The sequence below is a fragment of the Schistocerca cancellata genome, chromosome 3 (genome assembly GCF_023864275.1).
Source record: "Schistocerca cancellata isolate TAMUIC-IGC-003103 chromosome 3, iqSchCanc2.1, whole genome shotgun sequence".
NCBI lineage: Eukaryota > Metazoa > Arthropoda > Insecta > Orthoptera > Acrididae > Schistocerca > Schistocerca cancellata.
In genome coordinates this window covers 179,458,594-179,530,682 of record NC_064628.1, presented here as the reverse complement: position 1 = coordinate 179,530,682, position 72,089 = coordinate 179,458,594, and the positions used below count along the sequence as shown (strand labels likewise).

Genomic DNA, 72,089 nt, shown 5'->3' with positions numbered 1-72,089 from the left:
TCTGGTCAGACAAATATAAGATAATGTCAACAAAGTAGAAAATGATATAACTGGAAAGGGTTTTGTTAAGAGTAGGAAATTAGATCAGAGAATGAGCTACTGTGAACAGTTCAGTAATAAGGTTGTTCTCATGGGATTTGGCAGTGAATCAACATTGGGAATGATAATTCAGGTATACAAGCCAACAACGCATGTAGAAACATATTGAGACTCTTACAAAATACATATGTGACAGTTTTGGACACTGTAGCTCTTTGAAATGTATTCAAAATACTCAAGAAAATATGTATTTAAATCACATCGCTAAGAGAGTTAGTGTGTTTAGCTACTTGTGATAAGTGCCAGCATGTAAAAGTGTGCAGTCAAATATGAAACTGAGTGTTACTCTACAAAGACTGAGGGATCTAGTAAGAACTGACTTCTTTGGACAACTACCCAAAGCAAAACTAGGGTACAGCTATATTTGACATGGTGGATTTATTTTCTTATTTTGTAAAATTGTACCTCTTCAAGGAAGCAATCCAGATTAAAACCATATAAAAGCTCCATGAGATTATTTTCAAACTGTAGCTCTTCCTAGGGCAATTCTTTCTGATGATGGGATTCAACTCATATCAAAAAATGGAAAAATTTTGTTGTTGATAAAACCATAAAAGATATACTGGTAATAATTTCAGTTTATTCCCCATCATGCAATCCAACTGGCACGTGTGTGTGTGTGTGTGTGTGTGTGTGTGTGTGTGTGAGAGAGAGAGAGAGAGAGAGAGAGAGGGGGGAGGGGGGGGGTTTCATTATGCAGAACTTCTTGTAGTAAAAATCATTCAGACTACATAGAGTATATTATTTGCTATGGAGATATCTTAAACACCACACAGTATTCAACCATTGGATTCTCACCATATGAAATACTTTACAATAAGAACCTTGCTAACCTTATCAATGAGCTAACTGAATACCCAGTATACAAAAGCTTTACTGCAGATTAGAGGTAGGAGATAGTTAGGAAAATGTGGAACAGCATCATTCTGAGAGAAAATAGAAACATGACAATAAAGTGAAAGTAACACAATTTAGAGTCAGTGATGAAAAATTAGAAGCTTTCAATAGCGGGGCTAAAATGTTTTTTGACATTTTCATTGGGTCATATGAGTCAGTGAAAAACTCTCATCCAAATGCTTACAGGTTAGTATATACAAACTCAAAGGAAATTTATGGACTGAGAATGTGACACACCTAAAACCTAACCAGGTAACAAGAAAAACCAAATACTGAAATATATTGATTGTAGTTTTATGTTTGCCAATTATTTCTTGAAATGTACAACTAATATACACAAATTAAGCATGTAATACCCCTCACGGGGAGGCACACATATTATTGTGTATCATGCATGTTGCAAAAACAAGGGCCCTTACCACTGACATATCGTTCTGTATTATTTTCCTGATGTCACATTTTTGTCATACTGATCTCTGTGTCTACTCTATACATACACTTCACTTTAATTACCTATCTACCATATATTTTCAGCTGTGCACAGATCATTGAGAGTATGAAGTGAGATAAGAAAATATCTCGATAAGTTTAATGATGATCAAAGTGAAATATTTTTCCTCATTTCATGGAGTTACACAGAGAAATTTGTTTGAAATGAATTCTCATAACAGGTAAATGCTGTTTACACTCATGGAGCATTCTAAAAATGTAGTGGTAGTAAGTCAGTAGGAATAGTGCAGAGTGGCATGAATACCGAAAGTAACATGGAATACTGAAAGTAATATACACATAAATATGTAAGGTATTGTAAAAGTAGCATTTATGCAGTAGAGAACAGAATTCTCCACTAGTGTCTGGAAAACTATTTGTAATATTCACATGTCATCAACTGTAGCTATGATACATAGTACCTATGGTAATATAACTGTCTAGGACATAATAATTCAGCCTACACTTTTAATAGTTTTTCTTTTATCAACATAATGTTATGTCAAAGCCACTAGACTGTTTCCTTACTGTTTATTGAATGATCTTCCATATTGTGATTAGCTCTGCATTTACTAACTGCTACTGATTTTAAAAAAGAACTCATTGTCACTTATGGTTAGCAAATGTTTTCTTATGATCAGAATAACAACACATATACCTATGGCTACATTGGTTATGTGTGGCAAGACGATAGGTAATTTGGCTCTTTGAAGTTGTTATAAGCCTTCATGACCCATATGATAGTGGAATTATATTCAATTCCAATTAATGATTTATTATATGGTTTTTGATTAACCTTGTCATATCATATCCATATCCATTGTGATCTGATTGGCTGCTCAACTAAAACACATCACACGTACTTGTTATTTAAGATTTTGCAATTGTTAACATGATTAAGCTATTCTATTACTGTTTTGCTCTTTGTTAATGTGAAATGTGAAGAAATTAAAAAGAAATGACTATTGGAAGGACTGACTCAGCATACAGAAAGTCAAAACAACCTTCGGTGATACTAAAAGCAAGAGTGGTAACATTAAGAGTACAATGGGAATTCCACTGTTAAATGCAGAAGTGAGAGTGGACAGGTGGAAAGAGTATGTTGAAAGCCTCTATGAGAGGGATGATTTGTCTGATGTGATGGAAGAAGAAACAGGAGTCAATTTAGAAGAGATAGGGGATCCAGTATTAGAATCATAATTTAAAACAGCTTTGGAGGACTTAAAATCAAATAAGGCAGAAGGGACAGATAAAATTCCATCAGAAATTCTAAAATCATTGGGCCAAGCGGCAACAAAGTGACTATCCATGATGGTGAGTAGAATGTACAAGTCTGGCAACATACCACCTGACTTTTGGTAAGATATCATCCACACAATTCTGAAGTGTGAAAGGGTTGGCCATTGCAAGAATTATCACACAATCAGATTAACAGCTAATGTATCCAAGATGCTGACAAGACAAATATACAGAAGAGTGGAAAACAAAATTGAGGATGTGCTAGATGATGATCACTTTGGCTTTAGAGAAGGTAAGGTCACTGGAGGGGCAATTCTGACCTGGCAGTTGATAATGGAAGCACGACTACAGAAAAACCAAGACATGTTCCTAGGATTTGTCAACCTGGAAAAAGCATTTTACAGTGTAAATTGGTGCAAGACGTTCGAAATAATGAGAAAAATAAGGGTAAGATATAGAGAATGGTAATATACAATATTTACAAGAGCCAAGAGGGAATAATGAGTGGATGACCAAGAATAAAGTAATACAATTAAAAAGGATGTAAGACAGGGATGTAGCCTTTCGCCCATATTGTTCAATCTGTACGTTGAAGAAGCAATGATGGAAATAAAAGAAAGGTTAAGAAGTGGATTAAAATTAAAGGTGAAAGGATATCAGTGATATGATTTGCTGACGACATTGCTATCCTGAGAGAAAGTGAAGAAGAATTACATGATCTGCTGAATGGAGTGAGCAATATAAAGAGTACAGAATATGGATTGAGAGTAAATCGAAGAAAGATAAAAGTAATGAGAAGTAGCAGAAATGAGAACAGCAAGATATTTAACATCAGGACTGATGGTCATGAAGTAGATGTAATTAAGGAATTCTGCTATCTAGGCAGCAAAATAACCAGAGATGGATGGAGCAAGGAGGATATCAAAATCTGACTAGCAGTGGCAAAAAGTGGATTCCTGACCAAGAGAAGTCTACCAGTATCAAACATAAGTCTTAATTTGAGGAAGAAATTTCTGAGAACGTACATCTGGAGCACTGCATTGTATGATAGTGAAACAAAGACAGAGGGAAAACTGGAACGAGGAGAATCAAAGCATTTGAGATATTGTGCTACAGATAAATGTTGAAAATTAGGTGGACTGATAAGGTAAGAAAGGAGGAGGTCCTTCGCAGAACCGGAAAGGAATATGTGGGGAACACTGACAAGTAGATGGGACAGGATGATAGGACAACTGTTAAGACATCAGGGAATGACTTCCATGGTACTAGAGGGAGCTGTAGAGGTAAAAAACTGTAGAAGAAGACAGAGATTGGAATACATCCAGCAAATAATTGAAGATCTATGTTGCAAGTGCTTTTCGGAGATGAGAGGTTGGCACAGGAGAGGAATTCATGGCAGGCCACTTAAAACCTAAGTCTGATGACCCAAACAAAATTTAAAAAAAAATGGGAAATAGCACTTTGTACACATTTCTGTGAAACTTATACAGGGAAAATGATGGCCAATCTAAACTGTGAGGATAGCAGTCTATTCTGCCTTGAATATCTCATAAAATTCATTTTTGCTCAATATTACTGGCTTCTTCTACCATATATATTTTCTGGATGAGTGATTCACATTGACTATATGTATTTTTCATTGAGTTGTCAATCACATGTAAAGAGATATGTTGTTCTATGTAAGTGCTCTGGTTGACAGAAAAAGTGATCAGACTTGTGTAATTTTTCCAGGATAGGATGGCATGTGATTTGTAAAGAGAGATGATTACTTGCTATAGTACAGAGTAAGGTAGATTGGGATTATAAAGATGTAATTTCTTGTCTGCCTCAAAAAATTATTAACTTCTCACAGAATTCCTATCATGTTAAAACATCTAATTTAATATACTGATGCAATACTATTCTTCTCTTGTCTATTGTACTGATGTATGTTCAAGGCTTTTAGCTGTCAAATGCTCAGTTTGTTATTGTACTAGTTCTCTGCTACATTGATTGTCTGCAAGAGCCTTGCACAGCCTGCAGCCTGGCAATATATAACACTCATTGCGTGAGGAGAGGGGGGGGTTACAGGTTTTTGTAGGAGGGCTATTGATGTGTAACATAGTTGGCATACTGCATCAACTAATACCAAGACCTTAGTTCATTTAGGACATGTAATCACCCAGATTTCAATGAACTGTATAATGTAAAGACAATATTCTTAACAGTAATCCCTAACTTGTGAATGATATGAAATGCATATAATCTTGAAACAGCAATGCCTCAAAACCTATAGGGCTTGGGTGTTCAGTAAACTATTTTAAAATATCACTTTCTGTTCTAATTATTGAATAATGAAATCATGTGTAAGACAAATGTTTGTAATTCGTGTTGTCTAGTATTAATACTATTAAAATAGTACATAAGAAAATGCATCCTGAAATTTGTAAACAAACTGCAAAATGGAACTTTATATACATAAACAGAATATTTTAATAAAAGGATTTTTCATATAAAAGCCATACACATTATACAAACACTGAATGTCATTTTGTCTTAATGTAAGTACCAAAACTATGAAGTTGATTGTTTACTTTACATATTTAGTGTGAATTCCTAGAACATTGTAATTTTGTTGAATTGCATGTCTAAAACCGATCAGAGCACTTGAAACTATAATGCACATGAGTCAGTTCAATTGGATGTAATTATTTTTAATTGTAGTATCAAAAACCTACAATAGCAATAATGAAAATAATGTTTACTATGCTGCAACACAGTGATAGCCAGCTCATTGGCATGTTATTGTTGATTGGACATTCTGTGATGCAAAATCTATTTCACCATGTGTAATAAGACTACAATGAGAAGTACTGACCATTACTACCTGTTTCGAAGGTTGAGTCACACGCTGATTGAACTGGAAATGGTACTTCGGTTCTCCACAAGAACTCCATGACAAGAAGCAGATTCCAAGATAAGTATCCCGTGTCACACCAGTCACACAATGTGTTTATAATTTATAAAGCTTCTGACTGCAATAACTTCACACAAATACATTTTAGTTTAAAAATGTAAAGAAGAATACATTATGTCTCAAAGTGACTGGAATACTTAAAAGCCACCTAAAATAAACAGAAAAGCAACAACACAAGAACCCAAATTTATTTTTACCATTTTTAAAGAGGAGAGTGTAGCAGTCTAATAGATTCGAGACAGTGATCTTATGCACAAAATGTTTGGGTGCTCACCAAAAGAGAAGTTACTTAATGTTATATGGATAGTTAAATTGTAATCTGGTCATGGGAATTCAAGGCTTACTCACACACACATAAATACGAGATGGATACCTCTGGATATGTTTATATTAGAATTTTGTCCATCGCCACAGGCCAATGTTGGTAGTTAATATACATATTAATAGAGAATTTTCAATGTGTAAAAGGTGGTAGGTAGGAATTACTAACTCAATCCGTATATCTTGTTTCCATTTTGGGGGGAAAAATGATTATTTGGTGATGTTTAGAGTACAAATAGATGTACAAATTAATTTGAAATATGAATGTAAAATGACTCATTTCACATCATGACGATTAATCATGGAAAATGATCCATGAAACATAAAAGTAACTAACTGACTAACGTGAACGTTTTCACCTTTTACAAATCTTGGGTTTAGTTGAAATGATGGCTTGCAGTCATATGCTACGGCAGTATTTACTAAACATATTAGTAAAGAACAAAGATTTTCGCCTTCCTTTTACCTTTACAAAACTTGATAATTTCTTGCAATCCTGGATTGTAGTCCAGTAATGTGGAGTCATATACTAAACCACAAGACAACAGCCATGGCCTTTGAAAAAGTGCAAAGAAACACCATCTTCTCCAGCAATGGACATTTAAAAGCACTTTCATTGATGCATGGTTGGAAGTAATTGGACTGTGACCATTGAACCCTGTAATATGACTGAAAACTGCCTTTAATTTAGAAAAAAACTGAGTTTCAAAAAGGAAGGCACAGCCAATCAGCTTTTATTAAACAAGAAAATGTCTCTATCATTCATCTAATATAGTATTCACAATACTAAAACTCAGACAGGTCATAGAACTTTTGATATTTTCCCTGGTTCATGCGAGTGTTCGTTTGCAATATTTTTGGCTGAAATAAGAGACAGTGCAATTATCTACTGGGCATGGCCAGGTCCAACAACATTTTTAAAGATTTGGAAAAGGTTTATGTGGGGTTGTGAATGTGGTGCTCTTCAAGAAATGCCAGATTACGATATTTCATTACCCAACATACCTCCAGCCAGAAGTTTTGTAAATACAGGAGATGCCCACTAATATCAGAAGTGCTATATTTAGAGGTGTAGACAACAGAACCATAAATAAAAGCCTGGCACAATAAGTATCGAGGCTCAGAATGACTTGACTAGTGGTGAATTATGTTGGACTGCCAACCAACAGCATGAAACTGCCTGAGATGGACTGTATCACACCATTGCTGTGATTCGGCATCAAATATAGTAATTTCCACTTACTTCACAATAAAAATAGCCTATTACAATGAGAGTGTACTGCAGCACAAGTTTCATTTTGTGGTGGGTTATTACATTATATAAAGTAATAGATATGATTTGGTGGTAGTAAACTGCAGTATATACCCTCCAAGTATATTACTGTAATCCCAAACATAATACTTGGACATGAATCATGGCACGAGGCCAACAGCAGGCTACATTCCAAATATTCTGCCAACAGCAAATATGCAGGCCAGCAACCAGTGCCACTTGTGGTGGGTCACATGACTTACACACACAGTGCGTTATCTGCCCCACCATCTTTTGGAGCCCTCACCACTATCCAGTGGTCACCTGCTCTCTTACTGTGTCATTACTTATTGTCAGCTACTGCTTGTACCATTACAAGAATTGTTTCTATGTTTTAGTCTACCTCATCACCTGTTGTACATTCACCCAGGACAGTCGGGAAATCCGGGAAAAACCTGGGAATTTTTTCATCCGTGAAAAAACTGAGTATTTTTCAGAATTACGGAAATTTTTCATTGTCTTAGTTTTGAGTAAAATTTTTGTAATTTTGACTGGTAGGAATTGAAACTCCAACAAAGAATGTTACTATTGTGCTACTGGAGAATAATACTGCAGCAATAAAACACAAACGAGAGAAAAAAGAAAACTTTAGTGGCAAAGGAAATGTGCCATTTACAACCAAAAAACTGTGCACGCACAAGCATCTGCAATCAGCAAAACTATGTCAAAGGCCTTAGGGCGAAGAGTACATAATACTTCGTAACAGTAAACTGCTGTTTACATTAGGTTCATTTGAGCAGTTGCCAATGGGCTCATGCGCATGCGCAGTTGACTCACGTATGAGCAGTACCTTTTCATGCTTCCGGCTACTTGAAGCGTGGCTGTATCGGCAGTAGCTGCAAGCAACCAGATGCTAACGAGAAAATTTTTTCTCACATGCCCTAGCTGCCAGATTCGCACATGCATAGAGTTGTCTGAGTTTTGGTGGGGAAATGGGTAGTGCATGTGACCTGTGTTTGTGTTAAGTGATTTCGCTGTATCCTCTTCATTTACAGCTTCCACGTCAAATGACAACAAAATGGATTTCTGTGTCCAGGAGCCATCAAGTGAATTAAAATACATCCACATAAACACGGAAGGCGAAAATACATTATTGGTTTCAGTTTTCTGATTTTATTTTGTTTCCAAGTTATTAGCAGTCAAGCATTAATCACCTTGCAGAACAATGAAGTTATTTTTGTCAGTTGGCAAAGAAATTTCTCTTATTAACCTTTCCCGCTGAGGCAGTCAATTTATTTGAAACTAAGTATTTCATTCCACAGTATTGGCTAGTTCCAGTCCTTTGCTGAATTTCAAGTGCACCTTATCATCTTCTACCATGTATGGCACTATGCCATATTAAAGAACCAAACACGAGATAGTACAGTACTGGTACTCCAAAAAAATTTACATCCCAAAAACAAGACTGAAAAGCTTTATATCAGTTTTCACCTACTTAATTGTGAATGCCCCCCCCCCCCCCCCCCCCATGAACCGTGAACCTTGCCGTTGGTGGGGAGGCTTGCGTGCCTCAACGATACAGATAGCCGCACCGTAGGTGCAACTACAACGGAGGGGTATCTGTTGAGAGGCCAGACAAACGTGTTGTTCCTGAAGAGGGGCAGCAGCCTTTTCAGTAGTTGCAAGGGCAACAGTCTGGATGACTGACTGATCTGGCCTTGTAACACTAACCAAAACGGCCTTACTGTGCTGGTACTGCAAACGGCTGTTTACTGTGGGCGTCCATTGAACATATACAGTCTAGCATCCTTATTAGGATACCATGATCAGCTACACTGCTTGACAAGAAAAAGTGAAACATCCGAGAGGCACTGATTTATGTTAGTGTAACTTCATACAGATGGACACCATAGGGGGGATGTGCAAATGATAAGAGTGGCAGTTCTCTGGGACAGGCAGAATGGCTACCAGATCATATTAATATTGTTTGTGGCTAGTGTTGTTACCAAGCCTTATATGGTATTTAAGGGCTTTGGACAGTGACAGATGTTGAGTGATCACTGTGAAGGATAGGGAAGTGGCACATACTAATGTGAGACAGCATTATCAATATCTCACAGAGGTTGAAAATGGCTTCATAGTAGGTCTTCATTGGGCCAGATGGTCAAATGATAAAATATCCAGTTTTTTGGGGCATTTGGATGTGATAGTGGCCTAGTGTTGGACAGCATGGGCCGACGTCTGACTGCCACAACGAAGGAGCACCATATTTTGTATCAAGCACATCACAGCCCCTTCACATCTGCACATGTCATCTGAAAGCAAGTAGTAGTCTCTGTACAACATTTAATGTCATCCTGTACCATTGTTTGGAGATTAGTGGCCATAGGACCAGGAAATTACCATCGCATGAAAATATTACCATTGCTCCACAATACAGACAGCTATGTATGGAGGGTGCCACAACAGGAAAGCATGGACTGCTGATGAATGGCATCACATTGTGTTCAAAAATGAATTGTGGTTCTGCCCTACCCTGGTTGACCATCATTGACGAGTATGGTGATAATTTCAAGAGAGGTCCCAATCATCCAATGTTTTGGAGAGGCAGAATGGTGTTACTCCTGGCATCTTGGTTGGGGAGCCATTGAAGAAGAGTTCGGATCATGGCTGGTTGTGATTGAGGGAACTTGGATACTACACTGGTATATCATGGGAAGCCTGAACCCTCATGTGTTACCTCTCACATGACAATGCTCATCCATATGAGATCCTTTCAAAAAATTCCAGAACATTAATAATTTTGCACAAGTGTTGTGTTGGAGCGATACGTGGTTGGCACCCTTGCATGTGTCTGTGTTAAATGTGTAACCGCCAGAAGTTTCATTAATGCATGTATGTCTGTTACTTATTGTTTAGCGCTGTACTGAGTAGAATGTACTGTTGCACAGTTTGTGAATTTTCAGACAAGGCGGCAGAGTTAGAGGAGCAATGCATCTGCATTTAACTTTGCATAAAACTCAAGAAATCCTTTACAGAGACATACCAGATGATGCAGAAAGGCTATGGTGATGAGTGCATAAGCCATTCTCAGTGTTACAAACGGTTCATGTTGTTTAAAAATGGCCAGATGAAATTTAAAGATGACCATCATTCAGGAAGCCCTTCAGTGTCTACCAACAACAATTATGTCAGGAACCTCAACTAAATTGTGCATGCCAGTCGAAGGCTGAATCTCCAGGAGATTGCAGAAGAATGCAATATTTCAGATGAATCATGTCATGAAATCCTCACACAGCATTTTGGAATGCATCATATTGCCACCAAGTTCATCCCACGGCTCACAGGTCAAAACCAGAAAGACCTTAGCTTTGCAATGTGTGAAGAACTTTTTGATCATGCAAATGAGAATGAGATATTCCTTAAGAGAATCATAACTGGTGATGGGATGTCAGTCTTTGGTTATGAGGTTGGGATCAATGTTAATCTTCACAGTGGGTCAGCAAAGGTTCTCCAAGACCAAACAAAGCTCTTCAGGTCAGGTCAAATGTCAAAGCCATGCTGATAATTTTCTTGGGCTCCGAAGGATTAATTCATCATGAATTTGTGCCACTGGGACAAACTGTTAATTGATGGTGCTATCAGAATATATTGTGATGCCTGCAAGAAAATCTGAGAAGGAAACAACCTGAAATGTGGTGAGAACATTCACGGCTTTTGCATCATGATAACACAACTGCACACTCATCGCTGTTGGTGTGTGACTATTGCACCTCCAGACCTGGTCCTGTAGACCACTGTTTTGACCATATTTCCAAAGTGAAAATCCCATTGAAAGAATAAAGATTTGCAGTGACAGACAAGAAAAAAGAAAATTCACAGACAGCGCTCTGCATGATCCAGGAAGAGGCATACCAAGGCAGCTTCTGGAAGTGAAAATGGCATTGGGAGCTGAGTATCAGTTGCACAGGAGAGTATTTCGAAGGAGACCATGCACAATAAGTAAAAGGTATGTGTAGAAAAATTTTGTGGACAAAGTTCTGGAATTTTTTGAACAGGCTTTGCACATGGCACAAATCTCTATGAACTGTCTGCATGCTATTGAGATACTCCAGTGGAAGCCAGGTCCCCAGTTCTGTTACCAATAGATCATGTGTGTAACCAATGCAGAAGTAAGCTCTGTCCAGTGCCAGTAACAAAGGATATCAAAGAACGGTGGTAACAGTTGTGGGCCCAGCCTAAGGAGAGGATACAATAGCTTCATTACATGCTTCCCAACTGAATCAGCACATAAATAATCCAGGCCCAAGAGGGGGTGGGGATGTTGCAGTGTTATACTGAGAAGTGAGCTCATAATGGCATTTTCTTTATTAGTGCAAGTTTTGAAAATACATCACATTCTCTCATGATTTCCTTCTAACCTGCTGTGTCATTGACTTTCTTTGTCAGGCAGCATCAAAAGTCAAAGATGAATTCCACAATATTTCCATAAGAAGTCAGTGTTTGTTTAAACTAACTGAGATTATGGAACTTTGTGGCAGATTAAACCTGTGTGCCGGACCAAGCTCTAACTCAGGACCTTTGCCTTTCTCGTACCCAAGTGCTCTACCATCTGAGCTACCCAAGCATGACTCACAACCCATCCTCGCAGCCGTAATTCCACCAGTACCTCATCATCTACCTTCAAAACTTCACTGAAGCTCCTCTGGAGGCCTTGCAGAACTAGCACACCTGGAAGGAAGGATATTGCAGAGACATGGCTTAGCCACAGCCAGGGGAATGTTTTCAGAAAAGGTCCCAAGTTCAATTCTTGGTTCGACACGCAGGTTTAATCTGCCAGGTAGTTTCATACCAGTGCACACTCCACTGCAGACTGAAAATTTCATTCTGGCAACTGAGATTATGTTTACACAAATGCAAATGTAGTCTACAACAACTATGATGAATTGAGCATAATGCTAATTAATTAGTAGTTGTCCCTTCTTGAAAAGATGAAGTCTCTGGTAATTTTCATTCGAATATTCACTTCTTCCACATATGAGGAGGTTAGCCATTTGATTGATTTTTAACTTAAAATTTTTCTTTGAGAGATAATTAAGTCTGTGGAGGTTTATTAGCAGATTTATTAAGTATTATTATGGCTATCTCTTCCTCAGATGTAGGTTACAGGTATATGAGTTAATGGGTGAATTTTGTTTATGCTTTAGTGCTAGTAGAGATTGCAGAGGATGTCTTTCTGTATTTAATGAAGTTCTTTTGCATTTGCTCATCAAATATTGACAGATTACTGCTAATGGCTACAGAATCTTCAGTAACTGTATTGTTGCTTTAAATGATTTCAGTTATTTCCTCATTACACGTTTTATTGTAGCAAAGTCTTGCTATAATATATAATGTGTCACTTTTCCAATTACAGTGCATTTCCTCTGTGAAAACTATGGTAACAGAGTGATCATTTACACGATTGTGTTGAACTATTTTTTGTGTATTGTAATTTATACTTTATTATCCTAGTGTACAAAACTTACAGACAAAAATAACTTTTGCATGACGTGTCACTGCCATGTAACATAGCTCAATGATACTTTGAGCATATGTAGAAAGAACTGCTACAGTATAGTACAGAAGATAACTGAAAGAAACATGCAATGAGATAAATAGAAATTACACTTATTTTCAGACAATGATTACACTAAGTCATAAAGATTTATGATGGTCCGTTGGACATAACAAGGGGTGGGACATGGTTCTTAATTGGATGTATGATTACCACGGGCAACAGTTCATGCTCTGCAACATGCTCTTACACAGGACACAACATTGTTAGTGAGTGCTTGTGGTAGGGCATTTCATTAGTCTACCAGCATGATTAACAAATGCACCCCTGAAAAGATGCACATATGGAAGGAGAACAGTGTCACAGTAATGTTGACGGGTGAGTGCAGCATGTTCAAAGATTCAGAGGTCAGTGTGCAACATTGTGCCTCCCCACGCCATAACACCAACATAACAACCATGTTTAACAACGTTCTTGACTGCATTGTGTGTTCACACCTCTCACCATATGAAGGACATAATGAATCTAGAAACACTATAGAACATGATGGTTTTGGTGCTTCAGTGGGAAGGCATAAAATCACAAGCATATACTGACCTCCAAACCTTTGAACAGGCTGCACTCACCAGTCAACATTGTGGCACTGTGGTCCTTTCCCACACACATCTTTTTAGACATATATTTGGCGCTGAGTTCATTTCTGTGGATGACAGTTCATGACTGCATCAAACAGTACAGGTGGAGAAGCCCTCATAATGAGAGGATATTCAGCAAATGGACTGATGTACCTATTCCCATGACATAATCCCATTGTGCCCTTGTGGGAAGAGGTGGAGATAAATGCTGCAGCTCATCCACATGGACCATTATCAGCTGTACTGCTATAGGAATGGAATGCCATACCACAAGAACTCCTTTCAACCTTGGGGCCTGCATGGGAGTACATCACAGAGATTGCATTGACATCTGTGGTGATCACAAACCGAATCAAGAACCATGTCCCTTCCTTTGTAGTGTCCAGGGACAATCATAAATTGTGGTGACCACCATTTAATTATTATCTTTGAATGAAAGTGTAATTTCTGCATCTCACTGTATACGTTTCTCAGTTACATTCTATACTATACTGTAGTAGTTCTTTCTGTGCCTTTCTTGATAAAATAAAATAAGAGACTTCAAAACAATAAAGATCACAGCATAAATATTTGTAAGGGAGGCTCTTCAGTAATACTGTATGACTAGTATTGTCTGAATAAGATATACCATAAAGATAACACACAAAGTTGCAGACAGGCATAATTAAAAGACACTTACACATAAACTTCTGGCTACAGCCTTCATCGGAAGAGATTCTGGCCCAAGCTGCTGGAGTTGGTGGTCATGTTATGTATGAGCTGTGCTTGTTTGTGTGAATGAATGGTGTGTGGTGTTCTTTTTCTGATGAAAGCTGTGGCTGAAGGCTTATGTGTAAGTGTATGTTAATTGTGCCTGTCTGAAACTTAGCACGTCATCTTTATGGCAAGTAGCAGTCTATCTTTTTCTACGTAGTTTATATTCCTACCTGGAGTTTCCATTGATTGAATAAGATACAAGTTTTTATAATCACAGAATAAGAAAATTTATGGTAAACCTTCTCAAAAATTACAGACAGATCTTTCAGAAGTTTTCAAAATTTAGCTTTTCCTCATCTTTTTGAAATTTAAAGGTAGATTAGTGAATGTCTCAGTTCACAAACAAAGCCATAAGGCAAATTGCCTGACATATCCAATCATTAACTCAAAAGGAAATACATTCTACAAAATTATAAAGAGCAATCAATCCTTTTCATATTGTTGAAATTAGGACGAGACTTACACCACTCTCACTAAAAACCTATGCATGTGATGGGAATTCTTGTGTAATCAGTAGCTATCACCTCACAGAAAGTATACAAGAACCATCCATATCAACTGCTGCAAGATTTGTTTCTTCTGATATAATGAACTTTATACAAATTCACTATGGTGACAAAAGCCATAGGATACCTCCTGATGTTGTGCCTGACCTACTGCCTGACACAGGGCAGCAGCTCAACATGGCATGGACCCAACAAGCTGTTGGGAGTCCCCTGCTTAAATATTAAGCCATACTGCCTCTGTAGCCACCCATAATTGCAAAGGTGTTGCCAGTGAAGGATTTTGTGCATGAATTGGCCTCTCAGCTAAGTCACATACATGTTCTACATCTACATGGACACTCTGCAAATCACATTTAAGTGCCTGGCAGAGGGTAATGGAATTTGTGTTGGGTGATCTGGCAGGCCTAAATGTTTGCTCAAATTGTCCAGGATGCCAAATTGTCCATGTCAGTTGTCTTCTGCCATAGCCCATTAACGCCAAATTTTGGTGCACTGACCTAACGGATGCATACATCATATGCCCCACATTGATCTCTGCAGTGATTTCACACAGTATTGCTTGTGTGTTATTGCTTGTTATGTAAATGCCTCTTTTCTCAGTCATTAAGTGAAGGCCGTCGGCCACTGCATTGTTCATGGTGAGAGGTAATGCCTGAAGTTTGGTATTTTCAGTGCAATGACAATGTGAATCTCAGAATATTGAATTCTCTAACGATTTCCAAAATGGAATGTCCCATGCATCCAGTTCCATCTACCATTCTGTATTCAAAGTCTGATAATTTCCATCATGCTGCCATAATCATGATGGAAACCACGTCACATGAGTTCCCTGACAAATGACAGCTTGGCCGATGCACTGCCCTTTTATATCTTGCATACCTGATATTAGTGACATCTGTATATGTGCATACCGCTACCCCATTACTTTTGTCACCTCATTGTATATTAGTGAACAAAACAATTTTGTGGCCAAAATCATAGTTTGTCAGAAACTTATGAATTTGTTGACTACAACTATTTCAAATGTGGTAACAAACGTTATATACCAAAAAACAGGTTAGCAATGGGAGGACTGCCAAGGAAGTCTACAGGCCAATATGTACATTAATCATCTATATATGCAAATGGTATGTGGATGACACACAAATTTTGATTCTGTGCAGCTGAAGATCAAATAGATGATTTTGTCAAAGAACCCAACAAAATGCACCAACTTACAAAATTTACAGTAGAACTTGGTAACGATGGTGGCAAAAATATGCTCCACACACAATAAACATAATTTATTAACATTCTAGCGAGATTATTGCAAATCTGTTATCCACAAATAACTAAAGTGGTGAAATCAGATGGGGCACAAAAAATATGCACAGAATAATAATTAAGTGAGCAATAAAATTTTATTGAAACTGACTGTGACAACAATAATTGGAGCATGTCCACCAAGTACACAATGATGACAATGTCAGTGCTTGTAACAGTCAAAGCACAAAACAAGCAGAGAGCTCATTGCCTCAAACACTGGGAGAGTGTAACGAAACACCTGATTCAGCACCTTGATGACAGTGCACAACAATAAATTGTTCCCAGGTACAAAGCAAGAAATCAGGAACACTCAAATTCAACATAAAATTAAAAAATATTTCTTACTAGTTATGAATTATTTAAATATCAAAATTCAGATATTGAAAATTCTTCTTAGCTGAATGCCATATAGCAATCTTGATTATAACTGGACTTGCAGTTTGCCAACTGTGGAAATGTCACTTTCTGATATATGTCAGTGTGGTCACATAAATACAAGCTAGCAGTAGGAGACAAGCAACAATTATGTTTAATACCTGAATGAGAAGCAGTGGCTAGCTTCGCAAGTAAATTTAGCGTATGTTGTTGTTGTGGTTTTCAGTACAGAGACTGGTTTCATGCAGCTCTCCATGCTACTCTATCCTGAGCAAGCTTCTTTATCTCACAGTACCTACTGCAACCTACATCCTTCTGAATATGCTTAGTGTATTCATCTCTTGGTCTCCATCTACAATTTTTACCCTCCACCCTGCCCTCCAATGCTAAATTGGTGACCCCTTGATGCCTCAGAATATGCCCTACCAGCCGATCCCTTCTTCTAGTCAAGTTGTGCCACAAATTTCTCTTCTCTCCAATTCTATTCAATACCTACTCATTAGTTATGTGATCTACCCATCTAATCTTCAGCAATCTTCTGTAGCACCACATTTTGAAAGCTTCTATTCTCTTCTTGTCTAAACTATTTATCGTCCTCGCTTCACTTCTTTGCATGGCTACACTCCATACAAATACTTTCAGAAACGACTTCCTAACTCTTAAATCTTTACTCGATGTTAACAAATTTCTCTTCTTCAGAAACACATTCCAGTCCACATTTTATATCCTCTCTGTGGTGTCACCGCCAGACACCACACTTGCTAAGTGGTAGCTTTAAATCGGCCGCGGTCCATTAGTACATGTCGGACCCGCGTGTCGCCACTGTCAGTATTTGCAGACCGAGCGCCACCACATGGCAGGACTCGCCCCAGTTGTACGAAGACTTTGCTAGCGACTACACTGATGAAGCCTTTCTCTCATTTGCCGAGAGACAGTTAGAATAGCCTTCAGCTAAGTCCATGGCTATGACCTAGCAAGGCGCCATTAGCCTTGCAGTGTTTGTATTTAAAGAGTCTCATTTGTATTGTCAAGAGCGATGTACCACAATGATGGATTAAAGTTAAGTATTACAGCAGCTACGTACTTTTCTTTATAGCATTCATTACGCATCCTGTTTCAGACCTCACGCCAGCCGGCGTGTGTAACGCGTGCATTTCGGCTACTTCCAAGTGGCGTGGCTGTCTTGATACGCCACAACACTCTCTACATTGAACATCATCAGTTATTTTGCTCCCCAAATAGCAAATCTCATTTACTACTTTAAGCATCTTATTTCCTAATCTAATTCCCACAGCATCACGTGATTTAATTCGACTACATTCCATTATCCTCGTTTTGCTTTTGTCAATGTTCATCTTATATCCTCCTTTCAAGACACTGTCCATTCCGTTCAGCTGCTCTTTCAGGTCCTTTGCTGTCTCTGACAGAATTACAATGTCATCGGCGAACCTCAAAGATTTTATTTCTTCTCCATGGATTTTAATTCCTACTCCAAATTTTTCTTATGTTTTCTTTACTGTTTGCTCAATATACAGATTGAATAACATTGGGGATAGGCTACAATTCTGTCTCACTCCCTTCTCAACACTGCTTCCCTTTCATGCCCCTTGACTTATATAACTGGCGTTTGGTTTCTGTTTTCAAATCGTAAACAGCCTTTCGCTCCCTGTATTTTACCCTTGCCACCTTCAGAATTTGAAAGAAAGTATTCAAGTCAACATTGTCAAAAGCTTTCTCTAAGTCTACAAATGCTAGAAATGTAGGTTTGCCTTTCCTTAATCTATTTTCTAAGATAAGACGTAGGGTTAGTATTGCCTCATGTGTTCAAACATTTCTACGGAATTCAAACTGATCTTCCCCGAGGTCGGCTTCTACCAGTTTTTCCATTTATATGCAAAGAATTCATGTTTGTATTTTGCAGCCGTGACTTATTAAATTGATAGTTCGGTAATTTTCACATCTGTCAACACCTGCTTTCTTTGGGATTGAAATTATTATATTATTCTTAAAGCCTGAGGGTATTTCGCCTGTCCCATACATCTTGCTCACTAGAAGGTAGAGTTTTGTTAGGCCTGGCTCTCTCAAGGCTGTCAGTAGTTCCAATGGAATGTTGTCTACTCCCGGGGCCTTGTTTCGACTCAGGTCTTTCAGTGCTCTGTCAAACTCTTCACGCAGTATCATATCTCCTATTACATCTTCATCTACATTCTCTTCCATTTCTATAATATTGTCCTCAAGAACATTGCCCTTGTATAGACCCTCTATCTACTCCTTCCACCTTTCTGCTTTCCCTTCCTTGCTTAGCACTGGGTTTCCATCTGAGCTCTTGATATTCATGAACGAGTGGTTTTCTTTTCTCCAAAGGTCTCTTTAATTTTCCTGTAGGCAGTATCTATCTTACCCCTAGTGATATGTGCCTCTACATCCTTACATTTGTCCTCTAGCCATCCCTGCTTAGCCATTTTGCACTTCCTGTCGATCTCATTTTTGAGATGTTTGTATTCCTTTTTGCCTGCTTCATTTACTGCATTTTTATATTTTCTCCTTTCATCAATTAAATTTAATATCTCTTCTGTTACCCAAGGATTTCTATTAGCCCTCATATTTTTGACTACTTGATCCTCTGCTACCTTCACTATTTCATCTCTCAAAGCTACCCATTCTTCTTCTACTGTATTTCTTTCCCCCATTCTTGTCAATCGTTCCCTAATGCTCTCCCTGAAGCTCTCTACAACCTCTGGTTCTTTCAGTTTATCCAGGTCCTATCTCATCAGATTCCCACCTTTTTCAGTTTCTTCAGTTTTAATCTACAGTCCATACCCAATAGATTGTGGCCAGAGTCCACACCTGCCCCTGGAAATGTCTTACAATTTAAAACCTGGTTCCTGGATCTCTGTCTTACCATTATATAATTTATCTGAGACCTTCCAGTATCTCCAGGCTTCTTCCATCTATACAACCTTCTTTTATGATTCTTGAACCAAGTGTTAGCTATGAATAAGTTATGCTCTGTGCAAAATTCTACCAGGCGGTTTCCTCTTTCACTCCTTACCCCCATTCCATATTCCCCTATTACATTTCCTTCTCCTCCTTTTCCTACTATCAAGTTCCAGTCACCCATGACTATTAAATTTTCATCTCCCGTCAATATCTGAATAATTTTTTTTTATCTCATCATACATTTCATCAATCTCTTCATCATCTGCGGAGCTAGTTGGCATATATACTTGTACTACTAAGTTAGGTGTGGGGTTCGTATCTATCTTGGCCCCAATAATGCATTCACTATGCTGTTTGTAGTAGCTTACCTGCATTCCTATTTTCCTATTCATTATTATACCTACTCCCTCATTACCCCTATTTGATTTTGTATTTATAACCATGTACTCACCTGACCAGAAGTCTTGTTTCTCCTGCCACCGAACTTCACTAATTCCCACTATATCTAACTTTAACCTATCCATTTCCGTTTTCAAATTTTCTAACCCACCTGCCCAATTAAGGGATCTGACGTTCCATGCTCCGATCTGCAGAATGCCAGTTTTCTTTCTCGTGATAACAATGTCTTCCTCAGTAGTCCCTGCCCGGAGATCCAAATGGGGTCTATTTTACCTCTGGAATATTTTACCCAAAAGGATGCCATCATCATTTAACCATACAGTAAAGTTGCATGCCCTTGGGAAAAATTACGGCTTTAGTTTCCCCTTACTTTCAGCCATTCACAGTACCAGCACAGAAAGGGCGTTTTGGTTAGTGTTACAAGGCCAGATCAGTCTATCATCCAGACGGTTGCCCCTGCAACTACTGAAAAGGCTGCTGTACCTCTTCAGGAACCACACATTTGTCTGGCCTCTCAACAAGTACACCTCCATTGTGGTTGCACTTATGGTATGGTATCTGTATCGCTGAGGCAGGAAAGCCTCCCCACCAACGGCAAGGTCCATGGTTCATGGAGGCATATATATGCGCAAAAAGTATATTGCGGTGTAGTGGTAGTGTAACTGCAAATACAGTATCTACAGGGTGAGGCAACTAATACAAGCCACCAAAAATGTATTCAGTATTAGTAAGTATAGAAGGACTGAACAGCACTGCAAACCTTTGATCTATTGTCTGCAGATGAGGTCCCACAAATGTTTGAACTACTGTACCAAATGCAAGCAAACAGATACCATTATTGTTCATGTGTTTCCCCATGAGCTTGAAAGTTATCAGTTGGTATTTTGATTTTGCCATAATTAGGAAACTTGTTTGTGAATCTATTCAGACTTTCACAATGCCTGAACACCAGTCAAAGAGTTAATATCGTTAGTGCGAATCTCACCTAACTTAGAGCAGCAGTGAAAGGTATCCTGATTATACCAAACCCTCAAGATTTGTATTCAAGAATTTGGAAGTGAGAGGAATAAAATTGGCAACTGAAACAGATCCAGAAGTGCAAATAATGAGATAAATACAATTATTTTAGCAGCTCCAACACACAATCCCCACATCAATAACGAGACAGTGTTAATGTACAAATGGCAAGAGTCTGTAGGCGTTTATCCCTATCCTTCACAGAGCTAAGAGAATTAACACAGCTGTAACAAACAACATAAACTTTTTTGTCTGAATAAAGTGTATAGATGAGAGCACAAGTGTACATCATAAGATCATAGCATCATAGCACAGACTAACAGTCCCAACATCTTAGTGTTCATCATCATAGAGGCTTGACATAGGACACACAGTATCAGGATTAGGTCGTAAGGTCCTGTGACCAGGTGGCATTGTAAGAAACAATCAAAAATATTGCATGACCAGTTGCGTCATGTCAAGTACCCAAGGGAGACACAACTGGACCATTTCAGAATGACTGGCAAAGATGGGAAGTCCAGATGTTCGAGATCACATAGCCTCTTAACAAACTGGGTGCCGCAAGTATTGGCCTGCATGGGAAAGGCTGATCTCTCTATGTGTGCCTGGTTAGGTAGCTGCACAAGTAGTGGGACAGTAATTGGTGAGACTACCACAGCCATCAGTAGTGACCACAAGGTTGTCCTCAATGGCATCACTTGATAACTGAAGTGAATAAAGAAGGGTAAGCTGTGTGATGGGCGAGTCATCAGGAGAATGAGGAGAAGTAACAAACACAAAGATCACTTCATCCCAAAGTTGAAAGGACAGACTTGATGCAGTAGTCCTAACCACTTCTTCAGGAGGGGAACCGTAACATTAGACACCAGTGTCAGGAGATGCTCTGGGGTAAATAGAGCTCTGGAGAGGAGTTATCATTCTACACAGTGAGGGTATCGTCTGTCAGTACTGCAATGTTCGTAGAACATTGCTCATTCAGAGTTCAAGCAGGTTTGATTCTGTTTAAGAAAACTGATATTTCCCTTTGAATAGAATATCCATTGTTTGATGTATGATGTAGAAAACAGCAAAAGTTGAGAAATTCTGTTCTTTTTATTTAATTCATGAGTGGTTTCAGGCATTAAAACCCAGTCTAAAATCACCCAGATGGAAGAAAATCGTGTATTCCATGATAACATGCAATGTTAATATTGTACACACTTGTGTCTAAGTCGTTTTTCAGTGGAGATACTCCATGTAAAGTAGGACACACTTGCAATATTTAAAAGTTTAAAATTTGGTACTTTTATATATTTTTTGAAAAGGCTGGACTTTTTACCATTTGGCAAGAATGGTTTGTGTGCCATTATTGCTTTTCCTCACAATTTGTAGCCATTTTTATAACGCCATATGTTTTTCATGTGATGAGAGTGTGAATTATTCGAGATTTTGGGCCTTCATTTCAACTAATTGGCAGGTAAGAATTAGCATATCATTATTTATATTACTGTTACATACCCTAATGTATTGCATAAAGAGTATGAAACTGAAGTAGGTAAATTATAGGATGGAGTAAACCATGTAATACAACAGCATTATCTTTTATGTAACATGAGCCACTTTCATGTAATTAAGTTGTTATAGTAAGAGAGATGTTAGAGATAACTTTATCTTACTTCTTAGCATAAGTGTGTAACTAATATCTCTGCTAAAAATTTCCCAATTTCTACCAGTGTTGTAAAAACAGAAAATTAAATGTTTAATGTGAGTCACATAATCGAAGGCACAGCTGTATTACTTTAAGATTAGAAGAAAAAGATGCCCTTAGCAACAGCAGAAAGACAGAGTAGGAGGAGGGAAAACGAGAGTGAAGCAAAATATGAAGAATTTAAGAAGAAGCATCTGGAAAAAGCTCGAAAAAGCCAGCAGAAGCAGAAGCAGAAGCAGAAACAGAAACAAAAGTTTCTACAGCTGAGTCAACATAAGCAAGTACTGTTATTAGAAAAAAGAAGAGCTAAATATACGGAGAGAGTTAGAAAACATAGGCAACATAGGACGCAAGATCAGCAACATAGTAAAGCAATTTTTTTACCGTATTAGTCAGATAGTGCTCTGGATAAAGCCATGACTCGAGTGCTGCAATTACATACATTGGCAAGGTACTGTCAACTATACCTGAAAATGTGAAGATATTTTCAATCTGGTCAGACGGACCTGCCTCACAATTTACAAACAAACATATTACTGCTGCTGTACCTCAATTTCAATTATTTCACAAAGTAAATATCTATTGGAACTTAATTGCTACATCCCATGGTAAAGGAGCCATAGATGGAATTGGTGCAGCTGCAGAATGGCTAGTGGGGAATGCAACAAAAAAAATGAAAATTCATAGTAGGTGATGCCTCAACTTTCGCTCAGTTAGCTGCAGGTACCACAACTACACAGGTTTTTCATGTGTCTATTGATGAAATTCAAGGAATCAATGTAAAACTTAATGTGGCTCAAATATTTTCTTCAGCACCATCAATACCAAACATAAAAAGGCATTCAGTGCTTTCACTACAAGAAAGGAGTACTACTAACATATCTGCTGTCTCCAAAGAATTTTGTTGCTGCAGATCATCGTACTGAAGAAACTATAGAAAGTGTGAAAATTGGACACTGGTACAAAGTAGAATATGACAGTATATTCAATGCTGGAGAAGTATATGCAGTTTTTGGAAATTCTTACTTAATCAGTGCCATAGAGTGTGCTGGTAACTATTGGAAATGGCCTGTAAAATGTGAAGAAAAAGAAAATTAATCCACTTGAAGTTGTCAGTGCAAGAGGATATTTTCAGTTCTCTGACTTTTAATTGAATTTACAATTAATTTTCCCAGATGTCATGCTCTTATAATTTTTCATGGTGTTTGAAAACTGAAATATTAATGTTTAGTTTATTTTATTTGGCATATAATATCATATTTTCATTTCTCTGCTTGCAGGAAAAAAAACTTTTTCAACAAAAAGTAGCAAGTAACATGAGACACATAACATTGAGTCACATGCCTCTTTCAATATTTTACAATATTTCACATTGCATAAATATTTTTAGAAATCTCTAACACTGCCATTTACATGCCAATCTAATATGAATTTTCTGTGATAAAAACCAGATCCATACTCCTAATAGTTTGAGGACATTTCTGACCTAAAATGCACTTTAGGAATAGGATGTCCAAATTTTGTAACATGAGTCACAACATAAATTACATTCTTGTTCTTCAATTTTAATGCTCTTCCCTGCTTATATAACACTTCTAAATCTATGCCAGAATAACGCAATTTATAATGATGATTTACAAAAGAAAGTATGGCTTTACAGACTGATAACAATTCAACATAATCAAACACTGATTTCAAAATGTATGTGAGTCACCATGGAATCTCCCAGTGACCATTGGCAGGACAAACATACAACTTAATGTCTGTTGTACTATTTACATGTCTAAGGATCCTATACAGACTAGAGTATGGTCATTGAAGAGACACACAAATGATGATGTTGCTTATCGTCATAAACTCACAGGGTGCCAGATCGCTAGGTGTGAATCTCATGGCAGGGTGTGAGGAGGCAGTGCTGGTGTACTTATATTCATAATGTGTGACAGAAACATTAGACTACAATAGGCAACTCGTGTTCAGGTGGAAGTTGAGTGTCCACTAGTCACCACACAACTGGAACACACCATCCTTCTTAGGGATTAGATGTATAGATAAAGACCAGTAACTTTCTGAAGGGTGTACAATGCCCACATTTAAAAGTTAATTAATAATTGTGCTCGCATGGTACAATTTCTTAGGAGTGAGTCAGGGTGCCTTATAGAGCACTGGAGGACCCTTTGTTGTCATTTAATGGTAGGCACTGTTCATAGCCACACCTAGGTGTACTGCCTGCACAGACAGAGTAGACAAGCGCAAGTTATTCCATGCAAAGGTGGTTCAACAAGATGATATACTTGTAGGAAGAATGTCATTGACCTTAGCTTGTGGAAGCCAAAACCTCACTGGGGCAAGGCTGTTGTGGTGAACATGTATGCGATGTGAGTCGGCCATGAACTGATGAGGCTGCTGATGGTGTGGTGAGCACATGCTAGTTTGTGTGACATGTCACTGATCAGCTGTTGAAGTTCCAAGTTGTGTGTTCATAGAGTGTCACTCTCGGACCACTGGGTAGTAAGCTTGAACAGGAAATTGGTGACGTCAGCAGCAAACAAGAAGTGCTCAGAGAGTGACTAGAAGTAGATCACTTTTCACCAAAGGAGAGGGGGCTGAAGGAGCCTTCCTGTTGCATGGGGTAAAAATGATGCCAAATATAGGCCTGGAGAGAGGCCAATCATAAGAACGAGGCTGTCCACATCAGCTACATGAAAAGTCCAAGGAAAGTGCAATGTCAGTGTAACTTAGAGCCAAAGTTCCCATATTCCGTAGACGTTGATGTGAGAACTGTTGCCGGCACAAAGGGTGAGTTTCGCTGGGAGAATATGCATGAGGGCACAAGAGGGAGGAGTGACACTGGAATTCATCACAGTGTCTATGAGGGAATGAAGGATGTTAGTGTGGTCTAAGACTTAAGGTCTTCCACTAGGAGAGCATGTCACGGTAAATGAATGTTGTATGTAACAGTTTCATAAGAGCTGGGGCACCTAGACCAGCCTGCTTGTGGAGTATGGATGCTCCACACAGAGGCTGGCAGTTGTGTCACTGACAGTGGTGTGAAACCAACACAGCAGACAGACAGGCTGAGGAGTAAGGCATTTGTCATATGCACCATCTGTTGTGCTTCCACCTCGCTGAAGGTGGCATGAAAGCGACACACTGGGTAGACAGGCTGGGAGTAAGGCATTTATCACCAACATCATCTGTTATGCTTTGCTAAGATCTGCCATGTGATTGGGTGAGGATTGATGGACAATGTTGATGGGTGACGAACTGGTACAGATAGTGCATGTTACTGGCCAGCAAGTGGCAGTATGACGTACTACTACATCATGTGAGCTCTCATGTGACATCTGCTAAAGGGTTTGTGGTTGGAAGTAGTTGCTGATGCTGTATGATTCTATGTGCCTAATCTGCCAGCCGGAGTTAAGCTGCTGAGAGTTAGAGCAACTGGAGTTGTAGATCATATGGTAGCATAACAAGCCATCATGCCAAAGGACGATGTCTGGCATGACCTTGGGGTTGCACTGTGCCCAGAGGTGTTGACACAGCTGCAAAGGCGATCTGTAGCCAAGTTACTCCTTGTGGATGATATGATGAACTGAATGTGATAGGCATTCAGTGATAATGGACATTGCAGTAGCATACTTGGGATGTGCAGGAGGACCACAACCAGGTCGCTATTGAGATTGGTATGTTCATGAAGGTAAGAGACCAAGCAATTGAATCGAGCATTGTCATTAGGATGCCATGTGTATTGAGAACGTTTTCCACCAAAGTGAACCACATCTACAGATTTTCCTTCTGGAGCAGTGATAACTTACTGAATCTGCCTACAGGGACATGCTGTATAGAAGCTGGTTGGCTCAGTTACGATGGAAGAAGGGCAGTGATTTGGCTGGTTGCAGTGGCATTTCCACAGCATGGGAGTGAAATCTCATTTGAGAACTCCATGCAAGGAAGGAAGCCTTCTTGATATCGCATGTCCAAAGTCCCTGTGGGGGAGCAAGTGAACCGTTGACCACAAGTGCTACATCGCACAGCAGGTGTGGTCGTTGGATGACGAGATGGAAAGTTAGGGAGAAACTGCTCTGGTGACTGAATTGAACATTGTGGCACTTGTGTATAATAAGTGTCCTGCATGTTGTGGGTGATGATGTTGTGAGGTGTCTTATTGCTTCAAACGATGTAGACCTCGAGCTGTGTTGGTAAACAGAACTTGGCAGCCAGAGTACACAGTGGTGCCATCATATGAGGTTTCCACCATGGTGATACAGTAATGGTTAGGTTAGGTACGTGTGGGCTGATATTAGAAGAATGTACATGAGCAAACAAAAAGCATACTAGCACTGTCAATTACATCTGTGCTTCGCAATCTGTGTCCGGTGCAAAGACAGGGAGGTGGAGATGGATGATACATTGTACAGTAACTGATCCATTCACTTTGTAGCCTGACAACAAATACTGATAACGCATGAAAAAAACTAGTCACACATTAAAAAGAATATGGGGTCACCAATGTGTGTATTTACACACACTTGTCTTAGATACGAAAAGTAACCCAATTATGAGAAACTATGGGAACTTTATTTTCTGAATAAACTGTGTACATTAGAGTACAACCATACATCACAACAATGTAGCACAGACTAAAGATTTCAGTTTGCCATCATAGTGGCTTGGTGAACCATTGATAGTCACCACAGGTTAAAGGTGTATTCTTTGAACAATGCATTTCAACACATTCCATCCTTTCCACATTTTGCTCCATCAACAACTTAATTTGCAACAACTTTCAGAATCAGTTATAGTTCTATGAATGGTGTCTACAAATATCTGCAAGAGAGACAGTGCTTCTATAAAAGATTTTGCTAGCAGATGACATGTACTGCAGGGTATGGAGGGGCAAAAATTCATGGGAGACGCTACATTCATCTCGCTAACACTTTTCTGTGAGGTCACTATGACTTTTACATGTCAGTTCCAACAGTCGGGGACAACTATCAACTTTACTGGTTGTGTCAAATCTGAGTGCGGTGAGTGTCTGCTGTCGTTACCTTTTTACCTTACATTTAATTACAACAAATTCTACCAACAGGGACACGTTTTCTAGGGACAATCGATATTTGAAGCAGCACTGAAAATCTCGGCCTATGCTGCTATTATTAATTGGCCTAGGTTCCATAGTTAACAAAAAAACATTAAAACTCTGACGCAAAATAAAAATAAGAATAAAAATAAACATTGCATTTAGTACTATTTGCACTTGTGTGCATGAATCTGCTCCCTGTCACTGGCTTCAGTGTAACCATCCGATATAGCTGGGAACTTATTAACTTCATCTACATCCGTCGATGGTTAAAGATGAGCAGTGTCCTTTCTTTCACTCATAGACTTACACAGCTGGAATGTAGTGCAGCAGTTACCAGACAATTTGACGCAGTGTGATGCCAGGAGAGTTCCACTCATTGTAGATGTAGACAACAAGTTTCTTAACAAGGTTTTCATTCTATCTTGTTGAAAACAAACATTTAAAAAGGAAATTTACTTTAAAGAATAATACTCTAAATCTCAAATTTGGGATGTCTCATTGCTCACTGTTCTTCATTATTTAAATGATTTCACTAGTTGCCGATAATATGTTAACAGTAACAACCAAAAGCTTAAAATACTGTGGCCATAATGATTTTTTATCTTACCAGAATACTCGCTTGCATTCTGCTGTGAACTGGGTAAGTGATTGTACTGCCAAGGCGAATTCCGCTAAATCACCATACAAATGCACACTGTCATCGAATGAGATTTGTGCAGCCTGAAAAATATGTAAATTGTCCTTTAATTAGGCCTGTATGTGTAATCTAAAGCATGGCACAGCACATTCCCTTCATAAATGGATTCAAACATAAATTAAAAGTTCATACAGAACACATTATTATGAAAGCTTGTGCCAAAATCTGTCAGTTTCAGATTCTGAAGAAACATGTGCTGGAAGCTCATCAAAGGGCAAAGAGCGCCATTCATCCTCTTTCTGCATTTCAGGTGGTTTAACACATGGTACAAGATCTACCAGTATTTTTAAAGTAGGTGTAACTTCTATCTCTGTATGAGACAAGGCTCCTTTTGGAGATAATACAGATAATTGTTCTAGCAAAGGCTTATTAAATTTAAATCGCATCTGTATTTCTTTACATCCCTAAAGGAAGAAGCTGGGGCATATCTCCCTAAATAGCCTTACAACATGAGACAGGGCCTAAACATCCTTCGACTTCATTGCTTCCAGAAGCTGTACAACTAAATACATGCTGTTAATTCCTCAAAAATTGGTCTCACCTACTGGCTCCACAGGATCTACAATAATTGTATCCAGAGACTTTTCATGAATGCAGTCCTGTTTCATATAGGTTAGCAAAATGTTTTTAAAAGATTTTTCAATTTCTTTTCTTTAAGTTTAGCACTAGAACTTTTGAAGATTGAAGTAAGCATTTATAGTATTAAAAATTGGAAATATGCTTTAATAAATGGATCACAGATCAATTATCAGATCTCTTTGGACTTGTTAACTTATTATTGCTCACTGATCAACAAAAGATAAAATTAATGCATGCCACTGCTCCAACATTCGTTCGACAACAGAAAGAAGTGAGAGCCAATGAGTCTGTCCTGGATGTAGTATTTTATGTACTTTAAGCTGTATATGTTTTTGAAACTGAGCTAACTGAAATTGCCATTTGTAACTTAGTTTTAATTAATTATGTACATGTCTTGCAAGTTCCTCACAACAGTCATGAAGTGCGTTACAACCATTATTAATGCATAAATGAATTGAATGACAAATGCTTTTTTTTTAAATATGATTCCAGGAGGAAACTCTTTTGGTTGACTGGATACAGAATTGTACTTCCCTGCTATAGCATTTGTACCATCTGAACCAAAACCAATTATGTTTTTTAATTGAATATTATGTTGTACTAAGGTTTGGGTTGGTTTCTCATACAATTTAAAAGATGTACATGGATCTGAAATTTATGGTTTTTCTCTGGTTAACTGATGTTTGGTGGGTTACGACAAGTAGCATATTCCAGTTTTGTAGAAATTTAGGCTCCCACTATGTATAAATCTGTTATTTGTACCTTGGCTTTTTTGGTAGCAGATGCTGCTGTTACCACAAATTTGTTTGGTCTTGCCGCTTTCAATGCTTTTGGTTTTTCTGACCAAGTCCTTTACCAGCAGTTATAGTTCTTATCTCTTCTCAGATGGGTTGGGTTGTGCTCTAATTTTGCGGCTCACATTATCCTGAAACCTATGGTGTGACCGCACTTTTTCTGTACTTGCCCTTTTCCAATGGCTTTGAGTAATCAAGTGATATTAGAATTGGATAGGCTGATGTAAATGTACTTCATACAGCCTTTACATTGAGTGAGTGGTTTACCCCCTTATAGTCTTTAAAAAACAGACTTGTCTACTTTGCATGTCCAGTGTCTTTAAAGTTTCAGTTAACTATCGGCCTATCACTGACAACTGTTCTTTGTCTTGTCTGAGTCATTGGGTGAACCCACCGGGGGGCCAGTTTTTCTCCAAAACTGATTTATGCGAAGTCTATTTACAGGTTCTGTTGGATGAGGATTCTAATTGTCTCTCTGCGATGAACACACCATTTAGTTTATACCAATATCAGTGCCTCCAGTTTGGCATGGTTAATGTCCTAGCAATGTCTTAGCATTTTTCTGAGCAGCTGAAAATGTTTGTTCCAATGTGTTCAACCATTTCAATGACTTCTTTGTGAAGGGTGCTTCCATGGAAGAGTAATTATGTGACTTACATAACTTCTTCACAGTCTTATAAACTGTAGGGCTGAAATTAAACTTGGTCACGTCACACTTTTTCCAGCTATCTATTGTGTATTTAGGATCTGAGGTTTCTTGTGATGATGGTAAGCCTTTACGCCACCATGTCATTATGGCCACAGCTCTGCCTCACCCTACAAATGTCAAAGAATGGTGAGCATTTTTAGGTAAAATTGGTTACTGTCACATATTTATTCCAGATGCAGCGTCATTGACCCATTCCCTCCACTACTTGTTCCACAAAAACATTCCTGTGGATGCCAGCCTATGAGTGCAAATTTGTGCTTTCGTAATGCTAATTACGTTCTGCTCCTTGTTTGGCTAGAATTCATCCTGGCCACCAGGTTTTGGCTACAGACACCCCTCACTCTCAGTATGAACTCAGTACCATTCTCATACATAAATACGAGAACTGTGTGAAATGTCCAATAGCTTAGGCAATGGAAACTGTGAACTCCGCTTAGCAGAGATAATTCCAAATTGAAAATGGAAGTGTTTGCTGTCTTTGCCATCAAAGATATTCATTTGTTTTTGTGTGGGTCCAAGTTGCACCTCATTACTGACCACAAGCCTTTGGTTTCATTACTTGATCCTACTGTTTTGTTGCTTGGAAAAGCAGCACATCACCTCCTGTGTTGGGCCTTGTTCTGTTTCCTTATAACAATGACATACATTTTTGGCATACCATATAACTTGTCAATGCTGATGTGTTGTCCAGCTTCCAATACAGTTAGATCCTATTTCTGATCAGGATGAACTCATTTGTTTCTGCTTAGATGTTGAGGTGCAGTGTACAGTGGAAAGGTTTCCTATTATGGCTCATGGGTCACAGCTGCTCTCTTTTCTTATCCAGGTTTGTATGAAGTTGTTCACTTTGTTCAGCACAGTTATCTGGACAGACCTCCAGGTACGGGCTCTGATCCTTAGGGTAACCACACTGCCCCCCCCCCCCCCCCCCGCCCTTCACTACTTGATGGTGTTGCTCTCTTATCTAAGATGGGCTGTCACCTACGGCCTTGATCCCAGCTGCCCTATGGCATAATGTTTTTCAGCACCAACATCAAGGACACTGTGGAGTTTCTTGTAACAAGTTATTCACCAATTGGCACTTGTTTTAACCCAGAATCGAAGCTGACATTGTATCCCTTGTCACAGACTGCTCTCAGTGTGCCTCCCAACCGGTGGTACTGCAGGTAATGCACTCTTTATGGCCCACACATGTGGGCAAGCATCCATTTTGATTTTTGAAGACACCTTTCACATATTCTTCCTATTATTTTTTTGTTGATGCTTTCTCTAAATTTCCATACATTATCCACTGTTCTTCAATGTCAGCTGTAGCTACAATTCAACCCCTCTCCAATTTTTTGTGTGTTGAAGAACTGCCTTACATGCTTGGGCTGATAACTGTCCACAGTGTGTCTCGGACCTTCTATGATTTTTACACCCATCACAGCATTCACCATGTGCTGCTCCTCTTATTCACCCCCAATCTAATAGTGAGGCAGAATGTCTCATTCCCATGTTCTATGCTGAAATGAAGAAGCAAGTTGCAGACTCCTCCATAGACGATATCTTGACATGCTTCTTGAGTTCCTACAGGTTTACACCAGTGGGAGTTCTGAGTCCGACTGAGATGCTCTATGCTCACCTGCAATGCACCCTCCATCATCAGATCATGCCACCCCACCACCGCCTGTGGGCATGGTCCTCATCATGGTTCACTTCTATCTCCACAGTCTGGGCTGAGTGGGTTCAGCAGCTGAGTGAAGTGGATACCAGCCATGGCCTATAGCTACCAAGGCCACTGCATTTGTTTGCAGTGGTGCACCACCAGAACATCACTGGTGCAAAGTGAAGAGCTGCATCCTCACATCATCGTGATGACCATGAGTCCTTCACTGTCACGTCCACCTCCTCCCTTAGCATCTGTCCCAGCCTTGCAGAGCATCCATGCTGCAGGTACAGACTCTCCCTCTTTGTTGATGTAGCAGCCTCTTGCCTCTCCTATGGGGCACATGCTGCCATCATCTGGGGTAGTGCCTTCAGGCCCTTCACCGCCACCTGTCCTTGACATGCCCGATGAAAGTCTGCACCTTTATTGTCAGTGCAGTTTAACTATCATGTCAAGGAACCAGTCATTGAGATTTTAACACCACCCTTGTCACTGGTTCCCTCTTATGGTACTTTGCAGGGGAGTGACTGCTACACATGTCCACGACCGCACCACTTCTGCCTCTACTCACAAGAGCTGCCCCAGAATCTCCTTCTGTCATCCCCATCATTACCTTTCGGCGTCCACCAAAGAGGCCAATGATGTTTCAACAGTCAACCCAGTGCCTTTGACAGAGAGCTCTTTCCCCGGGGGGATGGGGCATAAGTGCTATAACCCTGTATAGAAAACATGGATGTGTGCTGCCGCACCAGGCTGCCAGTGTGCTACACTTTGAATACTCCACCAATGGCATCTGTGGGGATGGTCATCAGAAGCCATCTGTGGTGTGTAACATGGCTTCACATGGCATGGCATTTGCTATGCTATGTACAGGAGGGCTCCTCTTTTTAAGCACTGTGCTGCAGGCACACTCTCATATTGTGTTCATACATATTGGCAACAACTGATTTCATCAGTATCTGGATTGTTTCTATGTTTGTGTCTATGTTCTCAACTGTATTTAACTTGTATGTGGAAGAAGCATAAACTTTGGTTCATAGTGGTTATGCTGTTATTTGTGTCCTTCTGTATGATACACATATTTTGCATTGATCTCATACTGCAATGAACTTTAAGTCTAGTTACACAGGCAGAAGTGACTACTGCCAGATTCTTCTCTAAAGGATACTATCTACAAATAATGATTAGCACTTATTCATTCAAACTTATAACTATGGTAATTACTTCAAAATCACTGTACATGTATGTATATATACACACATATATATAGGTAAGGATATGAACAGCTACTTCGGAAAAAGCAAATGCTCCTCCTCCCATACTACTCAACTTCTGTTTCTATCTGTTAGTTCAAACAAAGCATTTATGTAACTTCACAGAGACCACTGTTAGCTGCCTTTGTAGTGTTCTAAGATCTATGAAATGCAAATACTGGGATTATGTGTTTTGTACAGTCCTCGTTCAAAGCATTCTGATAAATTGTTGAGTGGATATGAGGTATTCCTTCACTTTGTTTTGGAGTTTCTGGAACATTTCAATTTCATACCCGATAAACATTGTCAAAAATCTTAGGGACTTCCACAGCAGAATATGAAACACCCCTGTGAACCCTCAAGAGGAATGTATAGAGTTTATAGAAAATAGAAATACTTCTATGACTGAGCCTGTGGATTGCAGAGTTTATCCCATATTCAACTCTTGTTTTTTAATCACAAGTATTATTAGGTACTATATGTACTGGCATGTATGTGGAAGAAATCATGAGGTGAAATGATAATTAAATTGACACCCTAGCTGCAAGCAGGCATTGATATACTTCATTGGGGACATGTTGAAAATGTGTGCCCCGACTGGGACTCGAACCCAGGACCTCCTGCTTACATGGCAGATGCTCTATCCATCTGAGCCACCGCAGGCACAGAGGATAGTGCGTCTGCAGGGACTTATCCCTTGCACGCTCCCCATGAGATCCACATTCCCAACATGTCCACACCACTACATTCGTAGTGCGCCTTATAGATGTTTGCCCATCATACTCATTACTCGTGGCAGATTAATCTACCAAGTCCCGTATGAGTTCGGGCATAGCGTGTGCGTTCGCACAAGAAGGTCAATGGCCGGGAAGCCATATTTTTAACTATATATGACAGTAGTACCTGTTCCCGAAAGAACAGTTACCGTGGATGACCATGAAGCTTTGCTAGAAATGAAATGATAATTAAATGGACACCCTAGCTGCAAGCAGGCACTGATATACTTCATTGGGGACATGTTGAAAATGTGTGCCCCAACCGGGACTCGAACCCGGGATCTCCTGCTTACATGGCAGACGCTCTATCCATCTGAGCCACCGCGGGCACAGAGGATAGTGCATCTGCAGGGACTTATCCCTTGCCCGTGGTGGCTCAGATGGATAGAGCGTCTGCTATGTAAGCAGGAGATCCCGGGTTCGAGTCCCGGTTGGGGCACACATTTTCAACATGTCCCCAATGAAGTATATCAACGCCTGCTTGCAGCTAGGGTGTCCACTTAATTATCATTTCATTTCTAGCAAAGCTGCATGGTCATCCACAGTAACTGTTCTTTCGGGAACAGGTACTACCGTCATATATAGTATAAATCATGAGGTCCCCTGGAAAGAATTCTGCAAGATGTTCTGTTATAAATTTTACACAATACTCTTACTGTGAGCTTCTGTTAAACATATATTCTTTATATCTTGCCTACAGTGCCCCAAAAGATTATTGCACAGGTAACAACTGAGTGAAAGTATGCAAGGTATAATAGCAATCCTTTCTGTAGGTAAACACAGTGAGAAAGATTTTTCAGTGCAAAGCAGACATCAACATGCAGGTGCAACCCCCATTTATAAACCAGGTGAAAACCCAGTAACATCACACATGGTGCCTCATCCAGTGTATGCCTTTGGATGTGAGAGTTTGGAACCTAGGGGATGGCCTACAGGGGTGAAGTGCAGTGGGGACTGAAATGATAGGTGTGAAGGCCCTGTAACAACTCCAAAGAGTGATGGTGGTTAATGGGGCTCTGGTGAAGCTGTGATAGGCCTACCTAGCCAATAGCAGATTAACAAGCAGCTTTGAACAACAGCAGTAGCCATTCAAAGAATGGGTATAAAAGACAATGATCTGGCAAGGCAAATGGGCCAAGGGTACTAAAATGTACTGGAAGCAGAAGGATGGGGAAGTAGAAATGGAAGAGAATGCAGGAATTTTGCAAGAGAAATGGTTTGGTGGTATGTAACTCATGCTTTCATAAGAAAGAGAGCCACAAAGTAACATGGTACAGCAGGAATCTAGTGCAGAAATCTTTGGTGGATTGTGTGCTCCATTATTTGGTTGTGAAGGGGACTACAATGAATATAAAGCTATCTGAGGCATTGGACAGTGACCACCAGCTACTGCTGATGAGCATGAGAATCATGCAGGAATGGAAGAAGACGGAACTAGGAAAGGAAAATTAGAGCACAAAAATGGAAGGAAACGGAAGTCAAGGAAGAATATTAGGAGATTACAAAGGAAAGGCTACCCAAAAGATGAGATAAAAACAGGAGAAGAGGAATGGGGATAGTTTCAAGTGATATGGTAGAAGCTCTAGTAGTTTTATGTTGAAGGAGAAGTGACAAAACAGAGGAAGGAGACGTCATGATGGAATGAGAGTTTCAAAGAGCTATCTGGACAGAAGGAAATGCCTTCAGCAAGAGAGGAGTATAAGAAAAAGAAGAAAGAGGCAAGTAAAATAGTGGCTAAGAAGAGAAGAAAGTGGATGGAAGAATGGACAAGAAAAACGATGGAGGAAGATAAAAGAAGCAGCAAGACAGTACTATATGGAATAGTCAAAAGTAAGAGGAGAGGTCAGAGAGGATGCAGCAATGATAGACTGAAATAAGAATGAGGTTAATAACAAAGAGACAATGAAGATAGTGTGAAATGAGTACTTTGAGCATTTGCTAAATCTGAACAGACTTGGAGGTGAGAACAAGAGGCTAAAGAGGATCGAAGCAAACTCTGGGAGGGAAAAAGATCTGACAGGGAAAGAAATGGAAATGGTACTGGACATGAAGAAAGGAGGATAGGCACCAGGCATGGATGAACTAAGTGTCAAAATAGTGAAGGTTACAAATGTAGGTTGGGAAACAGTAGCTGTATCATGTGATGAGGGTGGCATAGAATGGGAAGAAGACTCCAGAATATAGGAGGAGGGCACTAATTGTTGCTATAATCAGGAAAGGGAGTACAAAGGATTGTCGAAACTACAGCAGAGTCACACTGATATCACACTGTGCCCAATGTATATGAAAAAATCCTGAAGATTAGAATCAAAAAATGGTCAAGAACAAAGAGGGAGAGGAACAGCATGGCTTCAGACCTGGGAGGTTAACTATTGACCTCATATTTGCAGTGTGGCAGGTCCATGAGCACCACTGACTTTGAGGAAGGCCTTGTGATGGCCTTTCTAAGTATAGAAAAGGCATCTGATAGCATATGTAGAAAAAAAGGTCTGTGGAGCATTAGAAAAGAAGGGAGTAGAAAGAGAGACAGCAAGCAGAGGGGTAAAAATTTACTATGGAAGTATGAGTTGTGTGGAAGTGGGAAATGAAAGGACATATTAGTTGCAGTAAACAAATCATGTGAAACAGGGCAGTGCATTGTCACCTCTCCTCTTCATTGTGGTCTTGGATGAGAATGACTAATGTGGCAGAAAAAAACTGGAAAAGACAAAATGAAAGCGATGGTGTTCTCAGATGAGTTGACAATCTGGAGAAACAAGGACGAGGAGATTGAGAAACAGGTGGGAAGAAACTGTGAGACAGCATGGGATGAAATTTAATGTAAATAAATGTGAGATGTGAAATTCTGATTTCAACTAGAAAGAAAGTAGACCAACTAGCTGAATTTGGAGTGGAGCTGAACAGTTGAAGAAGTGGAAAGTTTCAAGTATTTGGGAAACATAAGAGAAAAATGGATGAAGTGAGGAAGATCAGTGAACATTCAGACAGTCAGAAGCATTCCTGCAAAGTGTGAGGAGCCTGATTTGCAACAAAGATGTCTCACAAAACAGCAAACAAGTGATATATAGAAGTTATTACATCCCATTATTGCCTATGCATGTGGCAAATTGGTAATGAAGAAAGGAGATGTAAATAGATTACAGGCATGTGAAATGAAGTTCCTCAGAAGTAGCACTGGAATAACAAGGAGAGGTAGCATGAGAAATGAAAGGGTAAGGGAAACAATGAAAGAGGAGCCCTTGTACAGCAGGACAGAAACATCATGGCTAAGATGGTATGGGCACTTAAAGAGAACAGACAACAAGACAATCCCAAGAATAAGATACACAAAATAGAGATGCGAAGGAAACAGCCATGAGGAATACCATGGGATAGATGGCTGAAAGGTGTTGAGGAGTGTTTGGGGAAGGTGGGGGGACAGGAAGGGGGTGACGATTGTACCACAGTGAACGCAAAGATGGTATGAGAACACCACTAGATGGTGAGGCTTGTGTTCCAAACAGACCCATCCTGGGGCTGAAAACTGTTCAAGATAATGATGATGATGGTTAAGTCTGATTATCCTCTTGGTATTTTCTAGTATGCAAGCTTTATCAATACAATTGTATCATCAGCAAACATTATATACTTTAAAGTGCCCTCCAGTATCTTGGGTAAATCATTTAGGTAGACCAAGAATAGGAGAGGGCTAAGTATCAAATCTTGGGCTCATCATATTAAATATTTTCTCACTGAGAATATAATCTTATTCTTCTTTTATTATATACTGATGTGCACCTATGCTTGCTATGGTGGGGATATGACTCATCCAAGCATGGGTAACATCTTTAATGCCATACTATTTTAGTTTCCCTAGCAGTACTTTAAGATTTACTGTATCAAAAGCCTTGGCTACATCACAGAAATTTAGTGGTGTGCCAAAGGTGTATGTAAAACAAACTCCAAACAAGAAGAGAGCTCTTGACTAGACTGGGTTGCAATAGAGTGTGGAGTCCTGTCTCACAAATTCCAAGATTGGTTGTCCAGAAAAACTGCATATTTAGTGCTGAGTGTAACCATAAAACACAGAAATAAAAAAAACAAGTTTTCTGGAGTGGTACACTACTTCTTAAATATAATCCTTGAGTGTTAAACACAACTGAAGTTTCTTCTTCAGTCCATCTGATCCAATGTTTACAAGTGAGATTACTTCTTAGAGCTTTCCTTAGACACTCCTGCTGTTAACTAATATTACATTAACATTTTATTTTTGCAGTCTGCAATGATCAGTTCTAATTAAGTGTAAAATGTACAGAATATGGTTTTACTAATTAGTAGGTCTTTGTGTTGATGTAATTTTAAGTTTCCTTGTTATTTGACATGCAAGGTTTCATTTTGTGTGTGACCTTACAAAGTGTTAATTTTTAGTTGACAGGCCAATTCATGTTCCTGAATTGCCCGAAGTTGGTAGACATCAGAAGGCTTTGGCCAACCATCATTTCATTTTTGGCTGCAGCAAACATTAGGTAGCTGTTAGTATTTTGGGAGGTAGCCATTTTCATTTGTTTTGTTATTGTTTTGCACTTCATTGTTTTGAGTGTTTTTTATTCTGAAATACATTATCAAAATGAGTGACGAGACAATTCCTGGCACTTCCCATTAGTCATCTACAACACCTATTTTTAGAAGTAAATAAGTGCTAAATAGCAATGCATGCAAAATTAAGCTGCATGTAATTGAATGGTGCAAAATGGAAAGGGAGTGAAAAGAATTACTCCATCCCATCTACAAGAGCTGTTACTTGCACAGGACAAAGCACGTGCAGCATTTGGCAGTTCAGTTTCCAAGAATCATCCTGGCTAATCTCCAAAATTTCCAGGAAGATGAATTTTCATTTCAGATATTTGTTTGAGATCACTTTGAAGGAGCCCTCTTTTTCATCCAAATTACCTTATATTGTACCTACCATTACTGCCCTATTACTCTGTATGGAAACATTGCTTGTTATTGTATTATTTTGGATTGCAGTATAGTCCCACTGTCAATTAAATAGTCACTAATACAGCCTCATCAGATGTGAGGAAGAATCAGACATGTAAATGGAAGATTGTATTTTGGGTAGGATGTCCCTCATTTCATGGCATGATAAGTAATCAAAGCCTTGATGGAGGATCTTGTTCAGCTGTTCCAGTCCAGGGTGGTACCGGGTGATGAAGGGGACACTCCTTTATGGCTGGTTCTTTGGGTGTGGGAGGATTGGTGGTGTGAGGGTAAAATGGCACAGGAAATCTTTTTGCAGTCTAGGCATGGGGAATAGTGCCTGTCTGAAGGCCTTGGTGAGACCATCAGCATACATAGCAAGGGAGTTCTTGTCACTGCAGATACGCCATCCCCAGGTGGCAAGGTGGTATGGGAGGGATTTTTTGGTGTGAAAGGGATGACAGCTGTCAAAATACATATATTGTTGGTGGCTGGTGGGTTTCATGTAGGCAGAGGTGCGAAAGGAGCCCTCAGAAAAGGAGGTGGTCAACATCAAGGAATTAGGCATGCTGGGATGAGGAAGATCATGCGAAGTGGATGGATGAGAAGATCTTAAGGTTGTGAAGGAAGGAAGATATGATGTTTTGGCCCTGACTACATAAGTCAATGAACCTTAACCAGATGACTGGTTTGGTATTTTGGAAGGCTAGGAATGTCTCCTCTGGGTCTCATAAAAAAGTTGGCACAGGAGGGTGCCACACAGGTGCCCATGGCAGTGCTGTAGTTTTGTTTATGTACCGTCCCCTCAAAGGAGAAGTAGCTGTGGTTTCAGATAAAGTTAATAAGGTGTATGAGGAATGAGGTAGTGAGTTGGGAATCTGAAGGATGTTGGGAAAGAACTTCCCTGCTCTGTATGCTGAGGGTCTCGCATAGGCCATCACAGACAGGCACTATCCCCAGGCCTTGTCCACAAAAATATTTCCTGTGCCATTTCCCCTCACATCCCACAATCCTCCCACCATCCCCATGAAAGACACAAAGGAGTGTCCCCTTCATCACACAATACCACCCTGGACTGGAACAACTGAACCAAATCCTTCGCCAGGGCTTTGGTTACCTATCATCATGCCCTGAAATGAGTGACATCCTACCTGAGATACTTCCCACCCCTCCTGAAGTGGTGTTCCATCACCCACACAACCTTCCCAACATCTTAGGCCATCCCTATGCCATTCCCAAATCCAAACCCAAACCATTTCCACAAGGATCATATCTCTGTGGGAGACCCAGGTGTAAGATTTGACTAATCCACACACCCACTACTTACTACTGTAGTCCAGTCATAGGGTTATCCTACCCCATCAAGGGCAGGGCCAGCTGTGAAACCACCTGCCCACCAGGTAAAAAGGCCACCATCAAACTGTGTTAAGAGCAAAGTAGACCACCATATGACACAACATGCAGCTGAACATGACATACTTTATTTCAATGGCTGCTTCACTACCTGAGCCACCTGGATCCTCCCTTCCACCAGTGGCTTTTGTGAACTGCACACATGGGAGTTATCCTTACAACACATTCTCCACTTCCGTAACTATCCTAGCCTCAACCTATGGTTAACATGATGTCCACACACCCTCCACCCAACAATTTCATCCCCTCTGTCCTATTATCTCCTCCAAATTCCTATCTCCCACCCTGTTTATTTGCTCCCCTGTGCAAATACACTCGCCTATCTTTCCCCATTCTCCCCTATTTTTGCTTCTTTTGTGCCCACCTCCCTATCCCACAACCTCTGATGCTACACCTATTGGCCTTTTAGTCCCTGCACACTCCACGAGACAACATTTGTCTCTCTCCCCACTTGTACACTACTATCCCTTCCCCCTTCACTGGCCCCTCCAGATTACTGCTTGCATCCCTTCTGATAGTTGCATTCTGACCTGGAATTCTGGAGTTGGTGCTTATGTGTGCATGAGGTGTGATTGCTTGGTGTATGAATGGTGTGCATTTCTTTTGCTGATTAAGGCTACAGCCAAAAGCTTTATGTAAGAGTTGTAATTGTGCCTATTTTCAACTTAACTTGTCTTCTTTATGGTAAGTAGCATTTTGTCTTTTCTTACACAGATGATCATTTCAGTTTGTTAAGATCAAGAGCAGACTGCAGGCCACCCTTAAAAAAAAGTCATTTATAAATTAAATGAGATATGCCATAAGTATCACCAGATCACCAGTGTGAAATACATACCAAAAATTAGGAAATTTCAATTGTGTCAATAAGACTGTATACAAAGCATTGGAGGGTGGGAAGAGGAAAGAAATCCTAATAAAACTTCAATAAACAGTGGCAATGTGATCTGAAAGCTGGTCCTTCTCTTTCATACAATAAGTGTGGAACATAATTTTGTAATTTGGGCAGTTCGCTGAATTTAAGACTGGGAAGGAGAGGAGGGATTTTGGAGAGCATATTCTTCAGTTTAGTGCGCAAAGAATGGCAGGCAAAAGTTGTTGGTGATTATGTCCACTTACTCAAGTCAAGTATGGTACTGTCTGATGAGAATGTCTCTTCTTGTGCAGGTTAGCAGAATTAGCTGGTATATTATGAGTATGTACTGACATACAAGACAATTAAAATGAGTATAGCAATTTCAAATGCATATGAGGGTTTAATGCAGATACAGTAATAAGAATACCAGATAATGTGAAAAGGCAAAGGTCCAAAAGGCAAAGGTCCCGAGTTCAAGTCTCAGTCTGACACACAGTTTTAATCTGCAAGGGAGTTTCATATCAGTGCATACTCTGCTGCAGAGTGAAAATTTCGTTCTGAATGAAAAAATGTTCTACATTTTGATCATTGTGAAACTACAGTGAATCAGAAGCCTGCACACACTTGATGATGCACAAGTGAAAAGTTCCAAGGATAAGTGAAAAATGGACAATCACATAAGTTATTTTGCTTGTTAGAACATAACAATTGTCATGCTGCAGCCACAACACAGAGAAATTTTCTCACCAATACTATCAAGCACCTCCAAATACTAACATTATTTACAAATGGAAATGGCTGTTTGAAAAAAACAGAATACATGTGCAAAGAAAAGAAGGCCTGCTGGCCACATCTTCCGATAAACACATCCTATTTGAGCAATAGCTGGTGCGAAAGCTTAATACAGTTTCCACAGATTATATCTTTCAGGAAGATGGATGTCTGCATACTCTTATATCAACATCATCTAAACTGTTGAAGTGTTTTATCACGCTGTGTTGTTCTCTTGACATCTGTATCTCCAGACCTAATATCTGTAGATTTCTTTTTATGGAATTATGTGAAAGTCTCTATGTTGTTATTCGCTGAAAAATATTCCAGAGCTCAAAATGCTTGTTTGTAGTGGGCTTGCTTCTGTGACCACATAAGCTTTTAACGTTGCACGGCATTACCTTTTTAGTAACGGATTAACGATAAGAGAAGTTAAATTTGTGACTAATGTTGCGGTACACAGATATGTTACAGAACCGCATCACCCCTAGCCTATGGGATAAATACCTGCTGGAATGTATGACATTAATGCAGGATGGCAGCAGCAGACCATATTATTCGTTTCGGACCTCTTGATAAGTATGGAAGTGTGATTACACATGTCAGTCACATCGCGATTATGGGCAGCATGGGGTTCACACCTGAGCCTCAGGACGTGCGCTAGCAGCGCATGTCAGGTGTTTCAAGCGTCAAGCGTAGGATGCCCTACTTCATGCTACTGTTTCCTCTTTGATGGCTGTACAAGCATCAATAATGCGTTGCTTCATGTCCTCTGGTGTTGTTAGTTCATGTTGGTAAACAGCATCCTTCACTGCTCTCCAAAGAAAATAATCCAGCGGTGTAAGGTCCAGAGATCGGGCAGGCCACCTAACTGGGCCACCTCGTCCAATCCACCTACCAGGGAACTTATGGTTCAGAAGTCGTTGTGCTCGTAAGGCGTTATGTGCAGGGCATCCATCATGCTGATACCACATGACCATTCTCCGGTTCAGAGGTACGGTGTGCAATGGAACAGGAAGATTGTGTTGTATAAATCTGGAGTATTGTCGGCCATTTTGGATGCCATGTATAAAGAAAGGTCCGATAATGGTATATCCAATAATCCCACACCAAACATTAACTTTCCACGGACGTTGATGCTCTACCTGATGGAGTCATTTTGGATTGTCTGCGGACCAATAATGCATATTCCTCATATTGACAATTCCTTTGTTGGAGAATGATGCCTTGTCGGTAAAGAGAACATCTGCAAAAAATTTGGATTAGTCAGAAGTTTTTGCTGAGCCCACCGACAAAATGTTACCCTATTGTGGAAGTCATTTCCATGAAGATCCTGGTGTAAATGAACATGGTAAGGCTGAAATTTATGACGTTTAAGAATACGCTGTGCAGTTGATTTCGACACACCAACTTCACGTTCAATTTCACGTGTGCTGATTTGAGGATTCACAGCTATGGTAGCGAGCACAGCAACTTCAGCAAGTTCATCGCGCTTGTTCTAGGACGATGTCGAGGTCTTGGATTTAAGCTTCCTGTTTCACGTAGACGAGATGTGAGATGACCAAACATCTGGCGCGAAGGGGATGGCTTGTCAGGGAATCGTCTTCTGTACAGTCATTCTGCCTGAACAGCATTTCGTCCACCTACAACAGGGTACAGTAGAGGTATGTGGAGTAGGGTAGAAAACAGACATATTAACTTAATAATCATAATGTTCGCTGACAGTACTACCAACAAACAGGCAATCTCATAACGTATTTCCCATCAACGTACATTCTCCATAGATCAGCAGCATTTCTAACATATCTTCATGTGTGTACATTATACTGTACAGTATAAGTTCCACAACACAACGTTTATTCACAATGTGTACTACTTCCGTGCCATCACTAGGTTACTCTCCTGCATGACTACACTGGCAAGCGGTGTACTGCACGCCAAAGCAACAACAAATGGGATGCTCGGAGGGTGGTGGAGTACAGGAGTTTGCATGGGTTGCAAATCATAAACAAGACGAAGTGGTAACTGTGGCAGTAGTGGGAACTACGTTGGACACTTGATTAGGTAGAGCCAGGCCCTGCGCGACAGGCACAATGGGTCATACAATGCATTAGATAAACATTATTTTGGGTGTGCAGGATAAATAAGACAACCTGACGGGTGTACACCAATCGGTACTGGTTCATATTATGTACGTAGATACGTAAAACGTGCAAGAGGGAAACCATTATGTGCTTATGAGAGTTGATGGCAGCAGACCGTATTATTCGTTTCGGACCTCTTCATAAGTATGGAGGTGTGATTACACATGTCAATCACATCGCAATTACGGGCAGCATGGGGTTCACACCTGAGCCTCAGGACGTGCGCTAGCAGCGAATGTCGGGTGTTTCAAGCGTCAACTTCGCGTCTTAATATCTCGGGATGTAATGGGAATATTGTGATGCAATCAATGCCATTGTGTATGTGCTTTGTCATGCTATGGATTGCTGAAGAAAAAGTATAGGAGGTCCATTTAAAAAAACGTATGTTTGTGTTAAAAAACACACATGCTTTCGTTTTAGAATATTTCCAAATATGTACATTCGTGGGCCCCAGTCCTACATTGATACCGGTGAAAGTCGTTTTCCAATAGCTGTTATTGTTCCAGAGATATTTTGGGTGGACAAGATAGCTGGGACACCCTGTATTTAGGGCTATTTGACAGATGTGTATCTTTGGTCAACAGGACTATCTTCTAAATGTGATGGAATCCACTTTTCCACTACCACAATTACTCTCAGTTCATATCACTTATTTAACTGTATTTTGTGGCAAACAGTGTCAAATGTTTTAGTTAGATCAAGGAATATACCTGCTGTATAGTTCCCTTTATGTAATGCTTCTAGCACATGTTTTGTAAGCTATAGTGTTTCCTATTCAGTGCCTTTCTGAAATGATCACTGGAAGGTCGTATTCATTCAAATAGTTTGTAAGTATATCTTTCACAATAGCTTCTATTATTTTTGCAAGCATGGGTGTACAGAGAAAGGCCTATAATGTTATATATTTTCAATGTCACCCTTTTTAAAGACAGGCAGTAATTTAGAATATATTAAGTAACAACCCAGCTCGTATTATTGATTTAGAATGTCAGCTAATGGTGGTGATAGACTCTATACAGTCCTTAATCAGACAGGTTGGTACTTTGTCCAAATCTGCTAACATTTTATTTTTCAGCTTTATAGTTGCTTAACATACTTCATCTTTGGTGTAGAAAGGGTGACAGTTATTAAGAGTGCAGATGTTGCTGGTTATTGCATGGGTTAAGGTAGGACATAGTTCTTATGGAGCCATCAAAGAGTTGGCAATTGATGTCTGAGATTTTAAAACTGGGTGTAAGATACAGAAGGGAAATGGGGTGAGATGGTAGGTTTGTGGAAAAATAAGGACAGAGTGTCTTAGTTCTAAGTCCAGGCCACAACACAAATATTAGATGTATCAATAAGGTAGGAAACTGGACCAACTTCACTGTCTTTGAGTGAATGGTTTATTTCTCTGTAACTAGTTTCAGGACTAATGCCAATCATCAGACAGCAGTGATCATTTCTTGTAGAAATTTCGCATGTGTAGTCTACAATGTACTAGACCCTGTAGGATCACACAAAGAATTCAGTCTCATTTGAGCATTCCTTCTGATCTTCCATGAGTCTCACATTTTTCCTTTATGGAGTCTGTCTTCAATTCACATTGCCCCTGGTTTCTTAGGGACTTCATTCTCTGACCTAAGATTTCATTTGTTTTCTTGTCTCTGTATAATTTCTGTCCTCAATTTCTATTAGACCAATTTGTGCATTTTCAAGGTCAAGTTTGGCTTGTGTGGACCACAGTATTGTTAACTTCACTTCTTGTATGTATGTTAGAATTCTGTTGAGTCTTGTTGGTGGTGGCTGGCTCATGTACCCATAGAATTTTAAACTTATTTTTCTGACATCTGCTGCTACATTTGACGTCTTCTCTTTGGTTTCCCTAGAGTGTAGGATCCCACTTCTGTCAGTTTTGTCCTGAGAATTTCTCTCATGATTTGGTGTTCTTCCATTGTTATGATTTCCATGTTGCTTTTTGTATGGAGTGTTAGTGTCTCACTTGCACGTACTGTTTCAGGCTTGATTACTATCTTGCAGTGTCTGATCTTTGTTTGAATGGACAGGAATTTCTTATTATTTTGTCTTGTTTTGCCTTAAGCTCTCTTCATTTTTTCTAGTCAAGTGAGATATTTTGTTCTCCTGTGGATTCAAGGATTCCATGTAGATATTTGAAATGTGTAACTCTTTATATTGCCATATTTTGTGTGTAATTTTTGTGTGTTTAATTTTGAGCATAATATTTCTAATTTGTGGAAACAGATTTGCATGCCAACTTTTGCTGCAAATTCTTTTAGTTGTTCTGTTTGTTTCATTGCTGTTGCTTTGTTATCTGAGAGTACAGCCGTGTCACCTGTGAAAGCTACATTTGAGATTTCTACCTCGTCCTGGGATTGTCCTAGTCATGTTCATTTCCAGTGTCCTTGAATTTTCACTTCTTTTCCCCATTCCCTCATTTTTTCCAGAGCTAGACTGCAGAATAGTGGAAATAATCTGTCGCCTTGGTGTACTCAATTTTGCTCATGAAGGAATTGAAGATTTCTCCCACAAATTCAACCACCAATGATGTGCTAGCAAATGTTGGTTTGATTAGTGGTTGTGTCTTTGAGTAAAGTCCCTGTTGTTCTAAGATATTGAAGGATGATTGTTGGTCAACAGAATAATAACCTTTCTTGAAATCTATTCAAGGGCAAATGATGAGTATTCCTGATAACTTTGTATTTTAGAATTATTTACAGACTGAAGATTTGTCTTGCACAAGAATAAACAGGACAGCAGCCTGCTAGGTATTCACCAGTTTTGTATTGTAATTGTACTTGTGCTCTCTAGAGCAAGCATGCTGAGAAAATTTTGTAGGTGAGTTAACAGGGGGATTCCGCTGTAGTTAATCACATTCTCCCTATCTCCTTTCTTGTGCAGCAGATAGGTAAGCTAACATTTGCAGTCACTAAGTTTCTCTGTTTGTCTTATGGTAGTGATTATTTGTGTAAGTACCTGTAAAAACTACTGTGAGGCTCTTTACTACTGTTGCACTGATGCCATCTTCACTGGATGTCCTATTGTTTTCTAATGTAAGTATATGTTTGCTGAAATCTTCACATGTTGGTGGGAGTTTTCTGAGTGAATGGAGGTGCAGTCCTATGTTGAGGATCTTTTTCAGGTTCAGGGCAGTTAAGGAGATCAGAGAAATAAAATGCCAGTTCCTGACAATACTCTTATTAGTTAATGTGAGTTTTCCATCTTGTTTTATAGAGCAGATGTTGCAAGTTGTGAACCCATGGAAATTTCTTGCAAAAGTCCTTTATAATTCTCTTGTGGTTGTAGAAGTTTTCCTTATAGCATCCAGTTGTTCCTTCATGTACTTTCTCTTGGTTTGCCTAGTGAGTTTTCCATCTTGTTTTTCAACTCTGGTGATTTTTTTTACTGTTGTAGTCCTGTACAAATTGTTTGTGTCTTTCTAGTGGATTTTCATATTTGGAGTCCCACCATGGGTATTTAGTGTTTTTCTTCCATGGTATCAGTTCTTCGGCTTTTTGTGTGATCTTCCTATGGAATTATTCTCCTGTGTTTGCGTATTGTCTTTCCCATTCCCTCTTTACATTGGATTCTGTAATGTTTTCATGCCAAACCTCTCTGTGTGCTCTTTTCTTAGGAAGTTTCTTTGGTGTGAATTTCATTGAGTTAGCTAGTGGTCTGAATCAACTTTCACACCTATGTCATGGATCTTCTTTGTAGACTGAGTAGGAAATCGCAAGTTGGTCTCTTTGCAATTCTTCCATCAGCTGTACACATGCCCTTCATTTTATGTCTTCATGGGACTTTCCTGAGGGATGTTGATTATCTTAAAGTTATTCTGCTAGCATTGTTTGATGGGTATCATGCCATTTTTGTTTGTACATTTGTGCACAGGAAACTCTCCCACTGTTCTCTGGTGATTTTTTTCTCTGCCTAGCAGAATTTTTATGTCACCTTCGAGGGCCTTGGCCATCACAGTCTCTAATGCTGCCCAGAATTTATCATCTGAGTTGGAGTCTTTTTTTGTTGCCTCAATTAGTGGGGGCATGCATGTTTGTTGTGTATTTCTTGCGTGCACACTGTAGAAGTTCATATTGAAAGTTCCAAGAAATGTAGAAGTTTTGTATGGAAGTTGGCCAGAGAACTCACACTTTCTCTGTGATCATGTAAGTCCAGGTTCCCCAGAACCTGAGTTGCTGGTTGCTGTCTGATCATCATGGATTAGTTACCACCTGGAGTACTGTTTTTACTGCTTGCTCAAGTAATGGTTGGTGCAGTGTTTCCACAGGGAAACTAAAACCAGGGATTGTTAGTTCCTGGGGCACTTATCTGCATGCCTCGAAAGATGGGCGTCAACCATACATGTAACTGCCACATAGCACAAATATTAAAGACAATGGCTACTGCAACAACGAAATAACTTAGCTGCCATGGCACCAGATGTAAATATAACTCTCGCCCATTAACTTGTTTGTTCATGGTTCATCATGTCATACATCCATGAAACACCCCATTGCCATACCTACATATTGAAATGTGGTACATGAGCTCAGATGAGAGGGTCTAGAAGAACTAGGTCTCAAATGTCACACTTAAGAAATACAATTTCATTAACCATAAAGTTTATGATATATATGATATTAATTCACTTAATACAATCCAAATGTCAGCAAAAGTCTGGTTAAGTTGAATGACAATACACGAAATGAAGCAGGACTCAACCATGCCCAGTTGCAGGCAGTGGGTGCCATTTAAAAGGAGGCTACCAATTCAGTGCATTAGCAACTACTTTTGTAATATACAGAGAAACTATTTAAGAACCTTAGTAGAAAACCATCAATAATAAAGACAAAGAGAATCACAAAACCTTTAAGCAACATATTAAGAAGCCTGCAAGTGTGGGCAGGGGTCGGGGATGTTGGCTGATTGCCTGTCTTGTAATGATGTTTACAGTAAGGCCTTAGTCCAATATATATATATATATATATATATATGTGTGTGTGTGTGTGTGTGTGTGTGTGTGTACAGCACACACACACACACACACACACACACAAACACACACAAGCGCACGCGCGCACGCGCGCACACACACACACACACACACACACACACACACACACAGAGAGAGAGAGAGAGAGAGAGAGAAAGAGAGAGAGAGATTTCATTTGCTTAATACAATCCAAACGTTAGAAGAAGTCTGATTATGTTGAATGGCAATACAATAAATGGAGCAGGACTCTCACCTGCCCAGTAGTTCCAGGCAATGTAGAATATGAAATCTTATATGAATATAATAATAATAATCACAAAACCTTTTGATACATACATGCAAAGTATAAGAAGACCCATCAAGAGCTAAATCTTTTAGACAGTTTTGATTAAAGGATCTAGGTGCACATTCCTAAAGAAACAACTGTTAAATGACAACCTGGTACTAATTAACACAAACTGACTGACATTTGTGCAAGAAACAAAATTAAAAAAACAACATCATAAAACACATCCACCATTGCAAAACCAATGTTAATTACCACCTGCACTCCTCTTTCTTTGACAAGACCAACTAGCTGTGTCACCAAAATGAACACGTACATTTACATCCATTAACAGAAATACAACAGGATACCGTATAACCTTCGTTTCCCATGCCTCTGAAGTTACATCAGTGCTTCACAGATTGACCAAGTAATAACCAATTGAACCTAAGGTGTGGCAGATTTAGTTATGTATAATACAACTAATCTGCCTTGACTTGCAGTAGTAGCCATCAATTTAAGAGTGCAATCACATGAGTCACTTCCAATTGTTGATAACAAACCAATGGTAGCTGTGTGAGCTGGGTGGGGAGGGCAGGTTGGTGGTGCTGAGGGTGTACATACACCACAATCCAAATGTTGGGAGAGGTGCTCACCAACACACCAAATTCAAATGTACTGAGTACTCCGGCACAGCTATGGACAGAACCTAACTGCAGGTCTTTCTCCAATACCTAAGACAGACATGACCTCTTAAGTCTTCCAATGGTAGGTAGCAGTTCAGTGGCATATGGTCACTGACATCTTCCACTGGTAGGAAAGGAGCTCACTGTCCACTGCTGAAACGAAGAATGACTTCCCACAGTACCGCTCACCTGCAGCAGAACTTTGAAATATGTCACATGCCACTCTGAGCACATGACAAGCCAAGTGCTAGCCATTGAGATTACACATACAGCCTATCAATATGAGGCACAATGGCTCAAAATCACCCCCTCCCCCCCCTAAACTACAGCACCCCGGGATGGAGTTCACAAGAACAATCTTTAGTACCAAGACCCTTCTTCACCTGATGCAGATGTATTCTTTTTTCTCTGGTAGTCAGGTTCTGAATCAACAGCTAACTGGAGTAAGTAGTTACCCAAGTCTGCAATTCCCCAGTCAATGGGTTAACAACTTGATGACAATTTTATCGTTGCTCTTACCCTGCACCAACTTCCTTAACAAAGAACACATCCCCAACGTAAAAGTTGGCTTGATGACTACCCTTGTTATATTGCACTGCCTCTCTCTGAAGCATCTGGTCAATATTAGATTTACCTCACTTGCAATTATCCTGGATAGTCTCAGGACTACCCGTTTGTGATGAAGCAAGCTGGGATCTTTTTACTTCTTCTCCTGTTTTGCCAGCTGCCTCCTTAAATTCATTTTATATTTAGTTTTTGTCTAATTAACTTTAACATGCATGAGTATAACCTGCATTTTCATAAAAGAGTAAGGTTGGCCCTCAGTCTTAAGAAATAGAGCACCAGGTCTAATTTTGTGCTAGCTTTCTGTATGTCATTAATTTCCTAATTTATTTTGACCATTCTTGGTTAACGTCTTTTGTTAAAGGGTGACATCTGTAATTGTTTTGTGACAAATTCTATTGTTGACTTATAAACAAACATAAATTCTGAACCAATTATAAACATTTGGAAGAAGAACTACTATGTTTCTTAAAGTATTTATTTGGCTTCATTCGAAAACATATTAGCAAAGTCAGCCCTTCATTAATTCCAAAATAATTACCAGGTTTGTCAAACTATTGTTTGTATAATTATATCTGTTAATTTCATTATTTAAACAAATAATTCAGCCTAAACTTTGTGGTAGGAGAAACCATTGAAAAGAAGGAATTTTTCGATGTATTCAGTTAATTGAATGAGTTATGTTTTAATTGTATATCTGTATCTTAAATATCAGACAATTTATAGTTTCTATGTCTATTATTGTGAGGGTACATAAAGGACAGATTTTTGGTCCTGAGTCAAACAGGTCACAGCTGATTTTTAGAGGGGAATTATGTACTATTTCAAGTAACACAAATAGGCCATGGGTTAAAACAATGACAGTGTCTTTTCAATTTATTTGAGAAATAGTGTCAATGTACCTTATTATTCTGCAAGGACTGTGAACTATGTTGTTAGGTATTTACTGCTCATAGATGTTCAACAGCAAACTATTGTAGCAGTATGCTGATGTTTGCCTGCAAACTATTAATGATGCTTATCAAATGTTAACCAATAGTGAACTGGCCATATAACTGTGTAATACTGGGCAGTTGTGAGCAGTGAAAGAAAAGAACTGTGAAATGCAACTGAGTAACTGTCGGCTACATCATTTATAGTAGTCAGTGTTGAACTTCCACCCGCCCCCCATTTATCAGCCAGTATAACAATGCAGTATGTCAACATTGAGGACTATCAACGAAGAAATAAAGCAAGTGAACATCAAACATTCTCGGAGGAGGTCATTCACCAATCACAAATTAAGACAATGCATAGTTGATTAGATAGGTGAATATTAAGGTTTCAGAAGGTACCTTGCGATTCTCATGGGTTGTGGTATTAAACGTCAGATTCAGCCAGGGGATGGACTTTTCCCACCTGGTATGGGTTGTGAATGAAATGTTATTAGTGCCACCTTTAGGTTGCGGTTTACCATTTCAGCAATACATGTTTGAGGATAATTGGGGATAGTGGTTGTATGAGATATTCCATTCCGAAAACAATCCTCTGAAACAAACCATGGAGCAGAGTCACTGACCACGGATTTTGGTGGTCCAAATACCAAGAAAATTTTACTGAGAAGCCCTATCTTTACTCCAGCTGTCATTCTTTTGCTAGGCACCATGAACAAAAAACACAGAAATCAATATCCACTAAAATATACTTATTATCCACCTGGGTTTGCAGTAACAGGCTGACATAATCAATGAAGATTTCATCAATGGGGCTCTCCAAATGCATGGAGCAAAGAAACCCTCTTCACATATTAGTGTTGGGTATAGCAGTCTTACAGATCACACATTGGCCCACTATCCTTGTTTATGGATGGACAACTCAATTCAGAAAATCTTTGATCCTTTTGATTGTCTTAAATATTCCTAACTGATACTTAAAGGCTATGGGGGCTTATTCAAGGGGCAGACAGATTTTCATTCAATTGACCCTCCAAGGTTATGTAACAGAGCAGCCCTTGTGTAACTGACAACCCAGTACTTCATCCTCGCAGCAAGTTTCTGTCTCATCTCCTGAGGCTCAGAATCCTGCTCTTCCTTTTCTTTAAGATCTCTCAACAGTGAGGGTATTTTGATTAATATACTGAAACTTTAAGCTCACACTGCTCTTCCGGAAGATCACCTGGGTGCCTCACCACCTCTTCAAACATGTGGCGTAACACTTCTGCAGCTGGATTTTTGGAACCATTTACATGTTTAACTGGAAACCAAAAGGCTGAAATATGCAACACACAGCTTGTGTTTTGAACAATTTTACCAGGTCACACATACAATAAGCTAAACACTTTGTTATCAGTCTGGAGGCAAAATTACCAGTGATCAAGGTAGATTTTAAACTTTTCTTATGTGAAAAGCATACCAGTGCCTTGAGCTCAAACTGAATACTTCATTTCAGTTGGAGGTAATAATTGCAAAATATGTCCAACAGGACACCTATCACCAACCTGCTCTTGAAAGAAAATGGTTGTGATGCATGAGAGGCACAAGTTTGAACAATGAATGGATCATAAAATTTCAGAATAGCTAGGACTGCAGCGTTGATCAATGTGGATCTTAATGCTTCAAAAGTGGCCTGCTGACAGTTCGTCCAATCACAGGGTTCTGCTTTCTTACACAGCTGATTCAAGGGTGCTGCTAGCTCAGCAAATCTGCACGCAAATTTTGTAAAAGAATTAACTTTGATGACAAAATGAGGAATTTTTGGGGGTGTGGAGGAGGCGGGGCATAAAGACTCTAATCGCCTTAGCTCAACCTTCACTTGTGGACACTAAATATCCTAAAAAGGAAATTTCCTGCTTGGGCAGTTTCATCTTATTACATGTAACTGTGAGGCCAGCACACTGTAGATTTGTTAAAACTTGACACACATGCTTCACATGTTCAGAAAAGGTCTTGCTGTACAGGATGACACTCTCCAAATAATTGAAAATCATCATAAATTTTAGATCACCTGAAACCAAATGCAAGAGTGTGAAAATAATCACAGCTCTCATTGATTAATCAAAGGAGATTCTGTTAAATTCACACAAATTCCAATTAGTACTAAATACAACAACCAGTTTGAAATCCCCCATCAATATGATTTGATGATATGTAGCACGCTCCAGCAAACGAAGTAAAACAATTATGGAGATTCAATAGGAGGGCCAATTCCAGCACAACCTTTTGGTCTACAGCTCTATAACTGATGAGTGATCTGCATGCAACATGATTAAGCTTAGGCATCAAAAACAAAGGTGACATATACAGCAATGTAAATGGCCTAATCACACTGTAACCCATAATTTCATTAAGAAGCTGACACAGTATCTTCATTTTAGGAAGCAACAGTTGGTGAGGGGCCTGGCGCACTTGTACCTGATCAGATAACTATCTAGTACTTGATTTCATCAGTAATCCTCAATTTGTCAGTAGGCACACTGGGAACTTGTTTGAACATTTGAAGTAACTGCTGTGTTTTTTCAGTGGACAAATCACAAAGATCAAATTCATCAGAACCATTGGACCTCTTGTTTAAATCTGATGCCTCACTATGATCGCACAGTTTATACCATTTGTTCAGCTGAAATTTAACATGGAACTGCCTATCACTTCAGTCCAATACTAACTCCATACGCTGGATAGAATCACAGCCAAAAACAAGGGGAATGTTTAATCCCTTGGATATCAGTAATTTTAATGGCCTCAATAAATTATCCATCTTGCAATAAGCTCCCACCCACCCAACCAGAGGTAAGAGATGACCACTGACAGTTCGACATGCCTCAGTCATTGGCTGCAGTGAAGAAAACTTCCATGGATTCTTACTTCTCATTTACCAATTACAGTCAAGAATGGAGACAAAACTCCCTGAAACCAAGAATGTGCACACAGGTTCTTAGGTGATAATGGCACACACAGATGCAAGTTCGTGCTTCATCACCACCTTCACCCTGTTACTGTTTTTGGGAGAATTCTAAACTGCCCCCCCCCCCCCCCCCCCCCGCCCTCCCCCCAATTCCTTTTCCTTTGGTGTCAATTACTCCCTGACGGCCTTCCTTTTGAATGTCAATCACAGACAAAATATCTATCTCTGTGGCAACAATATCAAATGTCTCACATGGAAAACATTTCCTTTAACTACATGCACCCATTACAAAGAGCTCTCAACCTTACTGGTCTCCATATAATCACACCTCTCATAACCTAGCCTGATGCTTTCAGCCACTAACATGTACAACTCAGCAAAGTTCCTTGGTTTTTCAGAAAATACTATACAAGAATGGTTTTCAAGCCTAATATCTTTCAACAACTCCACCTCCTTTGGTGAACTGAATATTCAAAGTGGTCCTACCTGCCCAGATTTGCTGTATATATTTTGCTGAAGATTCCCTGATTCTCTTGCATATGGAAGCAAAGCCTATCTTTTAAGTCTGTCTTAACCGTTATGGATGGTTTCTAGGGTACAATTCTCTCCCACAATCCTGTCAGTGTGCCCCATTTCTTGAAAATAGCAGTAATAATTTGACTCAAAGACGTATGAAACAGGACATACAACATTTGCAAAATCACAGCATGATCTATTTTATGATCCACAGTTTGCCCTTCCAATGTATCTGAGGACCATAAAAATCTGAATGTACCCAGTATATTCTCAACAGAGGGATCCTTGATACAGTGGAATACAAGCAAAATTGGATTTGATTAACTTAGCAAAATAATGAACTCTAAAAAGTTAACATCACTAGCTTGCATACCACTCCTTTCTTGCCCTGTTTCTTTCACCAGCTGGAATGACCTGCTCAGGAACACTAAATTAAGCAGACCCCCACTCTAGCACATTTATCCTCACCTGCAGTTCTGTAACAATATTGTGAAGTTCACTAATAACAGGAACCTGTTCTGGTTTGGAGTTAATGAGCTACAAACCCTTCACATCATTGTGCCAGTAATTAATTTGCACTTGCATGTGGTATATCTATGTATGGGAAGGACCCCATTCCAGGAATTGATGGTTTCTCTAAACACTTGAGAGTTGGTGCAAACAAACGAGGTGGCACTTACCTTGCCAATAGTGTTCGCAGTAACTTACTGATGACGGGCCACCACAACATACAGCCAAGCAACCAACTGAGCTGCTCCTCTCCCCAAACTAGCCGCACTTGAGATAAATCTGTAAAACACCACCTTATGAGATACTGATGATAATCTCGAAACTTTCTAATATGCATACAAAGTGAAAGAAGACCGACAAAGGCACAATTAATCCTTGAATTTCATTGAAGGGTCCAGCTGCATACCCCTAGAGAAACAACTTAACGTCTGAAACAACTTCCGTTCCATACCAAGAAGTCCCTTCCATTCAGCCTAGCCACCCAGGGTCTCACTGAAGCCTTCACAGACTGCAGTTATCCTCCCAACCTTGTACGAAAACAAATCTCCCATGCCTTATCTTTCCAGTCTCCAACATCATCCCAAAGTCTTACTGTCCGGCCACAGAGGAGCATTCCTCTTGTAACTCAGCACCACCCAAGACTGGAGCAACTGAATTACATTCTCTGCCAGGGTTTTGACCACCTCTCATCGTGCCCTGAAATGAGAAACAACCTGCCCACTATCCTTTCTACCCCTCCCACAGTGGTATTCCACCATCCACCAAACCTATGCAATATGCTTGTCCATACCTACACAACCCATGCTTCCAATCCTTTACCTCACAGCTCATATCCCTGTAATGGACATAGATGCACGACCTGTCCCACACATGCTCCCACGACCACCTACTCCAGTCCAGTTACAAACATCACCTATCCCACTAAAGGCAGTGCTACAAGTGAAACCAGTCATGTGATCTACAAGATAAGTTGCAACCACTGTGCTGCATTCTATTTGGGCATGACAACTAACAAGCTGTTTACCCGAATGAATGGCCACTTGTAGTGTTTCGAGAATTTTCGCGTAAATTCTAGAACCACTCAGCCTTCCACAATCTTGAGCACATGATATTTTAGATGTGAGTGGGAGAAAGGAACCCTATCTACTGTGCATCACGTGTCTGTGTGTGCAGGTGTGAAATTAGTCGCAAGCAAAAGGTTCATGCGGCAGTTGAACAGCACTGGCAAGTATTTGTCTGGCCATCCATGGAAGTCATAGGGAAAGCACACAGAAGAACCAAGGAACTTCTGTGTTATTCTGTGCTATTTGTAATTGTGACTATTGTTAGTGACAAAAGAACAACTGAGATTCAGAATTGTGAAAAAACTTTTAACCCAGACTTGCTAGAGGCAAGATATGTTTATGATTTCTGTGGATGTTAAACCAACTCTGCATTAAATGTACCTTAATTGTATCTAATGTCAGATGACACGGGCAAGTTACATGGAGTCAAATATTTATGTGATAACTGACAATTTGTTCTTTATGAAAGCTGAAATATACTGACAGTGAACTAAAAGTATTCTTAGAATACCTACTTATTTCATGAGTAAAGAGAGAGTCTTATATATTCCTTTAACTAGCATCATTCTTCAGAGAAGAAGTTTTTGGAGATTGACATAGCCAGCTATCCAGAGAAGAAGATTGGCTGCGCATACCAAGTAAGTCGATGCGTCTAAAAGAAGTGAGAAGGTTGCAATCCAACTTCACACATTCTTGTCGTCAAAAGAGTTTGAACGTAGCAACCGGTGTGAAAGGACTAAAAAAAAAAAAAAAAAAAAAAAAAAAAAAAAAAAAAAAAAAAAAAAAAAAAAAAAAAATTACACAGGAATTTTAAGGCCAGAAACGAGAAAGGTGGATGTTGTATGTGGCCATAGCAACCAAACCAAACGTGATAAGGAATTTGCTCCGAGACTTCTGAACATGACTGAGTATTCAAAAGAGAAAAACATTTGAATTGAGAAATATTGAAGAAGGTTCCACTGTGTTCCTCTAAGAAGAAATATGCCGAGATCATGCTGACTAAGAAGATCTGGTGTAGGGAGTATACAGCTCTCAGATGCCTCGTGGGGACGCATATGTGGAAATCAACATCGGATGCCACTGGCACCAGTTGCTATTCACCGGTGCTGACCTGCTGTCACACCCGCTCACCTACACTGCGAGAATTCCACTCCAATTCTATTCAGTACCTTAGTGAGAAGTTATACAAACTATTTAATGGACTTTACTAGTGTAGTTATTACACTTAACGTTAATTTTTAAATGCTCACAAGGTCTAAAGCTTGTAAAATCATGGATCCTGTTCAGCAAGTTGGAGAGATGTCAGAACCAGACAGGGCTATGAGAATTACTTAAGAAGGGCCTGACTGGTCTGAGTTAGTAAATCTAATCGAAGCTCAGAATCTTAAGATAGGCTCATTACAGTCTAACTCAAATGCTTAGAGGGAAGCTTTGAATGCCCAGAATATTAAGTAGTAGTTGTTGTTGTGGTCTTCAGTCCTGAGACTGGTTTGATGCAGCTCTCCATGCTACTCTATCCTATGCAAGCTTCTTCATCTCCCAGTACCTACTGCAGCCTACATCCTTCTGAATCTGCTTAGTGTATTCATCTCTTGGTCTCCCTCTACGATTTTTACCTTCCATGCTGCCCTCCAATATTAAATTGGTGATCCCTTGATGTCTCAGAACATGTCCTACCAACCAAACCCTTCTTCTAGTCAAGTTGTGCCACAAGCTCCTCTTCTCTCCAATTCTATTCAGTACCTCCTCATTAGTTATGTGATCTACCCATCTAATCTTCAGCATTTTTCTGTAGCACCACATTTCGAAAGCTTCTATTCTCTTCTTGTCTAAACTATTTATCATCCAAGTTTCACTTCCATACATGGCTACACTCCATACAAATACTTTCAGAAACGACTTCCTGACATTTAAATCTATACTCGATGTTAACAAATTTTTCTTCTTCAGAAACGCTTTCCTTGCCATTGCCAGTCTACATTTGATATCCTCTCTACTTCGACCATCATCAGTTATTTTGCTCCCCAAATAGCAAAACTCCTTTACTATTTTAAGTGTCTCATTTTCTAATCTAATTCCCTCAGCATCACCCGAATTAATTTGACTACATTCCATTATCCACGTTTTGCTTTTGTTGATGTTCATCTTATATCCTCCTTTCAAGACACCATCCACTCCATTCAACTGCTCTTCCATGTCCATTGCTGTCTGACAGAATTACAATGTCATCGGCGAACCTCAAAATTTTTATTTCTTCTCCATGGATTTTTAATATTAATTTTATATTAATATCTTATATTAATATTAAGTTAGGCTCTGTAAATGCTGCTCTAAGTGAAAAACTAGATGCACAGAGTTGGACTTTAAGTAGAGAACTAGACTCGGTGAAGTCCCAGCTGAATGCCCAAACAACGAATTTAGGATTGTTAAATGCTAAAGTCGACTCACAGAGCAAAGAATTTGGTAATCTACACGAAGGCATGGATGCTTTAAAGACTGCATTTGACACCTTGAATAGTAAAGTATAGGATTTGAAATTAGACTTAAAGAAAGAATTAACCAATTCATTGGACATTTGTGTAAATCAACTGTTCACTGACTTTAGTCTGAAACAGAAAGATCAATTACAACATTTAGGAAGAAAGTTAGAATTTGATATTGAGGGAAAAGTAGTACTGTAGAATCATAAATCAATGAAAATTTAGGATCATTTGAAAATGTATGCAATGTTAAGTTTGATGCTGTAAAGCAGGGATTGCATACTTGAATAGTGAGTGTTGAAAAGCAAGATACCGTATTTACCCGAATCTAAGCCGCACTCGAATCTAAGCCGCACCTGAAAAATGAGACTCGAAACAAGGGAAAAAAAGGTTTCCCGAATCTAAGCCGCACCTGAAATTTGAGACTCGAAATTCAAGGGGAGAGAAAAGTTTTAGGCCGCACCTCCAAATTGAAACAAAGTTGGTCCATTGTAATATGAGACACAATTTAGGTCGAATGAATGACGATACAGCTACAGTAGTTTGGTTCGAGTTGTAAGCTTTAGCAGGTAGCCATTGCTATGCGTCAGGCGCTCCGTCCGTATTTATACGGGTACCCTTCCTTTTTCATGTGCTTCGTCTGGTTTGAATTGATTGCTTATTTTGTTTGATCTGATAAGTGCAGTTTTCTCTGTTATAGGTGTTTACGTCACTCTAAGCTGAATATGCATCACTGTACTGTGTCATGCATTGTTTGTCGCATTCTGATAGTGCGTGTTTACGGCCTGTCGCCGTTCGCGGCATGGCTTGCTTTTGTGCGCGCTACCGCCGCTTACAACTAAAAAGAGGCGAATCGTCTCATTAGCGAAGCAATGTCAAGAGACTGCTATTTGTTGTTACTTACACTGCTGCTTTCTTTGAGAATGATCAACAAGAACCAAATAATAGGCTGCGTATGATAGAACATGTTCTGAACGAGAGTTAGGGGAAAATTTTTCTCCGTTTGAAAATCTTTGCGGCCGCTTCTTTAGTACATCAAATTCTGCACAGAAATTAGAGTCATCTTAGATTTAAAAATCTAGTCAGTTGCCGTGGTTCATTTCTGACTGACACGATAAGTGTATTCTTCCGCGTTTGCTGTTGTCTCACTCTAGTTTCGTAGTTAGGAAGACAGGATTTAAATGAGATAGCAACAAACACGGAAGAACACATGGCAAAATGTTTATATTCGTATTATTCTTATTGTGAATGGTGAAGAGAATACTGCTTGTGATTCACATTTCATAAGGTTACTATTAGCAAGCAACCATCTCTTCTCACAGGTAGGAAAAAATTCAGAACGTAGAGTTGGCCATATTGAAAAACATCCCAAACAGTCTTGCCAGTCGGATTTTCGTAGTACATTGAAATTCTAATACATTCGAAGATGAACAATACGGAATTTGTATTTACTTCGTTGGATAATGTATGAAAATGCAGTGGTCGAAACTCGGGGCGGAGAAAAAAAAGCTCGTCTTCCACCTTTTTTTTTAATTTATTTACTGACGCAGAGGTTTTGGCGCCAGTATTTATCTTTGTGCCTACAAAGCATGTCTGTGTAGCGCTACATATATTCGATGGCAGAAGTTAGTTGTGGCGGCACCTACCAACATTTTCCAGAACTTCCGCTTGCTTTGCACTCGATTCTAAGCCGCAGGCGGTTTTTTGGATTACAAAAACCGGAAAAAAAGTGCGGCTTAGATTCGAGTAAATACGGTAAGTTAATATGTGATTGCAGTCTTTCTCAGCATATTCCACTGATGAATTCTTCTTGGGTTATCAGCCGAGTGGTGGCGTTGTCTTGTCGCAATGTTTCAATGAGTTTTGTACCCATCATCTTCTGGCTGATAACCTGAGAAGAATTCATCAAGATAAGTTAATGCCAATAATCCAATTGCACATTACAGGTGTAAGTACACGAGTGGATAATGTAGAAAGAAGCTTCCAAGAGAAGATAACAAACTCTCATATAGTAAATATAAGTAGTTTGGAGGAACAATCTGAAGGGAACATAGATTGAAAAGTCACCGAGAAAATGACATCCAGGAACGTATTGCCAATTGTTACTTCCAAACTATCAGATACCCGAAAGATTATAGATGACTTGTGGAAAGAATTTAAACTTATCCAGGATAAAGTGGAAGAATGGGTAACTTCATCCAATGTTGTGTTAACCAGTGAAGTAGTTACTGATTTTCAATGGGGAGTGAATTAAGGGTTATTGAGACAATTCCTTAAATTCAAGCCCGATGGAGACGTGCACCTGACACATTTCTTGAAAATGTTTAACCAAGCTTTGCCAAAAAATTGGGAGAACTCTAAAAAGATTGAATTTGCTGTGGGTTACCTTCTAGGAGAAGCCTCCGAATGGGGAACTGTAAATACTGAGAACTTTTCCTCTTGGGGAGATTTCCAAAAGAAGTTTAAAGAGAAGTCTTTGTCTGCAAGTGCCCAGGAAAAACTAATATCAGATCCATGGGATCCGGGTGGAGTCATATATCCCCCAGGGACATTAACATTCTGAGTTAACGGGTGGAGTGACGACCGTCAGATCCCGAGTTGTTTTCAGTGTTTCTTCCAAAATAGTTTTCCTGCACCGAATTCCTTTGAAATCATAAATCATTCTGTCATCTATTCCTAAAATCCTAAACTATCCTGTAATCTTATATTTAGAAAACACAATATGACAGTCAAATAAAAAACAATCCTAGAGAATCACAGGTAAAAAGTGATAGATAGATAAAGTAAACTGAATGGAATATTATGTTTGTTGAAAATATAATATTGTGTGACTAGTTGAACAACTAATATATTGTAGTATATATATTTCTATTTTGTATAGAATATTTTATACCTTTCGTGAGATGTAATATAAATGGGAGGGTTTGTGTTAAGCTTGAAAGGGGTGGGTGTTGTAGATAAAAGCATGGTTTACAAGAGCAAATAAACCATGGCTAACACAAAACACACATCACACCTTCCAGACAGCCCTTGCCTCAAGGGTGAAGGTGAGAATGTCCGTTCTGTAGGAGATGATTTAACACCAAATCTCCTCCGGCGTCTCACTCACGTACTTGAGGGGTAGGGATCCTGGCGAACGGGGGTGGGAAGGGTTTCCTGTCTCTGGGGCTATCTTCTTTCTCTTCTTCAATCTTAGCAACCATTTCTATTTATTTCCTTTCTTACTTCTCATTTGAGGACCTATCAATTTTTTCCCTCTTTCCATATTCACCTACTTCTGCCTTCCTAGTTTCCGTAGTTTCTAATAACCTACATCTTATCTTTTGACAAGAAGGCTGAAGAATCAGACTACACGAACACACATCCACATACACACAAGAAGACATTAAAACACAAACACTGAAATTACAGACTAGAAACCTGTTGCTATGTGAGAACTGCCAGGTGTTGTGGGGGAAAGAATGTGTGTACATAAGAAAATATGCACTACATATACATAAATATCTAAAAACTAGGATGATTCTACATCAAGTATACATGAGAAGGAGGCGTGGGTGAAGACAAAAAAAAAAAAAATGCTAGCAAGAGTAGAATTGGTCATGGTAGTCATCTAAGAAAAGTCAGTATAAGAAATACTCTGATAAAGTGACGAATTGTAGGATAATGGTACTCGAATAGCCTAAGTAATCGTATTATCTATTGAATAGTGTATACAGGTGTGGTGTGTACTGGAAGTATAGAAGCTGATAAGTAGAGAAGGACTCTAGGGATTAGTTGAAGTATTAAAAAGTATATGTGAAGGGTAGAGTAGATTTGTATCTTTACCAGAAAATACTTAATTATAGTATACATAGGAAGGTATACTGGGGTAATGAACTATGAGGCCTACTCAGACAGGATGAGGGGGGGCATACCTGGGATTGGCTAAGTATGTGGGGCAGGCATACCTACTTGGAGACAGGACGACCTGCGACCAGAAAAAATAGGAATGTTTTATAAAGGGGCGTACCTATCAGAATAGAAAGAGGAAGTGCTCTCATTAGATCAACCCACAAGCATGGTATAGGTACTCATCACATGGAAAAGGGCCAGTATCGTGACGAAAGTCACAAAATTTTGTAGGGATTATTCTGGAAAGTTTGAATTCTATGCACAACGAGCATTATTACATCCTATGTAAGTTCACGAATGTCAAAAAGAACACTTTCATTTGCCCAGAGTTCCTCCAAACTACAACAGATAATGAAGCTAGTACATACTAAAGAAAAGGTAGTACAGAGGATAGAAATAGAAAATGGAATACTCAAGTGTCATGAATACCTGCAGTTTACGACTGGAAATAAGGAAAGAGTCCTCACAATTCTTAAATACTATAAAAGATGACTAGAAACATGGAAAAATGTTCAGGTCTTGATGTCAAGGTGAAATAAGAACAGAATAAAGGAACGCTCAGCTAAAGATTGTTCTAGAAAAAATAAAAGATTGTTGTTGAAGTGAAAGATGTATGTAGAAACATGTATAAGGAAAGTATATTGTTACGATATGAAATGATGTTGAGTGATGTTATTTACAGAATGATTATGTATAAAATATCACGTGTCTGATCTGAGGGTGGGGTGGATATGTAGTATTTCGCCAAGAATTTCTGCGCAAATTAGAGAATCACTCAGCCTTTCACCGTCTCAAACACATGATATTTTAAATGTGAGTGGGAGGAAGGAACCCTATCTACTGCGCATCACCTGTCTGTGTGTGAAGGTTTGATGTTTATTGTATGAAGACGCAGCTGAACGGCACCAACAAGTACTTGTCGGTCGGTCCATGGAAGTCTTAATGGAAGCACATAGCAGCACAAAGGAACTTCTTTGTTATTCTGTGCTGTTTTGTAACTGTGACTGTTGTTAGTGATGAAAGAACAGTTGAGTGAAAAAAGATTTTTAGTAACTTTTAACTTGAACTTGCTGGAGGCAAGACGTGTATGATTCCTGTATAATAGGGTCATTGTTATCAAGCCAACTCTGTTGTACATGTAACTTAATTGTTTCTAATGTGAGACAACATGGGTGACTTACAAGAAGTCAATCGTTTATGTGAGAAGTGTGAATTTTGTTCTTTGTGGAAGTTCAAATATACTGATAGTTGTTGAAAAGTGTTCTTCGAGTACCTCATTATTTCACAAAGAGAGAGAGAGAGAGAGAGAGAGAGAGAGAGAGAGAGAGAGAGAGAGTCTTAAAGGTTCCTGTGACTAGCATCATTCTTCATAGGAGAAGTTTGCAGAGATTCCAGAAGTTGGCTATCCAGAGGAGAAGATCGCTGTGCATTCCCAAGTAAGTCAACTCGTGTAAGAGAAGTGGGGAGTTTGCACATAGAATTCACACATTCTTAGTCGTCAAAAACATTAAATACTTACAAACTGTGGTCAAGAAACAAGTGGACTACCCTGTTGTTGAGCATGCTGCCCAGCACAAAGTCATTTCAGTGACTGCTACCTGGAGCTCCTGTTGAATACTCCACCTGGACTGCTTGAGAATGTGCCTTTGATAATACAACATGTTATGTGGCTTTGGCATGATGCAGCACCAAAACAGTTCCACATGAGAGTTTGCAAACACCTCAACATATTCCCCATACATTGAACAGTGTGCAGAGGCCCTGTAACTTGGCCTGCTAGATCACCAGACTTAAACCCCATGGTTTTTTATCTCTGGAAGCATCTGAAAATCATTGTGTGTGCTGAACCAATTACTGATGTGCAGACCCTTCAACAGCATGTTCACTTCACGTGTGACGCTATTTGGAAAGAGGTCAGAATGTGTAACGGAGTGCAGAAATCCATGATGCAAAATGTGAATGCACACATTGCACCCCATGTAGACTACTTTGAACATCTGTTATAATGTGAATGTGATGCAGCTTTCTACTCTGTTAGAGGACGATGTGTTCACTTTGCGTGCAGAGTGTTCATTTCTGGACATGTTAAAGAGGACCTTTTTTCCTCCATTTGCAGTCAGGTGTCTGTCACTGCAGAGAGTGTGTGTGTGTGTCATACTTACTGCAGTAATTTTTATATTTATTTATTTTTACTCACAAGATACTATTTAGTACTTTTTGTTGAACAACTGAAAGTCAAAGTATGTCAGTATACATAATTTCTATATCATATAGAATTTTAAGAGAGGAAAAAAACTAGCAGGAACATTTGATGTCTCAATGAAGGAAATGGAAGCAGTTATCTACAAAAAAGTATTATTTGAAAACATTTTTCCAAATATCCAGTCAGATCTTGATAAGAATTCAATGTGGTGCAAATAAATGAAATATTATTTACTTCACAAAAAGAATCATGTCCTGTGGCTACAACACCATTAATGAGTCACAACTGGACTCAGTCAACTCATGGAAGAAGTTGTTATGCATAAGAAATGAAATGATCACATTGGCTCAAGCACAGATACTGCAGGTGGAAGACATCAGTTCTTTTACAGAATACATGAAAAATGCAGTGAAGGAGGCCACACACAGAACAGTCGTAAATCCTGTCTTAGAATATGGCTCAACTGTTATGGATGCATACCAAAGTGTACTATATACCTGGGGATACTAAATATACTTAAAGAAAAGAAGCATGAAGGGTCACAGGTTTGTTTGATTCATGGGTGAGCATTACAGATATGCAGAAAAATTTTGATTTGGAACAAATTTGAAGACAAACACAAATTATCCCCCTAAAAGCCTCTTTTACAAGATTTCTGCAACCAACATTAAGTTACAGAAAACCCAAAATGAAATAATGACAATATTATGAAAAGTGGAGATGTTGAGTTGCAGACAGGCACAACAAAAAGAACACTAAGCAAGTAAGTTTATGACCCAAAGGACTACTTCTGAATTATTAGATTGGTTACTGCTGTTAATGGCAGGTTCTCAAGATTTAGGTGAGTTTGAATGTGGTGTTAGTATTATATTCAGCACACAAGCAATGGGACGCAGCACCTCTGAGGTAGCAATAAAGTGGTGATTTTTCCCATATGACTATTTCATGAGTGTTTTGTGAATATCAGGAATCTGGCAAAACATCAAATCTCTGTCATTGCTGCGGCCAGAAAAAGATCCTGCAAGAAAGGGACCAACAATGACAGAAGATAAGTGTTCAACATGATGGAAGTGCAACCCTTCTGCAAACTGCTGCAGATTTAAATGTTGGGCCATCAACAAGTGTCAGCATGCGAACCATTCAGTGAAACATCTTCGATATGGGCTTTTGAAACTGGAAGCCCACTCGTCTACCCTTGATGACTGCACGACACTAAGCTTTACACCTTGCCTGAGCCTGTAAACACCAACATTGGACTGTTGATGACTAGAAACATTATGCTTGGTCAGACAAGTCTCAGTTCAAATTGTACTCAGTAGACCAGGGCTTAACAACTGGCTGGTTTTGAGCACGAGTACTCGCGTCTGCTCAGGCACGTGCTTGCGAGCAGGTGCAAGGTCGCAGAGTAGGAAGAGAGGGGAGGGAGGGGAAATGTGCGCACACATTTAAATAGGGCCGCAGCGTGCCTATTGAATTCGCGCTGACTGTGTAATGTTTAAAGCACTACGATCAGCTCTAACAGCAGGAGAACTACGAACATGTGCAATGTAACTGGCCAGCAGTTGTGCATGCCTAACCTGCAACGGAGGGCTCTGGCTTCCACCAGGATGCTGGTCACCGGACTCGTCCTAAAAGCTCCTGTTGCTAGGCAAACACCTCAATGGTGCACTGGGTCGAGTAAATGCAATGCTGAGCGCGCTGCCAAAATATAAACTAGACTCCCATAGTCAAGGCAGGATTGAACAAGGGCTCTGTAAAGCTGCAGCAGCGTAGAGCGATCTGCACCCCCGTTGGTGTTGCTCAGGCAGTGGAGGCCATTGAGGTGCTGCCAGCACTTCTGCTTAAGCTGATGAAGGTGATGAAGCCAAGTCAATTGTGCACCGAAAATCACCCCTAAGAATCGATATGTCTCCACTACAGTGAGTGGATCATCATTAAGGTAAAGTTCTGGTTCTGCATGAATGGTATGACACTGACAGAAGTGCATAACACACGACTTTGCAGCCAAAAACTGGAAACTGTGGGCTAGAGCCCACGACTGCACCTTGTGGATGGCTCCCTGTAGGCGCCCCTCAGCAACACCAGTACTGGTGGAGCAGTACGAAATGCAGAAGTCATCTGCTTACAGAGAAGGTGAGACAGACGGATGGCCCTACAGCTGCTGCTAGGCCATTAATGGCCACTAACAATAGAGAGACACTCAATACAGAGCCTTGTGGGACCCCATTCTCCTGGATGGGGGAACTATGGGAGGCACCAACTTGGACATGGAAAGTACGAAGCAACAGGAAATTTTGGATAAAAATCGGGAGCGGGCCACAGAGATCCCACTTGAACAATGTGGCAAGGGTATGATGTCACCAGGTGGTGTCATACAATTTTCGTAAATAAAAAAAGATGGCAACTAGGTGTTGGCATATGGAAAAGGCTGTTCAGATGGCAGACTCAAGAGACACAGGATTATCAATGGTACAGCGACCCTAGTGGAAACCGCCCTGACATGGAGCCAGTAGGCCACATGACCCCAGGACTCAACCCAGCTGCCAACACACCATATGTTCCAGCAGCTTACAAAGAACGTTGGTGAGGCTGATGAGCCGATAGCTATCCACATCAAGTGAGGTTTTACCAGGTTTGAGCACCAGAATGATGGTGCTCTCCTGCCATTGCGATGGAAAGACACCATCGTACCAGATCTGGTTGAAGATGACGAGGAGACGTCACTTGTAGTCAGATGACAATGTTTAATCATCTGACTGTGGATTCAATCTGGCCCAGGAGCTGTGTCGGGGCAATGTGCAAGGGCACTGAAGAGCTCCAACTCTGTAAATGGGGCGTTATAGGATTCACTGTGACATGTAATGAACGAGAGGACTTTCCCTTCCAGCCACCGTGTGAGAATGCGAAAGGCTGGGGGTAATTCTCCAACACAGAGGCTCGAGCATAATGCTCACCAAAGTTCTCGGCAATCATGTTTGCGTCAGTAAATAACATGCCACTTATGTTAACACCAGGAATGGCTGTTGGGGTCTGGTACCCGAAAACACATTTGATCTTTGCCCAGACTTGGGATGGTGATGTATGGCGCCCAATTGTCGAGACATATCTCTCCCAAACTCCTGCTTCTGTCGTTTGATAAGTTGGCGAACACAGGCAGGGAGCCGTTTAAAGGCTATGAGGCACTCCAGGGAGGGGTGCCACATCTGTCGCTGTAGAGCTCGCTGACACTCCTTAATTGCTTCAGTGACTTCTGAAGACCACCAAGGGACTGCCTTTCGGCGGGGGCACCCTAAAGAGTGAGGGCTCATGTTTTCTGCCACAGAAACAATTGTTGTAGTCACATGCTCAACCATCACATCGATGTTCCCATGTGGGGGAGGTTCAATGGTGCCAACAGAGGTGAAAGTTTCCAGTCCATCTTGTTTAAAGCCCATCTGGGCAGGCGTCCGTGGGCCTGATGCCGGGGCAGTGACAGGAAGATGGGAAAGTGGTCACTACCATACAGGTCATCATCATGTGTTTTCCAGTGGACATATGGGAAAAGTTCTAGGCTGCAGACCAATAAATTAATGTCCGAGTAACTACCATGAGCCACATTGAAATGTGTGGCGGCCCCATTATTTAAGAGGCAGAGATCAAACTGAGATGGTAAAGTTTCGATACCTCTGCCTTGTCCAGTAAACACGGTGCCACCCCAAAGGGGTTATGGGTATTACAATCTCCCAAAAGTAAGGAAAGGTTTAGGGAGCTGATCATCAATGCAGTTAATACATTCAGGGATACTGCACCATCTGGAGGAAGATACACATTGCAGACAGTTATTTCCTGAGTCGTCCTTATTCTGACAGCCACAGCTTCAAGAGGAGTTTGAAATGGCACAGGTTCACTACATACTGAATTTAGGACATAAACGCAAACTCAGCCTGACACTTGGTTATAGTCGCTACGGTTCCTGTAGTATCCCTTATAGTCGTGTAGGGCAGGGGTCCGCATTGCCTGTAACCAGGTTTCCTGGAGGGCAATCCAGAAAGCAGGTGTAAAGCTTAACAGTTGCCATACCTCAGCCAGGCAGCGGAAAAAACCACTGCAATTCCACTGGAGGATGACGTCATCATGAGACTGGGAAGGCATGGAATATTCAATGAGGCATTTACCAACTTTTTGCCTGAGCAGTCTATGTCCATTGTATCTGAGGGTCCAGCGAGATCTAGGTCCTCAGCAGATGCCAGAATCTCCACCTCATCCGCAGACACAGAGCTTATATGTAGCGGTGGTGTGGGTGCCACCGTAATTCACTTGGTCTTGGGGACCTTCTTTTTGGATTTGTCTCACTGCTCCTTGCATCTCCCTGGCTGAGAGGACTTCGCTGATTCATTCTTCGGGACTGAGGATGAGCGTGAAACCCTATAACCAGATGCTTTTGGGCTCTTCAGCCACTGACAGGTGTCATCTTCCCACTAGCAGAAACCTGCGAAGGGAGTGACCAAAGGAACCCCTTCTTAGCGATAGAAGCTGAAGAAGACTTAAGCTCCACCGGCTCAGAAGTGGGGACTGATATCCCCAGTGGTTGGGGGGGTTTGCTTCCGAAGTAGGTCATGTGGAAGCAACTGGGACAAGTGCCCCCCACCATCAAGGGGCCAGTTGTAGTCCTCCGGTTCTGAGAGGTAAGGTGACAGGGATGCGAGGAACTGATGGAATGATGGCTGTTCTCATAGCAGCAGCGTAAGAGGAGGTCATAGCCACAGGACGTAGGTGCTCAAATTTCCTCTTAGCCTCAGTGTAGGTCAGTCGGTCCAGGGTCTTATATTCCATGATTTTCCTCTCTTTCTGTAAAATCCTGCAGTCTGACGAACAAGGTGAATGATACTCTCCGCAGTTGACGCAGATGGGAGGCGGGGCACATGGAGTATTGGGATGTGACAGACGTCCACAATCTCAACATGTGACTCTGGAAGTACAGCGGGAGGACACACGGCCAAACTTCCAGCACTTAAAGCTTTGCATCGGGGGAGGGATATATCGCTTGATGTCACAGCGGTACCCCGTGACCCTGACCGTCTTGGCCAATGTGTCACCCTCGAAGGCCAAGATGAAGGCACCGGTGGCAACCTGATTATCCCTTGGACCCTGATGGACATGTCAGACGAAATGAGCACTTTGCTGCTCTAAATTGGCACACAGCTTGTCATCAGACTGCAAAAGAAGGTTCCTGTGGAATATAGTACCATATCTAAGTTCTTATGGGGTGTGATGGCAACAGAAACATCCCCCAACTTGTCACAAGAAAGTAATGCCCAGGACTTGGCAGAGGATGCTGTTTTTATGAAGACTGACCAAGAGCGCATTTTGGATAAGCCCTCCACCTCCCCAAAACTTGTCCTCCAAATGCTCCACAAAAAACTGTGGTTTCATAGACATGAAAGATTCCCATCAACTCTTGTACATATGAGGTACACTGCCATCCTTAGATTGGCATTCCTCCCATGGTGTGGCCAAGGAGGGGAACAACTTGGGGTCATTATTTCTTAGCATTGAGGTTATACTTTGCCTGCTTAAAGACTGCTGGCGGCGGACCACCAGCAAGAGACAACGTACTACGCTTCATGGTGTGTCATCCGCCCTGATGCCACCCACTCCGACCAGGGGCCCTTCCCACGGGCGCCACCCAGCCTCAGCAAGGGCCACCTGGCACAATGGTCATTGCCAGGTGTCCCAATGCACCAGAGAGATGGGCGTCTACTCCATGGCATGTGTGGGGAGCTAATAGCGCAGGTATTTGCAGAGCGATCCCTACGTTGCCAGAGGGCTACAACCAACAGGGTGCATGGCAGCCCCACCATAACGGTCTGGCTATTCTGCTGGATGTGGTGCTACTAAGTCCATGGTCATCATCAGCACAGAAAGCGATGCTGCATATTGCAGGGTGGAAAATGCACCCAGGAAGGTGTCCTCGCCCAAGAGATGGAGAATGACTGGGACTGCAATGCGACAACGAGAAAGTGGGCTAAAGATCTGAATGCACGATGGACACATGCACAATGTGAGGCGCCCTTCCCCAATTGGCTTGCTCTTCAGAAAACGTTAGAAAGATGGAGGTCAAACTCGACAGGGAATCATCACATAAAGGCTGAAACATGTAAGACTCCTTTTAGTGGCCTCTTACGACTGGCAGGAATACCTTGGACATATTCTAACCCCGGACCCACAAGGGGGATGCAAAATGGTTCAAAGGGGCTCTGAGTACTATGGGACTTAACTGCTAAGGTCATCAGTCCCCTGGAACTTAGAACTACTTAAACCTAACTAACCTAGGGACATCACACACATCCATGCCAGAGGCAGGATTCGAACCTGCGACCGTAACAGTCGTGCGGTTCCAGACTGTAGCGCCTAGAACCGCTCGGCCACTCCGGCCGGCAAGGGGGATGCACAATGGACATGAATTTAAGCAGGTGATCAGACAGGATGCTCACATATGTATCACCTGTCAGAGTCATATCTAGATGTATCAGAGAGCCCATATCCCTCCAACTGCACATTTGCAGAGCCTCCGTCGGCTTTAACAATTCCTTGAAGACATACAGGGTCCATGGATTCATGAAGTTATCTCCATATCCATACAGGTCCATCTGCTCAATACAATTTGAAATGAGACTCGTCTGACCAGGCAACATGTTTCCAGTCATCAACAGTTCCAATGTGGGTACTGACGGGCCCAGGCGAGACATAAAGCTTTGTGTCATTTAGTCATCGAGGGTACATGAGTGGGCCTTTGACTCCAACAGCCCATATCAATGATGTCTCATTAAATGGACATGCTGCCACTTGTTGATGCCATGCACTGAAATCTGCAGCAATTTGCAGGAGGATTGAATTTCTGTCACCCTGAATGATTATCTTTAGTCGTCATTGCTCCCACTCTTGCAGGATCT

The 72,089-nt window shown here is 40.2% G+C and overlaps 3 non-coding genes across 3 annotated transcripts; 1 reads left to right on the top strand and 2 right to left on the bottom strand.

Moving 5' to 3' along the window:
• Positions 1-33,785: 33,785 nt before the first annotated feature.
• On the bottom strand, positions 33,786-33,860 carry Trnat-ugu (transfer RNA threonine (anticodon UGU)). The gene has a single exon. It is a non-coding gene; the product is annotated as a tRNA-Thr (tRNA).
• A 366-nt stretch (positions 33,861-34,226) lies between these two features.
• Trnat-ugu (transfer RNA threonine (anticodon UGU)) lies at positions 34,227-34,301 on the bottom strand. The gene has a single exon. It is a non-coding gene; the product is annotated as a tRNA-Thr (tRNA).
• A 35-nt stretch (positions 34,302-34,336) lies between these two features.
• On the top strand, positions 34,337-34,411 carry Trnat-ugu (transfer RNA threonine (anticodon UGU)). Its single transcript has one exon. It is a non-coding gene; the product is annotated as a tRNA-Thr (tRNA).
• The last annotated feature ends 37,678 nt before the right edge of the window (positions 34,412-72,089 follow it).